The sequence below is a fragment of the Protopterus annectens genome, chromosome 1.part0 (genome assembly GCF_019279795.1).
Source record: "Protopterus annectens isolate FY-2018-M chromosome 1.part0, PAN1.0, whole genome shotgun sequence".
NCBI lineage: Eukaryota > Metazoa > Chordata > Ceratodontiformes > Protopteridae > Protopterus > Protopterus annectens.
In genome coordinates this window covers 892,850,057-892,922,145 of record NC_056725.1, presented here as the reverse complement: position 1 = coordinate 892,922,145, position 72,089 = coordinate 892,850,057, and the positions used below count along the sequence as shown (strand labels likewise).

The following is a 72,089-nucleotide window of genomic DNA, read 5'->3' as shown; positions in this document are numbered from 1 at the left end:
GATCATACACATAGAGTCACAGAGACACTCGGAGGCTCTGATCAGAAGTCTACCAGAATGGTGGTGGCCACCACAGCAGACACTCACACAACTGCCTCCACAGGGCACAGCACATGCAACACATTGACCACAGAGTCAGTGTGCCAAACAGTCACAGCCCTTAAGGCCAAACACAATGCCAGACACACTTGTCATAGGTGACTCCATAGTCAGACACACTGATGTCCCACTCACCAGATCAGGTACAGAGGAGGTCACAGTAAGCTGCCTGTCGGGCACTGGAATCCACCACATAATGCAAGCACTCAGGTCACTGAACTGCAAGTACAGGTCTGACCCAGTCATAATCCATGCTGGTGTGAATGACCTGAGATGTACCTCCCTGGACTACATGGAAAGAGACATAGAGGATCCCTCTGATTATGTAGGCCAGGCAGGTATGACCCTGACCTTCAGCAGTATCCTACCTTCACCAAGTATGATGCCACATAAACAGAGACAAGATGATCAGCTGTAGTATTTTGCTTAGACTATGGTGTCATTCTAAGGGGGTCCAATGTCTGTCTGCCTGGGATGACATGCTGGACAGGCCACGGTGATTTGCAAGGGACGGCTTGCACCTGTCACCCCTGGGCTTCCGGATTTCAGATGATGCTCTTGCCACCCCCATTGTGCCTTTTTTATGCAAGATTCAGATTCTACACCTACCACCCTAGAACACAGTAAAGGAAAGACACTAAGGGTAATGCTGCTCAATGCCCAAGGTCTCAACCTCAAGCTGCACACACACTCTATGCCCTTCTCAGTATGTAGCACATTGATGTCTGTGCTGTGCCTGAAACCTGGTTCACAGCTTCTGACAGCACCCGGCACTATCGGGTGTTACCTCATATCATGCATTCCGGCACCAGCATCCCGACAACACCAAGAAGGATGGTGGGTGTCCATATTCATCAAGGACACCCTCACCTCATGGTTGGTGGCAACACACGATGCATCGGAGACCATCCAGGTGCCAGTGACCGTAGGCAAGACTGCTCTGCAGTTTGTAGCATGTTACATGCCACCCGCTCAAACTCAGGTACCTCACACAGCTATCCTGCAAACACTGAAGGGATAAATGTATCTCCAAACACCATCCTACTGGGTGATTCCAACTATCCACATATAGACTGGGATCACTAATCATGCCACAACACTCTAACACAAAGGTTCCAAGAGTTCATACACTGAAATGCCATGGAACAACTGGTCCCAATCCCCTCAAGTGGAGGCAACATACTAGAACACATCATCACGAACATGGGGTCACACTGTTCAACACCAGACATATACCCATCATTGGTGAGATCAGATCATGGACTACTCTCAGTGGGAGTCCACATCCCACCCACAACCCAGATGGAAATGAAGCGGTGAAGACCTTCTCAAATGCCGACTTCACATTTCTGAGGACTGGTGTGGTCTCTTTCAAGGCCCCAGGCCAGCAGACACCATTACCCAAGCCACTGTATCACTTAGAAATGCCTTCTACCAGCACCTCCAGGACTGCATGGTTCAGGCAATCCCAAATAATAATGACTCTTTGTACCACAGGCAAGCATCCAGTCTGGTGGACCCTAGCCATAAACAAGCTGTACAACACAAGGAAGGAGCTACTACAAGATAGAGCGTAATCCATAGGGGAAGACACCCTGCTCATTGTGAGTAAAACACTGGGTTCCCCATACAATCATCCGAGGCATGTTTTGAGAGTAAACCCACTCAGGACTCCAGGGACAATCATGAGGCCTTTTTAACTATGTTTGAAACCTGGGAGGAAACTCCCAGATATGCTCAGACTTAGTTCAGAATAATGTTGATATCACTGCACCTACAGACATTGGCAACATACTGGCTGACAGGTTCAGTGCAGATTTCTCCCCTCTCCCCCCAACTGGGGGGTATGTACACCACAGGATTGTAGCCCCCAAACATCTCCACACTGCTGGGGTGGGAACTGCTCAATCCAAGGCAGAAAACACTTTATCCATGGGACCAGATGGTGTCCCCAGTTGTGTGCTCCATGAACTCAATGAGTAATTACACCCACAGTTAGGGCAGCTGTTTAATCTTAGCCTCACCTCAGGATATGTTCCCAAGGAGTGGCATACAGCAATGGTGGACCCACTTCACAAAGGAGGTGCCTCCACCAACCCCAGAAACTACCATCCCATCAACTTGACAAGCCTGTTCTGCTAAGCTATGGAGAGGATCATAATGGGAATTCTAAATGAAGACATAGGGACTTGCAGACATTGGATCCAATCCAGTTTGGCTTTGTCAAGGGCAGATCATGCCTTTTAAACTTGGTTGACTTTTTCAAAACACTCACCCAGGCCATTGGCGTGGGCAAGGCAGTCCACACAGCCTACCTTGACCTGGCAAGGCTTTCGACACAATACCCCACTCAGGTATCATTGAAAACATCACCAGCTTAATTGTGAACCCATACATCACAGCATGAGTTGCAAACTGGCTAAGTGACGGAACACACAGGGTCAAAGTTGCTGGTGCCAGTTCACACTCCAGAGCTGTCACAAGTGGTGTCCCACAGGGCTCAGTCCTGGGCCCACATTTGTTCAGTATCTACTTTTCAGAAGTACGAGCAAACACAGGAGGATTATGGCTGACAAAGTTTGAAGATGACTGCAAACTGGGAAGCATAGCTGGAAACCCATCTGACACAGACATCCTTCAGAAGGGTCTCATAGACACAGATAACTGGTGCCACTGCCATGGCCTTACATTAAACACTAAACAATGCATAGCCATACCCTTCAGGAAGAACAAGGTTACCACTACTTCCCATCTAGGTGGCAATCCTCTAAGCACAACGTGGGTTATCAGGGACCTGGGCACCCAGGTTGACAGTGACCTTTGCTTGACACTCACATTGCCAGGGTAGTTTGGAAGGCCTTCTACATTGGCCACCTCATCATGCAGTGATTCACATCTAGATCAAGGAGGTCATCGTTCCCTGTACTCATCACACCAATGATTGAATACACTGCCCCATTCAGATTGGATGGGCCCACAAATTCCTCGACAGGAGGTGAAAGGGTCTCAAACATATTTCTTATGCTGCCCGACTGAAGGAATTCCAGCTGTATTCAGTCACTTACTGACTGCTCAGAGGTGACCTGTGCCTGACATACAAGGCTATGCCCAACCCAGAATTTATGAACATGCTTCACCTCAAGACCTCTACATCCATCAGAACTACAAGGGCAGGAGACCTAAACCTCAACACAGATATTAATAGGATGTGCTGGAGGGACAGATTCATCACCCAGAGAGTCCATATGCTGTGGAACAACATCCTGGTACATGTGGGGCTGAGCACCTCACTGGCTTTGTTCAAGTGATATCTTGACCAATGGATGGGAGATTGCAGGTATACCCCAGGGATAACCTCAGTATCACTGCTTGACAGAGGCACAGCAAAATAATGGGCATATTATCCATCAAATTGCAGGGGTGGCAGAAGCCACAAAACTCTGGGCTAGGCTTATTAATGCCCTAGGGCAGATAGCCTAGTATGAACCTATGGACATAGGCCTGGGGCAGTTCCTGCTATTAGGACAGTGGTCTGCAGCAGGCTATATAGTAGTAGTCGGTTTTAGCCATTGGTTTTTGACCATGGCTATTCCATGTTGCTTCTTGTTGTGGTACAAGCATGGGTGTGTGGTTATCCATGCTATTTATTGCTAGACACCATCATTTTGTATCTTGTTCCATGTTTTTGCACATGTACATCACTGTATGACGTTCAGCTGTTTCCGCAGGGTCATATGCGTGGATATGGATGTTAGTTGGGGTCCTCAGGTGTGCATATTGTACATGATATTACATTACTTAACACATGGCATTCATGCCTCAGGTGGTGCTGCAGGGCCACCTCTGTCGGATACATATACTACACTCCCTGTATATTTGGAAGCAGGTTGTGTCATGTTAGGCATCCCTGTTACTGTATGAGTGAGTCAGTGCGGGTATCAGTCCCAGTGTTCCTACTGACCAAGCATATGTGCTATGCGTTGCCTCTTTGCCAAGGCCAGGGCATACTGGGCATGCCTCCTTCTGCCTACTGGGACAAGGTCAGGTTGTTCCTCCTCCGAGTCACCCCCTGCCTGTGGTGGCCTTGGCAATGGTGGGGGGATGTTTGGCCCAGCCCTGTGCTGGTCCTGCTGCAGCTGTTTCCGCAGGATCATATTATGTAGCATAGCACATATCATGATCATTTGGGTACATGAAGTTGGTGTGTACTGCAAAGCTCCACCAGATGTGTCCAGACACCGGAACCGTGACTTGAGCAGCCCAAACACACGCTCTATGATATTACGTGTTTGTGTGTGTGCCTCATTATGGCGTTCCTGTTCAGGTGTGTGTGCATTTCTGATGGGTGTCATCAGCCACGGCTCAAGTGCATAACCTGCATCCCCACTAGGTGTCCGTGGTGGGAAGTCCCCATTGGCAAATGATTGGTACAGCTGCGTCAGATGCCAGATGTGGGAATCGCGGTAGCTCCCAGGGCAGCCAGCACACACATTCATTATTATGCCCTGGGCATCACATGCGACCTGGCAGTTGATGGAGGTATCCCTTGCGGTTAATGTAGACTCTACCCCGTTCACCAGCTGGTGCTTTGATGCGTATGTGCGTGCAGTCTATTGCACCCAGCACCTCAGGGTATCCGCTATTTGCTGGAAGAGGCGCATATTGCTGGCCACAACCTCACGGTCATTAGGGACATATATATGATCACTGACATGTGGTGACATGGCATCCAGGAACTGGTGCAGTACCCTGGAGGCTGATGCCTGTGATATCCCCATCATATCGCCAGTTGGTCTCTGGAAGGTACCTGTTGCTAGTATTCTTAGGCCAACACATACCTTGGTTTCCACTGGGATGGGTTCCCCTCTGTTGGTTCTGTGTGTGAGGTGTGGCCTGCACAGCTCAACAATCTGCTGCAGGAGCTCTCTGTCCACTCTATAGCGCTCTACTATCTCCAGCTCATGTAACCCATGGTAGGTGACCCTGGGCCTGTATACTCTTCTCCTTCTCCTCACTCTGGGTTGTCTGTCAGCGTCTGCATTGTCACCACCCTCAGCAATTAGCCTATGCCTGATTATAATAGCCATGGCAGCCCCTAGCATTTCTGCTCTGAGTTCAGCTTTTTTCAGTTTTCAATTCTGATAGCTTAGTTTCTGGCAGTATCTCTTGTGAGAAACAGCCTTCACTGCTCTTTGTTGTGTTTTAAGTGCTGGGCTGGGCTTCTGGTCTGCCTGTGTAATTGCCTGCTTGTAATTTTTTCCACCAATTAACTCCAGCAGTATTCCCTGGCAGTTTCCTATATTTTGGTTGTTTCCTGTTTCCTCTGTTTCCTGAGGGGAGCAATGTGCACACCAGCTTAAATACACCAGTCACTTAAACGCCAAGCATACATCCCTACACCATGTTACCGCAGCTGCGCACATCCTTACGGTGGTAGCTAGGCTGATTCATGCTAAAACGCTCCACACTGCCTTACACGTCGCCAGCGCAAACCGTTGTAAACAGTTTGTAACAGCTCCCACATGTTGAACCTGCCTTACACGCGCATCGCACACATGCACATATATCAAGAAACTTTGAGTGTAGGGATAGCGATACCCTCAATTTGTTGACTTTGCTAGTGTTCTGTTGGGACACACCTCCCTCCCTGATGTCTGTCTGTCATCTGTTACCTTACATTGCCCTCCAATCTGGTACATTTCTTTCTATCCTTCCCCTCCGTGATGTCACCTACCTCTTACTCTGTTCCTCCCCTTCTCTAACTCTTACACTACTCAGAAAGTGCTCATTACCTATGTGGCAGTGTGATTCAGTATTGTAACCCTCATTTACATAGGATTGCCTAGTAATGCTTAGTTACATATCTTACACGGAGCTTCCCCCCCTTGACAACCACTAAACGGAGGCCATATTGTTTTTAGTCTGCAAGTCCCTCCATTGACATTCCATGTAATACATAAATCCCACAATTGTGGGCTTATAAGCTTCGGTTTTCAGTTTTAGGTAGCGCACCCTCGCTTGGCGGGTGTGGCTGCAGTTAAACACAAAATCCCGTGAAAAAAAAGTTAAATAACTTATTTTTGCAACACTTTTCATGCCAATGGCCACATGTTGGCCATTGGCATGCTTTAATGACACATATGCACCCTTTATTTGGAGCCGACATAGCTCCGTTTTTGATTTTGCAGAAATGTACTCAGTTGTCAGTTGAGTACATTTCTGCAACACACGTCCGTTACACGGACTGGTTTCTGCTTCGTAGATCACTCAAATACCACATTTGCATATCTTGGAGCTGCAAATGAGGTATTGAGCATTTCCACGCCCAGTCCGTGTAAGAGACATGTTAGCTGTCTCTTACACGGAGGTTTGAGCTGTACCTGAATCGGGAGGCTTACACGGAGGCTTACACTACTCTTGAACTCCGTGTAAGCCTTCCTGAATCTGGCCCATTATTTTTTAAAACTATATCCAACAACATGCAGATGTTCTCTGTGTGCCTAACAGTAAAAGTGGAAGAGTGACTTAAAAATTCCCTTATTGAATTGATGCCATATTCATTTGGTATGACAGTAAATAATGAAGTAATATCTAACACAACCATGTATATATTCTGACAATTCATGTTAGATTGCTTAACATTTAAATACCATGTTCTAAGTTTAATAAGAAAATCAGTGCTGTCTTTAAGTACAGTTTCACATTTACCCAAAAGTGGTTGTAACTGCCTCTGTAAGTACAAAGAGATAGGTTCTGTTATCACACCATTTCCTGAGACAATGGGTCTCATAGGGGGATTTTCACATGATTTATGCACTTTCGGAATGCCATATAGTTGGGGAATGATAGGACTAGAAACAGTGAAAAATGAAAAAGATCCAAAGAGATGTCACCTGACAACTGTAAGTCATATATACACATGTTAACATAACAAATACACTTTTTTACATCAGCATATTGTATCAGTTTGTATGCAGTAGCATCCCCAATCAAAGATAATACTGAACTTATATACTTGTTCCTATCCATTAGAACTATGGAGCCCCCTTTATCAGCCTGCTTTATTATCACATTAGGTTCACTTTTTAATTCAGACAATGCTTTGTATTCACCGTAAGAGAGATTGTAATGCCCATTAGCTTTTCGATTACTATATACATGTCTTATTTCTGTTTCACATAAGTCATTAAATGCCAGTAAAACTGGAGCATATACTGGTACAAACGTACTACGTCTTTTACAAGCAGTGGAGTCATAAGTATCACTTTTAAACATCACTTTTAGTGCTACAGATCTGATAAACAATTTTAAATCAGTTATAACTTTTACCATGTCTTCCACACTTGTAGGTATAAAATTCATACCTTTGTTCAAAAGAGAATAATGATGGTCATTCACAACAAAGGAAGATAGATTTACTATGCCTGCTACTGCCTTCTGGCTAATTTCAGTTGCTTTGGGGGGCTCTCATTCTTCCGTTTATTGTCCTGCACTACCATATTGTTTCTATGTTTACTTCTTCCCCTCGACGTTGACCTCGAGCTGATTGAGCGTTCTTTGATACGTTCTGCTTGCTGCAGTTGAAAAGGTTTAAAGAAATTATTTAAAGTTTGTTGTGAAGATCGTAAAGACAACCCAGGCCCACCTTCATTAGTAGCTGTTGAAGCAGTGGGTGTAGAAGCACATTCAGTTACTGCACAAGCCACAGTGCTACTTAGAGCTGGCGCACCCACAGTGATCTCATCGCTATGTGAAGTGGATAGCAGTTCTGGCTCCAAGTTCAAAGCATTAGTTGTTAACAGGGGAAACTCATCTAGGGAATTTAAAGGTGTAGTATAAGCTTTCTGCTTCATTGTCGAGATACACATTCACTATTAAAGTTGTTAGGTTTATTCACTTGTGGAACAATTCTTTTCAGAATGTGGTAGTAGTTTTGTTCATCCTGTCACTAAGAAGATATTTACTTTTCGGTGTCATGCAACTTGTATGACAAGTAACATTGTCTATTTGGCAAATGTGAGGTATGCGCTTGTTTCTATGTCGGCAAGACGACTAGAAAACTTAAGGAACGCATCATAGAGCATAAATCAAGTATAAGGAGGGTGGAGACTAATGCTCTATCTAAGCATATTTTAAATTGTGGCTCTACACACAGTTTCAAGTTTAGAGTAATAGAATGTGTTGTTAGCTCTATCAGGGAGGGACTTATGTAATCATTTAGATAATAAAGAATACGAGTGGATAGTAAGGCTAGCAGCTAATATATCCCTGGATTAAATTTTGATGTTTGCTTAAAACCTGTTCTAATAAAAATACACTGGCTATTCCATGTTGCTTCTTGTTGTGGTACAAGCATGGGTGTGTGGTTATCCATGCTATTTATTGCTAGACACCATCATTTTGTATCTTGTTCCATGTTTTTGCACATGTACATCACTGTATGACGTTCAGCTGTTTCCGCAGGGTCATATGCGTGGATATGGATGTTAGTTGGGGTCCTCAGGTGTGCATATTGTACATGATATTACATTACTTAACACATGGCATTCATGCCTCAGGTGGTGCTGCAGGGCCACCTCTGTCGGATACATATACTACACTCCCTGTATATTTGGAAGCAGGTTGTGTCATGTTAGGCATCCCTGTTACTGTATGAGTGAGTCAGAGCGGGTATCAGTCCCAGTGTTCCTACTGACCAAGCATATGTGCTATCGTTGCCTCTTTGCCAAGGCCAGGGCATACTGGGCATGCCTCCTTCTGCCTACTGGGACAAGGTCAGGTTGTTCCTCCTCCGAGTCACCCCCTGCCTGTGGTGGCCTTGGCAATGGTGGGGGGATGTTTGGCCCAGCCCTGTGCTTTTCCTTCTTCACCTGTTTCCGAGGATCATATTATGTAGCATAGCACATATCATGATCATTTGGGTACATGTAGTTGGTGTGTACTGCAAAGCTCCACCAGATGTGTCCAGACACCGGAACCGTGATTTGAGCAGCCCAAACACACGCTCTATGATATTACGTGTTTGTGTGTGTGCCTCATTATGGCGTTCCTGTTCAGGTGTGTGTGCATTTCTGATGGGTGTCATCAGCCACGGCTCAAGTGCATAACCTGCATCCCCCACTAGGTGTCCGTGTGGGAAGTCCCCATTGGCAAATGATTGGTACAGCTGCGTCAGATGCCAGATGTGGGAATCGCGGTAGCTCCCAGGGCAGCCAGCACACACATTCATTATTATGCCCTGGGCATCACACACGACCTGGCAGTTGATGGAGGGGTATCCCTTGCGGTTAATGTAGACTCTACCCCGTTCACCAGCTGGTGCTTTGATGCGTACGTGCGTGCAGTCTATTGCACCCAGCACCTCAGGGTATCCCGCTATTTGCTGGAAGAGACGATATTGCTGGCCACAACCTCACGGTCATTAGGGACATATATATGATCACTGACATGTGGTGACATGGCATCCAGGAACTGGTGCAGTACCCTGGAGGCTGATGCCTGTGATATCCCCATCATATCGCCAGTTGGTCTCTGGAAGGTACCTGTTGCTAGTATTCTTAGGCCAACACATACCTTGGTTTCCACTGGGATGGGTTCCTCTGTTGGTTCTGTGTGTGAGGTGTGGCCTGCACAGCTCAACAATCTGCTGCAGGAGCTCTCTGTCCACTCTATAGCGCCTACTATCTCCAGCTCATGTAACCCATGGTAGGTGACCCTGGGCCTGTATACTCTTCTCCTTCTCCTCACTCTGGGTTGTCTGTCAGCGTCTGCATTGTCACCACCCTCAGCAATTCGCCTATGCCTGATTATAATAGCCATGGCAGCCCCTAGCATTTCTGCTCTGAGTTCAGCTTTTTCAGTTTTCAATTCTGATAGCTTAGTTTCTGGCAGTATCTCTTGTGAGAAACAGCCTTCACTGCTCTTTGTTGTGTTTTAAGTGCTGGGCTGGGCTTCTAGTCTGCCTGTGTAATTGCCTGCTTGTAATTTTTTCCACCAATTAACTCCAGCAGTATTCCTGGCAGTTTCCTATATTTTGTTGTTTCCTGTTTCCTCTCTGTTTCCTGAGGGGAGCAATGTGCACACCAGCTTAAATACGCTCACAGTCACTTAAACGCACACATCCCTACACCATGTTACACGCCACACAGCCTTACCCGGTGTTAGCTAGGCTGATTCCCGCTAAAACGCCACACTGCCTTACACACGCACGCCCGCGCAAACCGTTGTAAACAGTTTGTAACACGCTCCCACATGTTGAACCTGCCTTACACGCGTTATTACGCCACAAGATGCACGTATATCAAGAAACTTTGAGTGTAGGGATAGCGATACCCTCAATTTCTTGACTTTGCTAGTGTTCTGTTGGGACACACCTCCCTCCCTGATGTCTGTCTGTCATCTGTTACCTTACATTGCCTCCAATCTGGTACATTTCTTTCTATCCTTCCTCCGTGATGTCACCTACCTCTTACTCTGTTCCTCCCCTTCTCTAACTCTTACACTACTCAGAAAGTGCTCATTACCTATGTGGCAGTGTGATTCAGTATTGTAACCCTCATTTACATAGGATTGCCTAGTAATGCTTAGTTACATATCTTACACCGACGTTGCCAGTGCTTGACAACTACTAATCGGAGGCCATATTGTTTGTAGTCTGCAAGTCCCTCCATTGTCATTCCATGTAATACATAAATCCCACAATTGTGGGCTTATAAGCTCGGTTTTCGTTTTAGGTAGCGCACCCGTTTGCTGGTGTGCGCTGCAGTTAAACACAAAAATCCCGTGAAAAAAAAAAAAAGTTAAATAACTTATTTTTGCAACACTTTTTCATGCCAATGGCCACATATTTGGCCATTGGCATGCTTAATGACACATATGCACCCTTTTTTTGGAGCTGACATAGTCTGTTTTGATTTTGCAGAAATGTACTCAGTTGTCAGTTGAGTACATTTCTGCAGCTAACACGTTACACGGACTGGTTTCTGCTTAGATCACTCAAATACCACATTTGCATATCTTGAGCTGCAAATGAGGTATTGAGCATTTCCACCAGTCCGTGTAAGAGACATGTTAGCTGTCTCACACGGAGGTTTGAGCTGTACCTGAATCGGGAGGCTTACACGGAGGCTTACACTACTCTTGAACTCCGTGTAAGCCTTCCTGAATCTGGCCCATTATTTTTCAAAACTATGTCCATAAGACAACATGCAGATGTTCTCTGTGCCTAACAGTAAAAGTGGAAGAGTGACTTAAAAATTCCCTTATTGAATTGATGCCATATTCATTTGGTATGACAGTAAATAATGAAGTAATATCTAACACAACCATGTATATATTCTGACAATCCATGTTAGATTGCTTAACATTTAAATACCATGTTCTAAGTTTAATAAGAAAATCAGTGCTGTCTTTAAGTACAGTTTCACATTTACCCAAAAGTGGTTGTAACTGCCTCTGTAAGTACAAAGAGATAGGTTCTGTTATCCAACCATTTCCTGAGACAATGGGTCTCATAGGGGGGTTTCACACGATTTATGCACTTTCGGAATGCCATATAGTTGGGGAATGATAGGACTAGAAACAGTGAAAAAATGAAAAAGATCCAAAGAGATGTCACCTGACAACTGTAAGTCATATATACACATGTTAACATAACAAATACACTTTTTTACATCAGCATATTGTATCAGTTTGTATGCAGTAGCATCCCCAATCAAAGATAATACTGAACTTATATACTTGTTCCTATCCATTAGAACTATGGAGCCCCCTTTATCAGCCTGCTTTATTACCACATTAGGTTCACTTTTTAATTCAGACAATGCTTTGTATTCATCATAAGAGATTGTAACGCCTATTAGCTTTTCTATTACTATATACATGTCTTATTTCAGTTTCACATAAGTCATTAAATGCCAGTAAACTGGAGCATATACTGGTACAAACGTACACGCCTTTACAAGCAGTGGAGTCATAAGTATCACTTTTAAACATCACTTTAGTGCTACAGATCTGATAAACAATTTTAAATCAGTTATAACTTTTACCATGTCTTCCACACTTGTAGGTATAAAATTCATACCTTTGTTCAAAAGAGAATAATGATGGTCATTCACAACAAAGGAAGATAGATTTACTATGCCTGCTACTGCCTTCTGGCTAATTTCAGTTGCTTTGGGGGGCTCTCATTCTTCCGTTTATTGTCCTGCACTACCATATTGTTTCTATGTTTACTTCTTCCCCGACGTTGACCTCGAGCTGATTGAGCGTTCTTTGATACGTTCTGCTTGCTGCAGTTGAAAAGGTTTAAAGAAATTATTTAAAGTTTGTTGTGAAGATCGTAAAGACAACCCAGTCCCACCTTCATTAGTAGCTGTTGAAGCAGTGGGTGTAGAAGCACATTCAGTTACTGCACAAGCCACAGTGCTACTTAGAGCTGCCGCGCCCTCAGTGATGTCATCGCTATGTGAAGTGGATAGCAGTTCTGGCTCCAAGTTCAAAGCATTAGTTGTTAACAGGGGAAACTCATCTAGGGAATTTAAAGGTGTAGTATAAGCTTTCTGCTTCATTGTCGTAGATACACATTCACTATTAAAGTTGTTAGGTTTATTCACTTGTGGAACAATTCTTTCAGAATGTGGTAGTAGTTTTGTTCATCCTGTCACTAAGAAGATATTTACTTTTCGGTGTCATGCAACTTGTATGACAAGTAACATTGTCTATTTGGCAACGTGTGAGGCATGCGCTTGTTTCTATGTCGGCAAGACGACTAGAAAACTTAAGGAACGCATCATAGAGCATAAATCAAGTATAAGGAGGGGAGTGGAGACTAATGCTCTATCTAAGCATATTTTAAATTGTGGCTCTACACACAGTTTCAAGTTTAGAGTAATAGAATGTGTTGTTAGCTCTATCAGGGGAGGGGACTTATGTAATCATTTAGATAATAAAGAATACGAGTGGATAGTAAGGCTAGCAGCTAATAGATGCCCTGGATTAAATTTTGATGTGTGCTTAAAACCTGTTCTAATAAAAATACAACACACTAAGTTAAAATAACATAGGTAATGCATTTGCGTATATATGTGTGCATGTAAATATAAGTACACAAAAGTAAGCAAATATATGTATGTATGAATTTTATCTAATTTTACTTGTTTATGTTTTAAAATTATAAGTAATGTAATTATTTTAATGCATTAGTCACATGACCATAGCTGCGGTCACGTGATGCATTGGGCGTGTATTTAATGTCTGATTTTAATGTACGTGTGTCTATCATTGAGAAAGGGTCTTGTACCTGAAAGCTTTGTGTTTGATAAAGGTGTGTGTTTTTACCTCAACTTTTTCGTTGTGCTTTGTACCTTTGACTTTGCAGCAGTATATCCTTGGTGTTCCTTTGGTGCCTTATACTGCAAGTTGGGTTTTTCAGCCTGTAGCAGCCAAAGATGGAGTCTAGAAATCGTTTAAAGCATCTCTTTGAAAAAGAGATTAATCCTTTGTTGCTTGTTACAACAGAGATTCCTGTACTTCAACATAAAACTACCACTATTTCATCTACTAATGCGTTGGACTTTGAACATAAAATACAAATATTGGCAAGGAAGGCTGGTACTTATAAGCGTTTGCAATGGCAACGTTTTAGCTTTGATGCTTATCTGGAAAAAGGTATTGCACCACGTGGTTTGAGGGTATTAAAAATGCCTCATATGGAAATACATATCCTGAGCTGTTAAAGCAGTGGCAGTGCTTAAATTTGAAGTTAAGCCATGACTACATGGTACTTATGAATAAGTTCTTTAGTGACATTGAGAATGAAATGAAAAAAGAAATTCTCACACTGGAAGATGAACTTTTATCTTTGTCATGTTTTTCATCCATGCAAACTGTTTATCAGTCCATGTTGGATAGGCTAGCCACCATGGATGATCGACTAGAAACTGTGAAAAAAAGAAAACTTGTACGTGACATGGGAGATTACCAAACAGGTAATATTTTCTCATGGCCTAAAGCTGAAAGAATTGTTCCACAAGTGAATAAACCTAACAACTTTAATAGTGAATGTGTATCTACAACAATGAAGCAGAAAGCTTATACTACACCTTTAAATTCCCTAGATGAGTTTCCTGTTAACAACTAATGCTTTGAACTTGGAGCCAGAACTGCTATCCACTTCACATAGCGATGACATCACTGAGGGCGCGGCAGCTCTAAGTAGCACTGTGGCTTGTGCAGTAACTGAATGTGCTTCTACACTCACTGCTTCAACAGCTACTAATGAAGGTGGGCCTGGGTTGTCTTTACGATCTTCACAACAAACTTTAAATAATTTCTTTAAACCTTTTGAACTGCAGCAAGCGGAACGTATCAAAGAACGCTCAATCAGCACGAGGTCAACGTCGAGGGGAAGAAGTAAACATAGAAACAATATGGTAGTGCAGGACAATAAACGGAAGAATGAGAGCCCCCCAAAGCAACTGAAATTAGCCAGAAGGCAGTAGCAGGCATAGTAAACCTATTTTCCTTTGTTGTGAATGACCATCATTATTCTCTTTTGAACAAAGGTATGAATTTTATACCTACAAGTGTGGAAGACATGGTAAAAGTTATAACTGATTTAAAATTGTTTACCAGATCTGTAGCACTAAAAGTGATGTTTAAAAGTGATACTTATGACTCCACTGCTTGTAAAAGACGTCGTTTGTACCAGTATATGCTCCAGTTTTACTGGCATTTAATGACTTATGTGAAACTGAAATAAGACATGTATATAGTAATAGAAAAGCTAATAGGCATTACAATCTCTTATGATGAATACAAAGCATTGTCTGAATTAAAAAGTGAACCTAATGTGGTAATAAAGCAGGCTGATAAAGGGGGCTCCATAGTTCTAATGGATAGGAACAAGTATATAAGTTCAGTATTATCTTTGATTGGGGATGCTACTGCATACAAACTGATACAATATGCTGATGTAAAAAAGTGTATTTGTTATGTTAACATGTGTATATATGACTTACAGTTGTCAGGTGACATCTCTTTGGATCTTTTTCATTTTTTCACTGTTTCTAGTCCTATCATTCCCCAACTATATGGCATTCCGAAAGTGCATAAATCATGTGAAAATCCCCCTATGAGACCCATTGTCTCAGGAAATGGTTGGATAACAGAACCTATCTCTTTGTACTTACAGAGGCAGTTACAACCACTTTTGGGTAAATGTGAAACTGTACTTAAAGACAGCACTGATTTTCTTATTAAACTTAGAACATGGTATTTAAATGTTAAGCAATCTAACATGAATTGTCAGAATATATACATGGTTGTGTTAGATATTACTTCATTATTTACTGTCATACCAAATGAATATGGCATCAATTCAATAAGGGAATTTTAAGACACTCTTCCACTTTTACTGTTAGGCACACAGAGAACATCTGCATGTTGTTGGATATAGTTTTAAAAAATAATATCTTTATATTCAATAAGGAATATTATTTGCAGCAAACGGGGTGGCTATGGGAACCCGTAGCAAATACATATGCAAATATTGTTCTCTATGAATGGGAGAAGTCTTATGTTGGTAATGGAACTACCTTTTGAATGAAAATATAGTTTTATATCAGAGATTCGTAGATGATTGCTTTCTTTTATGGAAAGGAACATCCAGTGAGTTACAAGACTATATTATATATTTGAATAATACTACTTCCTTTTTACACTTTAAGGCTGATTATTCTAAGACATTTGTCAATTTTCTGGATATTTCTTTAACTAAGGAGAACAATGTTATTAACACTTCTGTTTTAAGAAGGAAGTTTCATCAGGAAGATATTTGCATGCGTCTAGTATGCATGCACCCCATATTTTTAGGGGTACAGTAAGGGGGCAACTGGCAAGAGTTAGTAGGTTAAACACTGATAACGTTAAGTGTTTACAACAAATTGATGAGGCATGTGGAGACTTTAGAAGAAGTGGCTATCCAGAAGGTATGCTGGTAGAAGCTAGAGAACATGTAGTATCTAATAGGTATTCCATGTATTCATCTGTATTTTTGAATACAAGTACAGATGTTGTTGCCCCAATGGACAAATTAAATAAAAAGGTTAATGGAAGATTTATTATGTCTTACAATTCTCTTTCATATGCAGTCAGAACTATAATAAGGAAATATTGGAAGGTGCTATTAGCTCAGGAAGATATTAGATTAGTTGTAGGTGAAATTCCTTTGTTCACATACAGAAATATGAGGACTATTAAGAATGTTCTAGCTTACAAAGATTTTGAATATGTGAATGCTACTTCCTTAATGGACTAGGTAATGGCACCTTTAGTTGTTATAATTGTAGTTGCTGTAGTGATATATACAAACAGAAAGCTGATTCTTCAGAATGTGGTAGTAGTTTTGTTCATCCTGTCACTAAGAAGATATTTACTTTTCGGTGTCATGCAACTTGTATGACAAGTAACATTGTCTATTTGGCAACATGTGAGGCATGCGCTTGTTTCTATGTCGGCAAGACGACTAGAAAACTTAAGGAACGCATCATAGAGCATAAATCAAGTATAAGGAGGGAGTGGAGACTAATGCTCTATCTAAGCATATTTTAAATTGTGGCTCTACACACAGTTTCAAGTTTAGAGTAATAGAATGTGTTGTTAGCTCTATCAGGGGAGGGGACTTATGTAATCATTTAGATAATAAAGAATACGAGTGGATAGTAAGGCTAGCAGCTAATATATCCCCTGGATTAAATTTTGATGTTTCCTTAAAACCTGTTCTAATAAAAATACAACACACTAAGTTAAAATAACATAGGTAATGCATTTGATATATGTGTGCATGTAAATATAAGTACACAAAAGTAAGCAAATATATGTATGTATGAATTTTATCTAATTTTACTTGTTTATGTTTTAAAATTATAAGTAATGTAATTATTTTAATGCATTAGTCACATGACCATGGCTGCGGGTCACGTGATGTATTGGGCGTGTATTTAATGTCTGATTTTAATGCACCTGTGTCTATCATTGAGAAAGGGTCTTGTACCTGAAAGCTTTGTGTTTGATAAAGGTGTGTGTTTTTTACCTCAACTTTTTCGTTGTGCTAAATATCTGGACATAACATCACACTAGGTAAATATACTGAACTTCTAGGCATGTCACAAAGTACTGTGCAAACTACATGCAGACTGTCACAACACTGAGCCAAGTTTCCTATGGAGGAATACACATGTACTTGGAAATGTAACAGACACTACAGGCATGTAGCAGCATGGAGTAACAGACACTATGTGAAAGTGCATACCCACAACCAATCTGAACACAGTCACAGTCACATTATGGTAAGCCTAATTACTATTACAGTATGTGGACTGAGTGAACAAAACCGTCCTCATCTGTGCCACTCACACACTAACCCTATATATATTGGGCCAATCCACAGTGTAGTCTGATGCCTGACTTTGGTATGGGACATGTGTAAGTCTGGCCCTACAAACATGTACGCTGATAGGGTTCCATAAACCAGAGCAGCATGCAACATCAGATGGAACAGGACCAAGAACAATGACATCTACTACAGTCCACAGGCCAAGTAACATATTCACAATGTACACTCTGTCAACAATCACCATAAGTACACAGACCTCACTACTGTACACACTACAACAGAATGTACAGGTTTTATCCTCAAATGTAAGGCCTACTATACATAACATGTCTAGCAATCTGATCTCTCACTGGCTTATCAGGTATGATGTCAGTAAATAATGATGTACTGTACATATGCACCTATTACTGCATGACATATGGACAAAGGGTGACAGACTTGGGGGATGGAGACACAAACACAAATATATTGCTGTGATAAACTGAGAAGTTTCCTGGTATAAGAGGGTTTGTTGTGACATATCTCTTCTGAGGGTTATGAAGTCAGTAACTTACATGGATGTCACCATGTACTGACTGCAATCATCAGAGTATGCTACTGCATTTCTAAAGATAGGAAATGCGTGAGTAGCACTACACATGTAAGACTCCAAACTCTAGCCAGTCTGCAGACAGCCTTCAGGTGAGAGTTTCCTCAACCACATAACACTGTCATGCCAGACTTTAAATCATGTAGAACAGCCATATCCTCACAAACCCTGTTAAACCAACATTACTTTAAATGTAGAACAACAATAATTAAATTCTGTCCCAATGTCTGGAACATCCCCTCCTATTTGTTGGCCTGTCTCCACAGTGTATGTTGTAAGAGGTATTTCCAACTACTGTCTGTGATGCTGTTTGTCAAACACCCACATGAATTCCTGCTCACAGTGAAGGAAAAGGGCCAACATCCACATGAAGTGCTTAGTTATAGGAGTGCGTTTCCATGCAATTGGCTATAAGAATGATACCACAGCTGTTCCACATGCAACTAGCAAGTGGGGGACTGCAATTTGTGCACAGGTCATCATCTGATCATAAACATTACTTACAAAACTCAAGCTGCTGCTTATGCAAAACAAATGTACTTTTCCACATCCACCAGAGAGGGAGAGAGAGAGAGAGAGAGAGACAGAGACAAATTAAGAAAGGAAGGGAGTAAGAGAGTAAGAGCCAATCATGTTTGTGTATGATCCGTGGGTGGAGAGTGGTTTCTAAGTATTATAAGTTTCCTATATTGTTTACTGATCCATATTGTCACATAGTAATTGCACATGACTGTACACATTTATGGCTGAGGATTGTCTACAACAACCTCTACAGTGTTTGAAAACTGTTGGCCTTGTAATGCAGACAATTGGACATACAGGTCCTCAGTATAAAGTTGTAGCAAAGCCACACTGCAGTGGATCCTGTCATTACACAACCACCCCAACATGATACTGATGACACACACACACACTTACCAGCACTGAGTTTCAAACCACTACCTCCCTATGTATTGCTGTTCCAGTGTTACACAGTTATTGCACACACCACAGAGCTGACCTGTTCTAGAGCTTTCCAAAGGTATCTTTGAAGGTGAGTGACATCAGCAACAGTGCTAAAGGCAGGATAAGAGAAGTGTAGTAAGTCTAAATGTCTACAAAAGCAGGTGTCAGCAAAGACAGACACTGTCTCAGGGAAACACACACATTTACACAGTTGGCAGGATCAGGATTAGAACTCCTACCTAACTAGTTTGTTACACTACAGTATTATGCAGTTATCACAATCACCACAAAGCTTATATTGCTGATATATAGCTAAAAGGTTATTTCAGGGTGAATGACAGCAGGCGTGCTAAAGTAGGGCAATGGGAGGTGTAGTGATTGTGAATGGCTTCAAAATCATTAATCTCCACACACACACACACACACACACACACACACACACACACACACACACACACACACACACACACACACACACACACACACACACACATACACACACACACACATTTGCCAGTACTGAGATGCATAGATTCATTGCTTCACAGGTGTGTAATAGGTGAATGGGCCTGAAGGCTGTATAGGGCTAGCCAAAGGGAATACCTGGACATCAGGCCACATGACAATGGTCTCCAATGTGGATCAGGGGTGTAGTCCCTGGAGTGGTCTCCACAGGTGGGTATTGTATTCACCATCCACTCATCCAGGTTACTATTGTGGGTGGTCAGTGATGTGAGCTGCTTCCCATATATGTGATCTACATTCCATAACATGGACAGTGTCTGGGTTGTGCACATGCCCCATACACATGTTCTTTGACATGTGGAAGTTTTCTTGAGGTCTCTGGGCCATGTTGTGCATACAGATTGTTATCTTCTGATGTAGCATTCCTGACTCCATTTGGGGAGTCCTGGCTTGTAAATGAGGTTGTGCTTGTACCTACATTGACAGCATGATACAGGTATTCAGTGGAGTTAGTGGCATCTGTCCATACAGGGCATGTGTATAAGGCATGGCATTCCCTTTGTGGATTACATTTGCAGACTCTACAATTGTTGCAGGTGTCCAGTGGGGAACATAGCAAAAGAACCGCTGTAAGCATTTATTTTCCAACTGTAGGGATGGAAGAGGGTGTCATGTCCTTTTACTTGCTGGATAACACACAATCAGGAGATGTAACACATCACAGTACTTTCTGATGTCAGTGACACTGTTGTGGTCAACAGGCATGAAGTCCACTGCAATCACATTGTGGTTACTATCTGTGAGGCAATATGCAGGGAACTACCAATATAGTGGCTGTTGCCTAGCCAAGTGTGTTTGTGTGTGAGACATGGGTGGAGAGTGTTCTGTGAGTAATACAAGGGTTGCCTATATTGTTCAACAATCCATAATGTCATATGTAGGGCTATGGATTGTCTACACCAGCCTCTCTGGCGTTTGGCATCTGTTTTCCTTGTAAGGTGGACATTGTGACATATACTAGGTCCTCAACATATTAATTTACCAAAACCCACCCCGCAATGCATCATGTTATTACACACTCACAGTAACCTCCACACCGGATACTGGTGACAAACACACACTTGCCAGTACTGAGATTCAAACTTCTATTTAGCTACATATTGTTACTACAGTGTACCTCATTTATCACTCGTGCCATGGAACTTATATGATGGATGTTATCCCAAGGTACTTCTAAGATGAGGAACATTACCAGCCCTTGTAAATGCTGGCACTGGGTAATGTTATGGGTGAGAGATCCCAAAAATAATTTTACCTTAAACACACATTTACATTTGCCAGGAGTGAGGTTCAAACTTCTATCTAACAATCCTTATGGACCATTCCGTTACACATTTACCACTTGCACCACTGACCTGGCATGGTTTTAGGGTTGGCCACAGGTACTTCTAAGGTGGCTGATATCTGCAGGACTGCTAAAGTCAGGCTCTGAGATGTCTACTGGGTGTAAATGGGTCCAAATCTTTGTCATACACACACAAACACTTACCACATATGAGATTCAAACCCATACCTGTGTAGTGACTGCTACTACAGTGCTGCATATTTATGGCATGTATCACAGAGCTTATAGGGATATACCTTGTCCACAGGGGTATTTCAAGGTGACTGACATCAGCAGGCTTGCTGAAGTAGGGCGATGGAAGGTGTAGTGACTGTGAATGGCCTCAAAATCATTAATCTCTACACACACACAAAGTTTCATAATTGCCATGTCTGGGATTAGAACTCCTACCTATCTAGTATGTTATACAATAGCATTACGCAATTATTGCACACGCCACAGAGCTTATAGAGTTGGCCCTTCTCCAAAGGGGTATTTCAAGGTGACTGACATCAGCAGGCTTGCTAAAGTAGGGCAATGGGAGGTGTAGTAACTGTAAATGGCCTTAAAATCATCAGTTTTTACACACACAAAGGGTCACAGTTGCTATGTCTGGGATTAAAACTCCTGTCTAACTAGTATGTTACATTATAGCATTACACAGTTATCGTATGTGCCACAGGGCTTACAGAGCTGGCCCTTTTTCAAAGGGGTCTTTCAAGGTGACTGACATCAACAGGCTTGCAAAATTACGGCAATGGAAGGTGTAGTGACTGAATGGCCTCAAAATCATTAATCTCCACACACACACACACACACACACACACACACACACACACACACACACACACACACACACACACACATTCACACTTGCCATGTTTAAGATTAAAACTACTACCTAACTAGTATGTTACACTATAGCATTACTTATCACAAGCGCCACAGAGATTATGGGGCTCAGAATTGGCCAGAGGGTTATTTCAAGGTGACTGACATCAGCATGAGTGCTAACATGGGCAATGAGACGTGCAGTGTGTGTGAATGCATCAAAAACCATTCCTCTGGAAACACACAAACAACACTCAGTCACACACAACTTTACATTTGACAGAACTGGGTATACAAATACTAGATGAATACTGCTGACTTGTACTATCATGTTACACAGTTATCACAAGCACCACAGACAATATAGGGCTGAGGGCCACCAAAAGCAAATATCTGCAGTGATTGACATCGGCACATAATGTGATATTGGCCAATTGGATGTGTGGTGGGTGGGACAGGCCTCATGATGGCAATCTCTTTGTCAATATCTGCCTCTCTCTTCCCTACATCTGTGTGTGTGTATATTTGACCTGTTATAGTGTGTTGGCCTTGGATATGTGTGAGTATTCCTATCCAATGTGTGTGCAAAGCATGAACGATGTGCAATGTGGTGCATGTGCACAGACATCTGCGACTGACAGATATGTGTAGTCCACTGTTGTTGTCAGACATGGGCTTCATTTCTCTAAGTTTTGGAACATGCCCACTATGCCAGTATGGCCTTCTGTATTTTGTTGTCAGACATGGGCTTCATTTATAAGTGTAGGAGCATGCCCAGTATGACCTTCTGTATTGAGTGTGTGAATTCATTCCAGGTAAGTTGTACTCCAGTGCAGGATTTTGTGTTCTACACCTACAACTAGCAACCTGTTTCTACAGGATATCTATAGATAGGTTGACAATATGGAGTCACAATGGGTGAAAGATAGTGGGATACTGTAACTTTTGTGTCACTGCTGCTTGTGTTACATGGTTGGTGTTAGCAGACATATTCAGACATAAGTACTGTTTTACACTGTGATGTATTATGTCATCAACTACTGACAGATAATACTTATTTTCTCACAGTTATTTCCTGGGAAATACAAGATGAATGAAGCTGTGTCCAGTATTGTGGTCTGCAGTCTACATATTCTTGCACAGTCTTGCCATTCTGGAGGGGTAGCTGCAGATACTTGCTGATGGGTCTGTGTAAATCTTCCAGAACCTTGGTACTGTGGTGGATGAGGATCCCCTGCTTGTACATCTATCAACATAATATAATGGCCATACCCTTCTGTGGCCATATCTCTCAGCTGTACAGATTCACCCAGGTAACCCAGAGGCAGGGATCATATATCTGGTCAGTTCCCCTTCATGTTGTGGTTTATGAGTGGGTTTGTAGTCGCCCATTATTGGGTTTGCAGGCAGGGGCAGTATGGGCACACATTCGCACACTCCATGGCATCCATGATTCTGTACCCCCCACTTCGTTATTCTATCCTCTTCCTAACATTATGTGAGCAATATCTGAGAGGTATCCCTATAGTTGTCTCTTCATCCCAGTGGCATTTTTGGGTTGGTCCACAGTTCATGCAGTAGGACATGGTGGGTATGCTACTGGAATTTGTCGACATGGACTTGCATTTGTGTTCTGTGGACTGTGTTATGTTGTTAGATGGGACCCCATCAGATAGCATACATTGGCAGTATGGGGGAGGCACAGGCCTTTGACAGAGGTAATAATTCAGGTCATCTGTAGCATGCCAGTGCACTCTGTCACTCCTACAGTCACAGGCTGTGAGCCACTGGATTCCCCTGGGGTGACAGGTAATTGTGCGAAGTGGTAATGGCAATAGTTCCTGTCCATATTAATCCATTCTTCTGGAGGCTGGCAGGGTGCTGCTTACAGCTGGGGACACATGTGCATGGGACACCTCTTCAGCATGCTGCATTCTGTGGGTATTCCCATACAGACGTGGGGGTACACTGTACTCATTCCCAACAGCAGGGATATGACCTGTGATAAACCTGTGGCTGATGGTGGGGTGAGCTGAGTGCATGTGTGATATGTAAGCTTCTTGTAGCTGACTCACAGATATACCTGGGACATTCCATTTATGCTGCCTTGTGCGAGGACATAAGCAGCCTCTCATTACTTCATAACTGTGCCTTTTGTGGTCTGGCAGTGATTGGCCAGACTACATCAGTCTTCCATACTACACAGATAACTAATGTGCTGCTAACTTGTATGTACAATTCCAAAGGTGTGTGCAGTTGACAGTTACATTTTATGTACTCTGTCTAGGGCACTTCCACCTGTGTACTGTGTGTATGTCTGGGCCCACATTCATGGCATGTCCATCTTTCAGATAGTGACAGATACTGACATCTGAACAATGAATATGAATGACTGCTGAATTGGGTCTTGCTGGGATGCATTGTGGTTGGCATTGCAGTTGTCAGAACATGGCCCTGTCATTGACAGTACTGGCCATAGGCCACCGGGACACAACCCTCCATGCCTACATGCTAACCACTTCTACACAATATACAACACACAACAACCTAACACACACAGCCCTGCATATTGTACACATGCAACAATCAATCCTGTAAATTGGGCCAGCTCAGGTAATCTGTGCTCCATTGTTATTAAACCCACACTTACATGTTACTGCATTTCTACATAGGATTGGGGGGGGGCACACCTGGCAACTGTAAACATTTGCTATGACTATACTGGTATTTTAGGTGCTCTGTTGGCTTCCATTTCATTTTGTATTCTGACCTATCATGCAGACTAGAGGCATATCAGTAGAGTACAGATCTTAGGTTTTCTTGACCTGCATTTAATTTTCAGACTTCTTACCCTTCAGAATTAATATACAACTACCTGACCTGTTGTAGTCTGTTTGTGTAGGTCTGGAGGGTGGCTGTTCTCCATTGCCATTAATTTGAGGCCTTAGCACAGCCTTTCTTTATGGTAATCTACACCTGTCCGGCTGGTTGAAGCTGTTTTTGGGTATGTGAGCCTCATCCTATGGACACACATTTGGGCCACCACATGTACTGCAGTGAGATTTGTCACGTTGTCTAGTACTGCCTACTTTGTTGACACCAATATTTATTATGGAGTTCATGTTGCCCATATAGGTGTCCACTACCTCCTGCCATCCCATTCAGTCACCCGATTCCCTTGCATGCTCACATCCGTATCATAGATACAAGTAGCAGAACATACTACTCAATTCAGGAATTGATAAGAAGAGTGACTTACCTTGTGGCTGTGCCAGTATTGAGGATGGTGCTGGAGGGCTGACTATGTTGGATGCACATAGTACACTCCCTATACATGTTAAAGCACAGGTAGTGTCATGTTTGGCATCCCTTTTGCTATATGTGCGAGTTAGAGAGGGGTGTCATTCCCTGGGTTCCTACCGTGTCAGTGTATGTGCTATGCATTACCTCTTTGCCAAAGTCTGGGCATACTGGACATGCCTCCTTCTGCCTACATGGGCAGGCTCAGGTTGTTCCTCTTCCGAGTCACTCTGTGCCTGTGCTGGCTTGGCAATGGTGAGGGGCTGTGTAGCCCTGCAACGTGCTGTTCCTGCTGCAGCTGTTTCCACAGGATCATATTATGTAGCATGATACATACAATGAAAATGTGTGTACATGTAACTAGAGAGTACTGCAAGGATCCACCAAATATGTTCAGGCACTGGAACCGTGAGTTGAACATCTCAAACACATGTTCTATTATGATTCTGATTTGTGTGTGTGCCTCATTATGGAGTTCTTGTTCGAGTGTGTGTGCATTTTTGATGCATGTTATCAGCCATGGCTACAGTGCATAACCAGCATCCCCCACTAGGTGGCCATATGGGATGTCCTCACTGGCAAATCTCTGGTACAGCTGTGTCATATGACAGATGGGGGAGTCATGATAGCTTCCAGGGTTGCCAGCACACACATTCATTATAATGCCCTGGGCATCACACACAACCTTGCAGTGATGGAGGGGAAGCTCTTGCGGTTTATGTAGACCCTACCCTGCTCACCGGGTAGTGCTTTGATGTGTATGTGCGTGTAGTCTATAGCACCCACTACCTCAGGGTATTCTGCTATTTGGTGGAAGGGATGCATATTGCTGGTCAATGTCTCATGGGTGTTGAGGAAATATATGTGCACACTGGCATGTGCTGACATGGCATCCAGGAACTGGTGGAGTACCCTGGATGCTGATGCCTGTGAGATCCCCATGATATCCCCAGTTGGCCTTTGAAAGGTACCTGTGGCTAGTATTTTTAAGCTTACACATACCTTAGTATCCACTGGGATGGGTTCCCCTTTGTTGGTTCTGTGTGTGAGGTGTGGCCAGCACAGCTTAACAATTTGCTGTAAGATGTCCCTGTCCACCATATAGTGCTCCACTATCTCCAGCTCATGTAGCCCCTGGTAGGTTACCCTGGGTCTGTACACTCTTCTTCTTCTCCTCACTGTGGGTTGGTTGTTAACATTCTTATCTTCACCACCCTAAGCCTCTTCCACATATTGATGTATAAGAGCAACAGCAGCCCCTATCATTTTGTTAGTTTTGTCAGGTAAAATTTCCCTGTCTGTGTACACCGGTGGTGTAGATTTTGTGGGAAAAAACAGAGTGAAAGGTGTTTGCATAGTTTATAGTAGTGTGCTGGTCTGGACTGCTGCCTGTGTAATTGGCTGATTCTGATACGTTTCAACTGCCAGCTATGCTAGTTCACCTTGATTGCCTTCCTACTGCTGTTTTCCCTTCCCATTGCCTTCCCGTTTAAGCCCCGAGGTACGCCGCACATACCCAGTGCTCATATGTGAACAAAGCTGTTATTTCCTGTTTTTTTTTGGTTTGTTTAAAACCTGGTGTGTGGTGCGTACACCCATTTAGGCAATGTAAACACTACTAGGCAGCCTCAGATACACCTACCCCCCTTCCTTAGCTGTGCTTAGCTAAGGGCAAACACAGTCCACAGAGCTCCAATAAGCTTGCAGCATGCATGGCACTCCCCATCTACCTCTTATGCTTATACCATGGTGTTGCTGCACCTACACGGTTGGGTGCAAGCTAACAATGAAGGGAAATCTGTGATTCTGTATCAATCCCCTCATTTGCATAAAACTGACTGCTAAACCCAGAGCTGTAGGACATGCTACACCTAAAGAAATCCCAATCCCTCTGAGCTACATGCTCTAGGAACCTAAACCTTGTCACCACAATAAACAGGACATGCTGGAGGGATAGATGCCTGTCCCAGAGACTTCACATACTCTGGAATAGGCTACCCATCTATGTCAAGCAAAGTTCGTCATTAGCACTCTTCAAGAAGAATCTTGATGAGTGGATGGGAGGTAGGAAATACACCCCGGGGATCATTTCTGTGTCTCTGCTCAACATTGGTACAGGAAAATAACTTTCTTGGGTGGTGTAAGCCAGGGAACCTTATTGGCTAGGCTTACGTAGGCCCTCAAGCTGATAGCCTAGTGCCTACCTATGAACCTATTAATGCATGGTTACAAAACTGACACTCAGCCTTCCCCCTTAGCAACAACTATTCCATGGTATTGCTGTCTTATGCATGTCATTGACTATTATGGCAGAATGCTGATTTTGGTTTAAAAGCTAATTTCCAACTTTTTTTCTTATTTTTGGGCTGATCCCGTTTGCACACCAGTGCCCTACGCTTAAACGTCCGAAATTGGGCAAAAAAAAATAAAAGATATTTTTTATAATTTTACAACTATTTACCATGCTAATGGCCATATATTTGGCCATTAGCATGCCTACTACATTGAATACAGGCTTTCTTTGGAGCTGGCATGCCTCTGTTTTGTAATTTGCAGAAATTATTCAGTTAGTAGCCGAACACATTTCTGCAGGTTACACTATTCCTGCACAGATGCCTGCCTGCTTTCTGGATCGCTAATTCACCTCATTTGCATGGGGTAATTAGCATACAGGAGCTGTGTCCATGCAGGAATAGTGTAGGAGCACTCGTGCACATCCCAGGACCTCATTCTTGGATTGCTTGTCAGCCATATTGCATGCAGCAGCTCTTGCACTATTCCTGCACACTGTGCAGAGCTTGCTGAATCCTGGGGATAATGTTCTCTAAGTTATGACTACACATTTCTACTCTTGTGATCATTTATTTATCTAACATTTAATCAGTAAAAGATAATGGGCAGCTACGTAAAACAGCAGAAAAAAAAAAAAACATAAAAATAAGGTAATGGTGTAATGTAAGATAAGAACTGCCTGATGCATGGACAACAAATAGTTTTGCTAACACAGACAAGAAAAGCAAATTAACTAACTGTAGTACTATTTATGTTGCAATGCACAGATATATCCCATTTGCAGACTATGTGAGAATCCATGAAACAGATGGTGCAGTGGTGCAACAGTAATGTTGTTACCTCCCAGAAAGAAGCTCTATGGTTTGCTTATCACCTGGGATGCCTTCTGTGGGGTATCTGCATGTGTTCCTGTGGGTGATCTGACTTCCTCTCATGTTACAAAGACATGTGCCTGTAGTGTTTCACCCTGGGCCTCTGCTGAAAATTGGCTTTGTTCAAGCTGGACTTTGCTGGTAAATAAATAAATGTAACACTTGGTACTAATAAATGTGGCAAGTGTTTAAACTCAGCAAAATATTTTTGCTAAGAACATGCTAACTTTGACTAAACTCCAATAGTAATATTCTGTACACGACTACACTAGAACAGCTAAAGATCTCTAAGGGAGGCACAAGCAAATATCCTTGAAAATATGCAATATAGCACTGAAGTTGGCATTAGAGTTAAAATGAAAATAATATAATAATATGCAACATAAAATGTGAACTTAGAAATAATGAAGGAGAATCATGTATGGAATGTTTGCTGTCATCCCTTAAAAAGTGTATTTAAGGATGGCTAGTCCTTATTTAGGTGTACAGACATGTTTTTTGTTTTAATATGACAAGTCAGGTTGGTTGAGTTCAAGATGCGTTATTTGTTAATGTTAACATTTGGGAATACACTGTTTAATGGCTGAGTGTAATGTACTTTATGTTGGGACATAACCAGGGATCAGATTGGAAAGGAAAAGGAGGGAAGGCCTCTGTGGTCTTGCTGGGGAAGTAATTGGTCAGCACTGTCTCATACATAGTTGAATTTAGAATAGAAGTTCCAAGTCCCACACATTTGTAGTGACCAGAACAACAAAGGTTATTGAACTTAGACTGTGACAAAAATTGATTGCTTGACCTGCCGAATCTAATCTATTTCCCTATGAATAGGATAAGCTGAAAATCATAGTTGATACACACTACAGTGACTGGTTAGTATTTGTCATGTAAATGTTTGATTATTTCTGACTACTGTTAATGTTTAATTTTATTTGTATCCTTGTAAAGAAACTGTGTCATGGAGTTGTACATTTTTCCATTCACATATCTTAGGCATCTGTCCTTGCATTGAGAATGGGTTGTTTTGTTATCTTGCTTTTTTTAATCAATTGCTTGTTTCTCCTTGCTATTAATGTCTCCATATTTATGTTGCTATTTATTCCTAGCCTGTCATCGTTCCTGGATATAAGCACATATTAGACTGTGAATGCACATTTTTGTTCTGATACAGCCTTTGATGGAAGTAGTTGATCTCTTGGAAAACTGTGCAATGTAACACACACATGCATATGACATAATGGTTAAGGTCCTTGCCATATAGGTGCAGGGTTTGATTCTGACCACTAATGGCTAGAGTTGTAATTGTCAGTAGACTGATAGTCTAATATTTACCCCTTTATCTTACAGACCGAGTGTAATACGTTTTATTTAATTTATGTATTACTTACATGGGGTGATGCCTTTGTAACACTGCATTTGAAATAGTAGAACAAAATAATTATGTATGCTGGATAAACTCACATGACTGAAAGGAAACAAAATGTATTGTTCTTTTTTTTTTTTTTTTTTAAGTTAGAACAATACCCCTCTCAAAAAAGCCAAATAAAAAAGTTTTCAGCAGCTTACTCATTAAAAATGTAGCTATTAACAGTTCCTGTGTGAGTGTTTCTTTTCTCGTGAGTCTAACAATGCTAATCAACACTGCCACATAACTGCCATTCATCTGGAGTTTGGCTTGCATGCTGACTATAATTCACCTTGAGCAGGTCAGTCACATCCAGATCATTAAACAGCACATTTGCTATAGCATATGGGTAAAACCTGCTGTCACTGCCAACATGTATTAGCTCACGTCTTAGTGTTAAACACAACACTATTTGTAGAGCCATACCTCTCAACTGTCGCTAATTTTCAGAAATGTCCCTGGTTTTGATGCAAATCTTAGCTCTGTCCTTCTTAATCCATTTTAAAACTGATAACTTTTGGAGAAAAGAATATGAATTAGCCTTAATAAATAAATGACAATAATTATGGTTATAGACTGCTTTTACTTCAGAAAATGTATAGTAAGTCACATTATCTTATTACATCGATATCTCAAGTTATCAGTACTAATATTTTAAAAGTGTCCTTGATTATGTGGAAATATTGGAATGATGGATAATAGGAACAGTGCTGATAAATATATCCAAACATTCTGCATGTATTCTCTGATTTAGTATTTCTACTGAATAATGTTTGTGTGGTATGAGAGGCTTAGTTAAATTTATTTTATTGCTGATTGCTGACATTGCTCAACCAGATATTTTGGAAAGTATTTCTGTCTTTTTTATTTCTGCGTCTTATTGTAACCAGAGGGATGGTTAGGTGAGATAACATGAATTACATTATATGGCTCAACCAGATATTTTGGAAAGTATTTCTGTCTTTTTTATTTCTGCGTCTTATTGTAACCAGAGGGATGGTTAGGTGAGATAACATGAATTACATTATATGGCTGAACCAGATATTTTGGAAAGTATTTCTGTCTTTTTTATTTCTGCGTCTTATTGTAACCAGAGGGATGGTTAGGTGAGATAACATGAATTACATTATCTGGCTCAACCAGATAAGTCAGAAATTTCTGATTGTAATTCTCTTTCTGATTCTACTCAGTAGTTGCCTGTGTGAGATAAAGGTTACTATTTGCTGTCTACTTCCAGCATGGAGCTACCATATATTTTGGGCAATATTCCTAGCTTTGTCAGTCATGTGTGAAATTTAGGTGGGAGGAAGAGCACAGTAATATATAAGTGTTATACTATTTTTAATGAATTACTCTGGTCTTCTCCTGACAGATGATAATCAGTCTGTGTTACATAACTCTTGCACAAGGTAATATAATGAATGCCTAGTCAACATCTTATGTGCAGCAATTATCACCTGTGTCTGAGCATACATAACTTTTCAGTAACGAAATGTAGGTCATTATGACATTAACAATAAGTGCAGTTACAATATAGGACTGAGTCATTCTCACTTTACAGTTAAAACTCTCAGCAGCTGTCACTGTATTCACATAAGTAGAAGCCATTATGACATTGATGAATGCACAAGCCAGACTTGGGTTTTTGTCTACATGGAGTAATTTCAAGCCCCACCAGTTTCCTTCTATCATTTGTGCAATTTGTTTGATACACAGTAAAATACCCATTGTGATTACATGCTTTATATTTTTGTGAACTACTGCAACTGAGCAGTGTATCATGTAGTAATTTCCTGTATCACACACTCACTATATAGCATTCTGCTGTGTTGCTCTTCAACTGCCTCTGTGCAGGTAAATAACATCAAAATGTTCTATACTGTTGTGTTTTTCAGGTGTAATTTCAATGCAAAAGGAGCACATTCCCCAATGAAGATGCCATCTGTTGAGGATAAATCAAGCAACATTTACTTGTTGGGTGATGAAACAGACTCTGGTAGTAGCAGTGGTTCAGATACGGGCATGGACCTGGAGCCACCACATAATGCTAAACAGATAAAGATGAAGATTATGACACAGACAATAGGATTCCACTCACACGTCTACATCAGAAGGTCATTGCCTGAGATATGGATGATGCCCCTGTGCCAGCCATTTCTGACAGACCACTCCGACTTGCCACAGAAGTTCTGACCACTAATATCGAAAATGACCATGATAGTGAGGATGAGGTACTACTTGCACAGCTATGGAAGGGTGGTTCACACAATGGTCATCCAGTGCATTCTGATTTTGACACAGACAATAAATTGCCTTTATGTGTGTTCAAGAATGCTCATTTTATCACTAACAGAGCTATGAAGTCCTCCACAGTCTAGGACAGTGCAAGTGCTGACAAGGATGTGGATGTGACTTCCACTGCACATGAGGTACAAAGTAGTCCTGAGTATGTGGAATCCACTAAATCTGAGTCAAAGTTGCTCCTTGTCAAGCAAGGATATGACTTTTCTTCAGCAGGCAGTGTCTGTGTACTTCACTAACAAGTTCATGCAATGCAGTTGCTACTGACACTTATGAAAGAGCACCATCACTGAACCACACTGGACTTTCCATTCTCAAGTGTTGCAGGCTACCAGTAAGGTATGCCAAGCATGCCGACTATGTAGGATCATGTGAGAAAAATGACTCACAGCAGTATTCATTGATGACTTTGTGGGTCCAGTAAGCCTGTAAACAACTTGGACTCGGGCAGCACAGAGATGGACTTCATGAATTTGATATTCCCAGAGAAGCTGTACACCCTTATTGCCAATGAAACCAATCGCTATTCTGCACAGAGGCAGGCTACATCAGGCAAGGTTGATAGGCTGTGGAGTCCCATTTGTCCAGGAGACATACGCACATTTCTAGGTGTCAGAATATACATGTCTATTGTATTGTTCCTGAATAAAATCAGTACTGAGAAATATACCATGTATATGGTCACTTCCCAATAGCTGAGTACATGACCCAAGAGAGGTTTGAAAAGCTTCAGCAGTATTTTCACTGCAGTGACAACTACCTGAGCCTACCACAGGGCTCTGTGGGTCATGACAAGCTACATCATGTACAGCCAGTACTGGATGCAGTACTTCATGCATGCAGGAGACAATACAATATGCATCATGAGGTGGCTGTAAATTAAGCCATGGTCATCTTCCATGGACATTTGACATTTAGACAGTTTATGCCTGGTAAGCCAGAGAGGTATGGCATTAAGGTTTGGGTATTGGCAGACTCTACCAATGGATATGTACATGATTTCCAGGTAAACACTGGAAAAGCAGAGCAGAATGCAGAGGTTGTACTGGCACATCAAGTTGTGGTTGACTTATCTAGACGACTGATGGCAAGAAGCATCACATTTACTTTGATAGCTTCTTTACCTCTGTTCCACTAGCACAGCAATTGCTGAAAGATGGTCTATACTGTTGTGGAACCATGCGCACCAACTGGTCAGGATGGCCTCTAACATTCAACAGATAGGCCATTGGTAAAGCACCTTGAGGGTACTACAAACAGTTGCAAAGTGGACTACTCCTGGCTACTGAATGGAAGGATAGCAACCCAGTAGTCATAGGTTCATAGATGTGTACCAGGCTAATGGCCCTGGAGCCTTTACAAGCCTAGCCAATAGGAGTACCCTGGCATCGTGCCACCCGACCTTAGTTCCCGGTGCCTCTGTCAAGCAGAGCCACTGGAGTGATCACTGGGGTGAATTTTCTATTTCCCATCCACTCATCAAGATTTCTCTTAAAGAGAGCCAGTGAGATGTTCTACTTGACATGTATGGGAAGTCTATTTCATAGTATGAGCAGTCTCTGGGTTATGAACCTGTCATGAGGCAGTCCAGTGGGAGAGGCATATGCTAATTAGCTATGTGCTCTGTCTCTCTTCTCTAAATTTTCTCCCAGAAGACATGTACACACTATGCAATTCAGGAAGTAACTCAGATGTGTAGATCAGCATGGCTGGCCCTATTGTGCTGCTGTTGTAAACATAGCCAAAACTCTGTGTTCATCTACTGGGAATGTGGGGGTGGACCACAAGAATAATGCAATTGTGCCATAATAGTATCAACAGCAGTACAGGGATTGGGGATGGGAGGAATTCTAGCCATCAAGGAAAATATATTGGGATTTGGGGGTGGGTAAAATCACTAACTGTGAGGGAGTACTGTAAACTATTGTGCTTTAACAGAACTTACATTAGCATGGGGATCAGTGAGGACTTCTCAAGGACAGGTATGGGGACAGGTATGTGGACTTTGGTGTGTGTGTATGTACTTGAATGTGTACTGTGTGTGTGTGTGTGTGTGTGTGTGTGTGTGTGTGTGTGTGTGTGTGTGTGTGTGCGTGTGTGTGCGTGTGTGTGTGTGTGTGTGTGTGTGTGTGTGTGTGTGTGTGTGTGTGTGTGTGTGTGTGTGTGTGTGTGAAAATGACTGAGAGGATAACAATGCCTATATGATGCAGCCTCAACAGATACTGCAACATGCAGATTAGCTGATCATTGTGGTAGATAACTGCTTTTCAGAGACATGCAAATTAGCCAAAAATGAGTATTTCGTCATTGCAGCTAACATGTCTCTGAATCATGAAAAATCATGTCATGGGAGCAAGGCCTTTCTATTACTGCAAGCCATACCTGCACTAGGTCCTCAAATGTATCCCTGGGATTAACTTCCTGTATGAAAATTATTGTAAGCCAATAAAACTGATTTTCTGTAGAAAGTTTTTTATTTTAAGTTATTTTCTGTATACTGATCAGATATTAATGCCTTCAGTGGCCTGAACTATGGCAAATCCAACCCAGATTTGATAAGTGGCCTGATTGCCAGAGGAGCAGGATGGTATGGAGGAGAAAGGAAGATTAATTTCCTGTTCACTTCTTCTTGAATAAGAGAGGTTGAAGAACAGATCTCAAAGGCACTTTTCCTTCAAATACATATCCTCCCAGGACTTGGGCAATACATGATCTATGGAAGCAAGTGATATCTGTTAGCTGCACCCATTTCATTTCCAATACTAGAACACTTAGCATGCGGAAAAGTTAGGGCATGGTCAGAAATCATTTGATAATAGCCATTGTGATGGCTACATTCTGATTACCTCTTGCACTGATGAGATACAATGGTTAGGGTTGCTATGATTGTCAGATGGCAGGTAGGCTGAAGAGTTCAAAATACTTTAATGTAATTATCAATTTCATTAAACAATGCTCAGTTCAGAAGAGCCTGCATGAAATATTTTGCCAGACAGCAGAATGACAAGAGATTTTCTAAACCATAAGTAGTAGAAGCCATAAATGACGGGATCAAGAGTAGAATTCATGTACGCTATCCATACCAAGACATCATAAACATATGCAGGTGTAGTATAATTAAGGAAAGGATCAATGAGGGCAGTGCAATAAAAAGGAGACCAACAGAGCACGAAGGTCATCATAACTATACTAAGTGTCTTCGCTGCTTTTCTTTCCTTGACGCTAGAGATTTTATGTCCCATTTGAAAAGAAGTACTTTTGTCTGTCATGTTATTAATAATTTGAGCATGGTGCTTTGCTACAACAAAAATATTGGCATACATAGCCATCATAACAGTACAAGGAATTAAATATCCTACAGCAAAGTTTGTAACCCCCCAACCTTTATTAAACATGACACTACAAAATCCTTCACAATAAATTGAAGCAACATACTCCTCAATTCCAATTAAATTTGTTTCTGACAAAATAATGTAGAACATGTAACAAATTGGTATAGTCCAGCTTAGGCCAATAAACATCATTGTAACTGAAAATGTTATTTTGGTGGTGTAATGCAGAGGGTGGCATATAGCATAGTAGCGATCAATGGAAATAAAAAAGACATGAAAGGCAGACACGATAGACAGAGAGCCATCAAGACCCGAGTGCATTTTGCAAAGCAGACTCCCAAAATACCAACAATTTGTAACAGACCTTATTGTGCTGTAAGGCATGACAAGAAAGCCTAAAAGAAAGTCTGTAAAAGCAAGTGAGCAAACTAGAAAATTTGTTGGTGACTTGAGGCACTTAAAATGCAGAATTGAAATAATAACTATTAAGTTCCCACTTAGTGTAATCAATGTGGAGCTGATCATGAAGACATGCATCACTGCAACAACTGTTCCTTCATAACTATTCTTAGGACAAGATGTGTTTACCAGGGGGAAACAATATTCAATACTCTCCAGACTCCAGTTTTCAGGTAAATTCATTGTCATTTGATTAATTTTGATACTATTCAATGAACAAAAAACAGTTTCACATTACTGTTTATATAACTGGTATAGTTTCATTCCAAATAGTGTTGAAGAGTTCATTTTCTGTAGTAAGATATCATAATATGAATTTCATCTTTCTTTCTTTCGAATATCACTGTAGTTCATGTCTTTCATCTTTTATGTGCATTTACGTCATTGGTGATTTATTGATGTTGCTATTTTCCAGCATTCATCTTCACTCCAATATTAACTTAAAAGACACTCCTGAAAACAAAACAGACATCTCTTAGTTAGTCTGTTATTAGGATACAGAAATATTATGCAATATTTTAAATCAGAGTTGTGCTGTCAAGATACATTTGCAATTAAGATTATTTTCAAAATTTCTGCATAAGTCAAACTATTCATAACATTGCCATTAAGGGAAAGTTGTAATACACATGTTGTATGCATATACATTTCTGTCTTGATTGTGCTATAATATTACATAAAAATAGACATTGGGCAATTGGCTTTGTGTATACTATTTAGCTGCCCCTGATTTTGCAAAATGTTTCCAATTTTACTTCATATTTTTGCCTTGTCCCTCATAACATTATTGATTTTCTGGTAAGTGACTGATGATTATCAATAATGAAAGTCATTAGAATTTAATACTTTTCGTTCATTGGTCAAAAATGCATATTGATATAAAAAATTGTTGTTCTATTAACTTCTAAGTGAATAAGAATAATATTCAAAAATATCCCTGATTTTAGTCCTTTGCGTAGCATTATTTTTAGCATTGTGCAGAATTCTTCAGCAAAAGAGTTGACAGGAATGGTTCTGTGATATTTGTTTGTTTATTTATTTATGTATTTATTGGTGGTGCAGAGGTTTGCATTGTCACCTCACAGCAAGAGGTTTTCCAGTTCGATTATTGGTAGGGATGCCTTCTGTGCGGAGTCTGTATGTCCTCCCTGCATTTGTATCAGTTTTCTCTGGGTTTTCCAGTTTACTCACACATTATAAAGACATGCATCTTGAGTGTTTCTCCCCAGGCATCCTCTGAAAATTGTCTTATTCCACGTTAGACATTCCCAGTAAACAATTGTTAAATAAATAAATAAATGTATATTTTTTTGCATTAACTTGCATTGCCTGAAAGATATGAAGTCTGAAATCAAATGCCTCTCTTTAATTAGTGACTGCTCTCATCACTGATTTTGCTAGAAAGCCACAAATGTTAAGAAAAGAAAACCAAAAATATGAGGTAAAAATCTGGTCATTCTGCAAAATTCTGTACAGTAATGAGGTATGTTCCTACTTATTACTCAGTGGATACAGAAGAAAAAAGTGACTGAAAGTAGATGGCAGAAGGATTAAAGAAATGTCGCCCTAGTACCCTCTATCAGTTATAGATCCTCATTGGAGAATGGAAACCAATGGAGGCATGTGTCACAATGTGGCAAGACACATACAAGCTTACATCACTCACTCCCATGACTGAGGTTCACTCTTACTGCATGACAAAGTTCAGTAGCTTCACAAAGCATTTGTAGAGAAATGTTAGGGCAAAATATAAAAATGCCAGTCACTCACATGGATGACTGCAATAGCCTTGTTGTGTTCATACTTTTAGTCATTCATCGTTATGAAAAATAGTAGTTGGTAATACTGAGGTGGCTGGTGAGGTGATTTAATTTCCTCTGATATGGTGAGACATTTACATAGTTAAGGATAGGTGTGTGTGAGCTTGTGTAGACATATATAGATAAGTATGTTTGCCTGTATAACATATTTATCTATATGTATATATGCCACTACATACACACACACACACACACACACACACACACACACACACACACACACACACACACACACACACACACACATGCACAATCTCAGGCATGCACAACTGCCAAATCAAAACTAACCTGGTATCTGGAAATGTTTTGAGCCAGGAAGAAATGTATGCTTAGTCTGGCTTCTTTCTCCCGAATGAGTGAGTGAATTTACTGAAAAATGCATTGCTTGCTTAATTTAAGGAAGTAAATTGTGAAGACAAGCTAATCCTGCTATTTGAGTTTCTTTCTGTCATTGTGCATGACATGAAGGCCTGCCATTCTACAGTGCTGTATACTCAGGAGGCATGTAGCAGCATGCAAGGGTAGATTGCCACTACTTTGGAAGAGGACAAACACATGAGAATGGTGATAACTAAAGGTTAAGTAATCATGCAAAGGCAAACAAAATGCTTGGCTGCCATACCTCCCAAACTTTTAGCACAAGAAATCTGGGTAAAACTAAAAATTATGGGAGGACAAATGCCCAGTGTCACGAAAGAAGATACTGCAAGCACAGCTAGCTGGAGTTTTGTAAATAATTATATGTCATTTGTGAATATTGAAATGATTTATATAAGATGCTTGTGTTACAACTGTATTATGACTGTATGTCATGTGTATATCAAACTGGTTTGTACAGACATGTGTGCTGAAGGGATATTTTGTAAAGTATTTGTGTTTAAGATGCATCCACAGTGTGCCCTGCTTGAGGAAATCAGAAATGTAGATGCACTATTGTAACTATCTAAATGCATGTATTTTAACAGTGGAAGCTGGAATACAGTAGGTTAACTTCAGTCCAGCAAATTTTAGGAAAATAGCTGAAATTAAATTACTTTATAGGCTACAAAATAAAAGATGGTATTTTTCAGTTTTCAATGCAGCTAGAGACAGAGAGTCTGTGCTGAGAAGCTTTCTGTATTGTCTTTAGGGTGAACTAATTACCAGTTTTGAAATGTGAAGGAATGCAATTGTTTTATGACTTCCATCATCTGCCCAAGATCTTAAGTCTATGCATTTTTACAGGTAGATGCTAAATGCTACCAGCTGCCAGCAATGGTTGTTTTGTGTCTGGGAATTAGAAGTGAGATGACAAGAAATGATGCCTTTCTGCAAGCTAGCCCAGCAATAATATTTGAGATATTAATTTGAGAAGTCCCTTAGTGAGACAGAGCATTCTGTATTCTGTCTTGGACTTGACAACAATGAGAAGATCCATTCACCAAATCTGCCTTGCACTGATAGTAAATTACTAGGAATAGTAATTATCTTAGATACAGTCAGCAATATAGTAAAGCTTAGTTTAGATGTTTTTCTTTATTTATTTGAGACCGTCCTGCAATGTCACTGAACCCACAGACATTGCCAACATACTGGCGGACAGGTTCAGTGCAAACTTCACCCCCCTCTCCCCCCCCAAAAGAGAGATAACTATCCCAGCGGAGTGTAGCCTCCCAGACATCTCAAATGCGCAGGTAAAAGCTGCTCTCTCTAAAGCTAAAAACACAGCATCAATGGGACCGGATGGTGTCCCCGGCTGTGTGCTACACGAACTCAATGAGGAACTAAACCCGCACATAAGGCAGCTGTTTAATCTTAGCCTTACCACAGGATACGTGCCCAAGGAGTGGCGTACGGCAACTGTGGTCCCACTCCACAAAGGTGGTGCCTCTACGGACCCTGGTAATTACCGCCCCATAAGCTTAACAAGCCTGGTCTGCAAAGCTATGGAGAGGATCATAATGGAACTCATAAACAAAGACATAGGGGACTTGCAGACATTGGACCTGACCCAGTTTGGCTTTGTCAAGGGCAGATCATGCCTTTTGAACTTGGTCGACTTCTTCGAAACAGTCACCAAGGCCATTGATGAGGGAAAGGCAGTCCATACAGCCTACCTTGACCTTGCACAAGCTTTCGACACAATACCCCACTCAGGTATTATAGAGAAACTTACCAGCTTAAATGTAAACCCATATGTCACAAGATGGGTTGCAAACTGGCTAAAGGACAGAACCCACAGGGTCAGAGTTGCTGGCACCATGTCAGACTCCAAGCCGGTCACAAGTGGTGTCCCACAGGGCTCAGTCCTTGGCCCCCTGTTGTTCGGCATCTACTTCTCAGAAGTACAGGCAAACATAGGAGGACTATGGCTGACAAAGTATGCAGATGACTGCAAACTGGGTACCATAGTGGAAAGTACATCGGACACAGATATCCTTCAGAGGGTCTCACGGAAACTGATAGCTGGTGCCAGAGCCATGGCCTGAAGTTAAATGCCAAAAAATGTATAGTCATACCCTTCGGGAAAAACAAGGTAACCCCAAGCTACCATATAGGTGGCAATCCACTAAGCACAGAAGAGGTTATCAGGGACCTGGGGACCCAGATTGACAGTGGCCTTTCTTTTGACACTCACATTGCTAAAGTGGTTAGAAAGACCTTCTACATTGCCCACCTGATCATGAAGGATTCACATCCAGATCAAGTGAGGTCATTGTTCCCTGTACTCTTCACTTATCAGACCAATGATCGAGTACAATGCCCCATTCGGGATGTATCTCACCCGACACCTGCAGCAATTGGAGAGACCCCAAAAGTTCCTCACCAAAAGGATAAAGGGATTCCAAAATCTGTCATATGCTGCCAGACTGAAGAAACTCCAGCTCTATTCAGTCGCATACCGCCTGCTCCCAGAGGTGACCTGTGCCTGACATACAAGGCCATGTCCAACCCGGAATTAATGGACATGCTCCACCTCAAAAAATCCAAATCTACCAGATCCACTAGAGCAAGCGACTTAAACCTTAGCATGGATATAAATAAGACATGCTGGAGGGATAGATTTGTCACTCAGAGACTCCCTATGCTGTGGAATAAAATCCCGGTCCATGTGAGGCAGAGCACCTCGCTGGCTCTGTTCAAGTGAAATCTTGACCGGTGGATGGGAGATCGTAGGTTTACCCCGGGAATCATCTCGGTGTCACTGCTGGACAGAGGCAAAACAAACTAATGGGCACAATATTTTTTAACATAAGGGGTGGCGTAAGCCACAAAACTTTGGGCTAGGCTTATAAATGCCTTAGGGTAGATAGCCTAGTATAAACCTATGAACCTATGAACCTATGTTGTTTTAAATATTTCCTGTGGTTTTGAACTCTTTTATCACTGTGAATATATATTTAGTATTGTCTTGTTCTTTTATTATTCATTATTAAATACATTTAAACCTTTCATTGTAGCTGATCTGTGTAGAGATATTTAAGTTTTGAGAGTACTTGCATGTTTATTTGGTGACACCATGTGGGCCACTCCTAATAGCCTTGCTTTTGGTCAAACTACCATTTGTGTTAATAGTAATATCACACAGTAAGATTGGACACCCTTTGTAAAGGTCCTTGAGGTAGCTGGCAGGAGTGACTGGTGGCAGTAATATCTACTTTATAGTCTGGGCAGAAGGGGGAATAGCTAGTAAACCTGTGCCAGTGTGTGTGTGTGTGTGTGTGTGTGTGTGTGTGTGTGTGTGTGTGTGTGTGTGTGTGTGTGTGTGTGTGTGTGTGTGTAAATCAAATGTCAAAGATTGTGTGTGTGCCAGCTACTTGGACAGGGACATGAAGTACTGGTTGGACAGAGACAGTACTGGAGGTCTTGGCTTGGTCACTCAGCTGAGATCTCAACTCTATATCTGTGCCAGTGGTGCAGTCTTATTGGAGATCTGGAGAAAGTGTGATAAACCAGCTATGGACTGACTGTGGTCTCTGTGTGCACTTAACATAAATTGCACTTGATGCAGAGAGCTGCATCTGTTAATACTCCCAGTGTACATCCCCCACTGATGCCAGTGGTGAGGCTTGAGGCTTCTTGATTGCTGGATCAGTTGTGGGACATCACACCCCAATTTGGGGACAATTTTTAAATATTGCTCTTATAAACAGAAAGTCGATAGAATAAAAGGTTTTGTAATAGCATACATTTTCCAGAGGGTATGAGTTCTGAAAGTCATATGCCTGCCATTATTTAGTGACAGCAATCCTCAATGATTTACCTGAAGACCACAAATTTTATTAGGAAAAGACCAAAAATATGAGACAAAAATCTTGACATTGTGTGAAAATCTGGACAGTTGAGAGGTATGCTAGATGCACAAATATTGTATTCAAAACTTATGAAGGGGATTAGGAAAATTACAAAATGATTCCATAGAACTTTAGAAATCATATAATGTTATACCTTAAAAACATCATAGTACATATGATGCATTCATGGCACAATATCGTTTAACATATCAAATTTCTATAAGTATTTTCAGCTCATACTTTGCATATAAAATATACCTGAAACTGAGTGAATTATTTGCAACTTCTAAAGTTAGTTCTTTGTGATCACATTTTGATTCTGAATGTTCATTGTCCATCTGTCCTTGGTGAGCTGTTGCATCTCATGAAAAAAAAAGATCTTTGGATAAGTTAGCCTGCTGGTCACTTTAACACCCTCTGTTCTGTCACTTGCTAGAACTGGCTAATTATCATCTAACCTAACAGTCTTCACTCCCATGCACAGCCTGATACACAGCTACATAAATGATTGAAAACAGGTAAGTCTGGTATTCAGGGTTTCTTTGCAGAAAAAAATAAATGCATCATTCAATTTTATATGAAAATACAAGCATGAAGCACTTCATTTATTACATGAGAACAAAAGAGTTTTACATTTTGCATTCAGTAAAGTTTTCCTCACTACAGTTGAAAGTATTAGCAGGAGAAATCAACATGGAATAATCCTACGTGTGTTTATGGCCTTCAACTCCTTCTCCACAAGGGACTAGATTTTCCAATACAGCAGGAAACACAACAGGCTTCTTATGGCAGCAAAGCCACATTAAATTCATAAAGGACTTTTCTTCAGACATGTATCAACCTCACAAGAAACAGACCTTCTGAAGAGGAAACTAGCTGAATATGATTTCCCCCACCCTGGTCATTTACCCATCTATGTTAATGGTAAAAACAGGAAACAAAGTGAGGAAATTCACAGATATTACAGATGCATGACAGTTTTGCAAAGAACAGAAGAAAAAAGTGAGAAGCACTTTTTGAAGGGTTTGAAACATATTACTATATGCAATGAAATGGAATGGGAAGCAAATAAGTCCAGGAGAATGGACGATGCAAGCTGGGCCTAGTCTATGAGAAAAAGGTTATAACGATGGAAGTACCATAGATAAAATGATAAGAAACCATCAGGAAAAAAAAAACAGAATATACTGATCTTGACAGATAATAGAGACACAACATATAAAAATATTACAGGCAATATCAATGCTAAGAGGATTATAATAATAGACACTGGCAACGATATGACATATCTGAAAACTCAGTCAAGTTTGACAGAAGATGACACACCTCCTAGTAAAAGAAACGACAGTAAACAGCATTGGTACAGAAGAGGTGGAGAGATGACAGAGTACTATGCATGATAAACAACAGTGGAGGGAAGAAAGGGGATCTGACTCTCATACAACAGATGAGTACTGCTGGCACACATGGGGCAAATGTCAGATCCTCAATCCTGGGACTGCATTATCAATTACCAACTGGGATAAAACTCACCAGAAGTGGAAAGAAAGGAAGGAATACTTGAAAGTAAGTGTCAGACAGAGACTGGTTTATCAGCTGTGGATGAATTTATATTTAAATTGCAGCTGGGTTTGTGGGCTATGTACAGCCACTAGTGCATTTTGGAAGGAGAGGTACTGGACTATGTATAAAACAGGTCCTTGTCAGTTCAGCAAAAAATCAGTTTACTGAAAGGCATTTTTGGGCAGCTACATTGAACATGCCATTCACTTGAACTGCTCATACTGAGACCATGGTACAGTGAGGATTGAGAAGTTTGCCGTTTCCCCACTGTAGTGCGATCTCGCAGTTGGTATATATAATTAGTGGTTGGTGTGGGGGGCACAGAGAAATTTGATGAATGGCATTTCTAATGAAATGCCGTTCATTGAGGTGATTATTCACTGAATTGATACAGGCCCTTATTTATTTATTTATTTTATTTTATTTTTATTTTATATTTGTTGACCGGGAAATTCCGACTGGATACATGTCCATTTTCAGTGGCGACCTGGGGAGAAAAGCTCCATCTCACATATGAATAACATTGTGCAGTATATCTTGGTATAGAATGCTAACTAGATAACATACAAAATATTGTAATAAAAGCTCCAGTCATACAGATAATAAACAGGGTAGTCATAAGTTCATATATAATACATAGGTAACAGATAATAATTCTAATAGGCATTAAAAGACTGACAAGGTTATAGGGCATTAGGAAAAGTCATAGTTAGTTCAGTAAAAGGGAAAGGTATGCAAGAGTGAGAATTAGTGTAGGATTTCCCCTGATTAACTTTGACCTAGTAACAGATGTATGGTAGTGTATAAGTAGGGTAAAAAAAGATAAGAAATATATGAGCAAGGAGGATGGGTGGGGAGGGTAGAAATAGAAAGCATGTTAAGGTAAAAGTGATGTGTTACATATATTTCTCTTAGATAGAGGAGAGATAAGTTCTTGACTGAGTAGTTAAGAGAGATAGTCAGGGTTGTTACATGGACATAGCCAGTGTGCCATGAGATGCTGTTTGAGGCTTTTTTTGAATAGAGAGTGCAAGGTTATTTGTGTGAAGTCAGTTGGAAGTGAGTTCCAGACTTTGCCCACAAAGTTAGAAAATAAAGAGTCACTGGCTGAGTTATTAGGTTTGTGTTTGAAAAAGCAGTTTGTTTGAAGAGTGAAGTGGCCTGGGGTTACAATAGGTGTTGATGAGATCTTTTAGAACAGTGGTGTTTTCAGGGTGGTTGAGGACATTATGCTTTACTATAAGTTGATTATAACAAAGTAAACTGGGAAGTTCTAGCCACCCTAGAAGTTTGAGGTTTTGGCAATGATGTGTCCGATGTTTAGATCCTCTGGCAAATCTGGCGATATGGTTATAACAGTTTGAGAGTTTACCAAGTACTGATTTATTCATTTTAATTAGCATAGGTGAGGCATACAGGAGGGTAGATAGTAGGCATGTGTGGGCAATTTCAGACCTAGCTAATGGGGTAAGGAAAGGTTTATTTCTATATAAGAGAATCAATTTTTTGTTAATTGTTTTGATAGTTTGATTGGCATGCATATCAAAGTTGAGGTTATTATTAACTGTTACCCCTAAGAGTTTGGGAGGGTGGCCTAATGGTTAAGGTGTTTGTCTTACAAACACAAGGTGCAGGGTTTGAGTCTCACAACGGATAATTGGCTAGGCTCGCAAGGCCAGTTAGCCTAATACTAACCTATGAACCTAAGTGTTTTATATGGGTATCTGGTGAAATAATGGTACCACTGTTGGAAGTTATTGTAAAGGTGAAAGAAGTGGACATATGGGTAGGGGCGAAGAGCAGTAGCTTGGTTTTATTAGTGTTCAAAATCAGACAGTTATTATAGAGCCAGTTTTCTACTATGTTGAATGTTTATTGGGTTAAGAACAGAAGATCTGCTGGTGAGGAGGCAGAGCAGATCAGAGCAGAATCATCATCGTATTGAGTACAAGTTGCATCTGGGATGGCAGAATGAAGGTTATTGATAAAGATAGAGAATAAGAGTGGTCCAAAAATAGAGCCTTGTGGGACTCCAAGAGAGAGAGGTAGTAGAGTGGATAGTTTGTCCTGCCATAGGACTGCTTGTTGTCTACCACTCAGGTAGGACTAGAACCATTGAATAGCATTGCTATCCAGGGATAAAGTGGACAGAGTTTGGAGAAGTAGCTGGTGGTCAGCCATATCAAAGGCTTTGAAGAGGTCAAGAAAAAGGGCCGAGGATAATGTGTTGTTATTTCTGTTAAGGTTGATGGTATTGGTAAAGGAAAGGAGAGCAGAGGTGGTGCGGTGATGTGGTCTAAAGCCATGTTGTGTATCAGCCAAGAGATTGTGCTGAATGAGGAAGTGCAGAAGTTGTTTATGAATGCACTTTTATATAATTTTAGCCAGGGGAGATAGGATGGCTATAGGTCTATAATTTGACATTTCTGTGGAACTACCATCTTTGTGAAGTGGAATAACATGGGATGTTTTCCAGATGGCAGGAAAAGTTTTTTCAGTAATGGTTCTGTTAATTAAGATGGAGTTGAGCTATGTTATAACATCTGCAGCTTTTTGTAGGTATTCTGTGGGGAGGTGGTCTGCAGATAGAGTGGTTGGCTTTAGCTTGTTAAGGAACCTAATGAGTGATGTTGGAACTGGTTGGAATCTAAAGGGGAGCTGAGTAGTAGATGTATTAATGAGGCTGTTAGAGCCATGGGTGATAGTTGACTAGCAAGGGAATGGATAGTTTCAGTGAAAACATATACATATAAAACATATAAGCTTCTACTCCATGTAAACCTAAAGATGATTATCCTGAAGAATGCGTAGAATTATTATTTTTAATACTGCCATTCTTTTCTGATTATGGCCTCTTATTCACTGCATTGAATCTTGATATCAGTGGGAATTTTGTATAATAAGGTATAGATTTTGTAAGAATGTTAGAAAAATAATGGTCAGATGTGGAGCATAATGGGGAGTAACCTTTCCCAGGAGAGAAATGAAAGGGTTTCTGCCTTTTTACACTTTGTGTGAGACATCATAGGGTAAGGAAACATTTCATGGACTACAGAAAAAGAAGAGAAGAACAACATAAGCTTTATATTTTCCACTTGATTTAAGGTATGGTTTCCTTTTTGTCGATTTTCCTTAAATTCTTTTAAAACAGCAAGTATACAGTCAGACTCACTAAAGCCTATATGGTCCATTTCCACCATGTACAAGTAGCAGTAGTGAACTGTTTTGGATTCAGTAAGCAGCTGCACACAGTAAATACAGTGGCATGCTAATTATAGCATAAGCAGCTGAACTGAATGCTAATCAACCAATCCAACATAGTAGAGATATTCAACAATCTATAAAGCAATCATCTAGACTGTAGTGCTGATTTTTGATGCAAATTCCAAAACCTGTTGGAATACAGCCACAGAAAGAATGTTAATGATTGGTGCCTTAATTAATTTGTATGTACAATAGCTGAAGCCTATGCTGCTGCTGCTGCTGTTAATAGATCTAGGCCAAGAAGGAAAAGATTTTTCAGGCCCCTTTTAACTTTTTACAACCTACATGATGTGGAAATTGTAAAATGCTACAGGGTGGCTAGGGACACACTAGAGGAACACTGCCACCTCTGTTGTCTTCAATTCAGAGCCAGGGTGAACTGAGGAGAACCATCAGTGGAGACAAAGGTATGTGTGTCACTTAGAATCTTAGCTACAGATACCTTTCAGAGACCAACAGGGGACATGCTGGGGGTGTCACAGGCATCAGCATCCAGGATCCTCCATCAATTCCTGAATGCTATGCTCCAACATGCCGGTGACCACATGTATTTTTCCTGTACTCCTGAGTAGAGGGCCAGAAATATGCAGGAGTTCTACCATGTAGCACACTACCCTGAAGTACAGGGTGCCATAGATTGCACACATATAGAACTTAAGGCACCACCCAGGGAACAGGGTAGGCTCTACATAAACAGAAATGGCTACCACTCTGTTAACTGTCAAGTTGTGTGTAATGCCAAGGAAATCATCTTAAATGTGTATACTTGCAACCCTGGCAGTTACCATAACTCACATATCTGGCATACCTCCCACTGTTCCTGATGTTCATTAGGGGGGATATCACACAGGGCCATTTACAAGGGGATACAGGTATGCACTTGAAATGTCATTGGTGACACCCATGAGAAATGCACACATACCTACTGAAGAACACTATAATGAGGTGTGATACTGCCAGCCCAGCTATCTGGAATTTTATAAATAATTCTGTGTCATTTGTGAATATTGATATGATTTATGCAGAACTGTATGTTATGTAGTGAGCTTCAAGAATGTAACCACAGCATTCCCTGCTGGAACATAGAAGATTGCCTTACAAAACTTCAAGAAAATAAGATGAAATTAAGTGCTTTATGATGTGCTATAAAAGTTAGTTTTAATGCACCAAGGAGACAGGATGTCTAGAGTTAGAAGTTTCTTCTATCGTCTTGGAGAGTAGTAATTACTAGGTTCAAAATGTAAAGTGTTTTATTGCTTTATGAATTCCACAATATGGCAAACATCTGAGTGATATGTATTTTTAACACAGAGATGTTAAAATTCTGTTAAGTTTCTGTTTAGCCTGGGAACTGAAGTCAGGTGACAAAGAGTGATGTCACTCAAGCTAACCCAGCAGTAAAATGTGATATTAATTTAAGAACTCTCTCATAGAGAGACTGTGCATTTTGTCTTTTGTCTTGGACCTAGCAAGAACATACACTCATCATCATCATCATCTGCTCTTGATCTGTAAGTAAGATTCAGGGTATAGTATTTCTCTTAGAAACAGATAGGAATATAGTAAAGATTAGTTTAGATATTTTTCTGTATTTATTTGAGACTGTCCTGCAATGTTGTTTTAAAATATTCCCTGTGATTTTGAACTCCGAAGTAAATGTGTTCATTTTATTGAGTATTGTCTTGTTCTTTTATTACTTATTATTAAATATATTTAAACCTGTCTTTTTGGTTGACATTTGTGAGGCATATTTAAGCTCTTGCATATGTATTTGGTGACACTGTACAGGCCACTCCTAAATAGCCTTGTGAGTCTTGGTCAGACTACCATTTGTACTCATAATAACATTACGCAGTAGGATTGGGCACCCTTGTTAAGGGCCTTAAGCAGCTGATAAATAGTGGTTGGTGGCAGTGATAACTACCTTATAGTATGGGCAGAAGGGGGCAAAGCTACTAAACCTGTGCCAGGCTTTCCCAGGTATGTGTGTGTGTGTTTGCATATAAATCAAATCTCAAAGTGTGTGTGTATGTGTCAGCTACTTGGGCAGGGACACAAAGCACTGGTTTGACAGAGAGGGTGCTGGAGGTTTTGGGTTTACCACTCAGCTGAGATCTCAACCCTATAGCTGTGCCAGTGGGGAGTCTTATTGGGGATCTGGAAAAAGAGGGAGAAACCAGCCCCAGACTGACTGTGATCAATGTGTGCTCTTAAGGGAAATTGCAGTTTACTGTGTGTGTACTTGCCATCCTTCCATTATGTACATCACTCATTGTTGCCAGTGGTGAGGATTGAGGCTCCTTGATTACTGGGCCAGTGCAGGGGTGTCACATGAAGCAAATGCTCAAACCAGAAATATCATAGAGTGTGTGCTTGGGCTGCTGATGTCATGGTTCCAATGCTTAGATATAACTGGGGGAGCCCTGCAGTACAGTCCATGGACATGTACTGAAATATTTACAGTATGTACCATGCAACATAACATCATTCTGACAAAGCAGCTTCAGCAGGATCAGCAAGGGGAAGGGTCATACATCCCACCACCAATGCCAAGGTCGCCACAGCTACAGGCAGATGAGGAGTCAGAGGGTGAACCACCAGCTGCTGTAGGTGTAGGCAGACATTGACATGCCTAATATGCCCATGCATTGGCTAAAAGGCAATGCATAGCACACTCACTCACCATCTGGTAGCCAAAAACCTTCCTCCTACACACATACATATGGTATCATTGATGCTAGGCAATTCTCACAACCTTTATCTCCCCATGTATTGGCTGTGTACTGCTTGCATCAGTCAGAATCAGCCCTGAACTAAAACTGTGGCAACTGTTTCATTTACAAAGTAAGTCTTGAACCTGGAGTGTATTGTATAATAATATGAATGACTGGCATATCCTTGTATTTCATTACTTGGTACTGTAAGCAAGTAAAAGATTGGAGATTTGTACAGAAATTGCCTTAACTTATGACAGCAGAGGCTTATTTTACTTATATGTCTCCATTTTTAAGTAGTAGGCCTCAGGCTTCAAGGATTGACTTTATCACACCTCCCAAAAGTACTGATGATCACTGCATGCCCTCGTTTAGTACCATACGTTTACACTGGAAAATCATTAAAGAAAGAATTTAAAAAGTAATGATACACATTGCAGTTTCTGACTTCATAACCCTCAAAAGATCATTCACAATAAAGATGTGAAATGCTGATGCTATCAGCTGTCAGACTTTCCAAGGCCAATATAAATCAAAGGTATAATTGCAGTTCAACAACACAAATGCTGATATACTAAGTACTAAGTCAGCTATGCACCCTGAGCATCAGACACAAAGCTTATGTATCCCCGAATCCAAATGATAGAAATCAGGGATATGGCACAGTTATCATCACTTGCACAGGGTGTTGTGTGAAGAGCAGGATGCCTAGGCTGAAACAAAAGGTCAGTGAGTGTGTGTGAGTAAGAAAGAGAAGCAGGCAGACATTTGGATAAACCAACAAATCACTATTGAGACAGCATGAGTTTTAAGATGCACTGCTGAACCATGTAACCATTGTGTGTGTTTCTAGGGGTCCCACAGATGAAATTGGTGTGTGAGTGTCTGCATGAACACAGCCAAGCTCTGTGCTAGCTCTACATCATGGTATGTTAGACAGGTATGAGCTTTGCATAGTAGAGTTGGCAGTTCATTGTTGTCTTCCCTGTCCATGAAAACTGACTCTGCCAGGAGTTGCATTGGCATGAGCACACCCACAGTCAGATGCACTGCTGCTACCTGAACTTGACTGATGCTGGCTGAATGAGCTCCCTTCACAGGGATGCCCAGGACCATGACCCATGGCCTGCCACTTCTGGGTGTGGACAGCTCACTCACTAATGAAGCAGTGGAAGTACTGCCATTATGGGAGAGTGATCGGGCACAGCCACATTGGCTAACATCACATGGTATGACAGACTTATCCTCAAGAGGATGCCATTCCTCTCCCAGCAGATGTTCCATCACAGACAATACAAATTCCTTGACAGATACCCCTTGTTCCATCACACCCTTTTCCCCTCACAGACATCCTACTTTCCAACATCAGTCATCCAGTCCATTGAATCAGTAATGTGGTGAAGGCAGCCACTCATGTCAGGCTTTTCAACATCTACAACCCTGAGCATTTGTCTGGAGCACCCATGGAATGTGCCTATGCCTCCATGATGGCCCTAAACATATGTTGAGTGGCACAGGAACAGATGCCTTTATCAGGTGGAGGAGGGACAACAGGCCTCCTATGAGCACCCCTAACAACCCTCCTTCATGGCACCTTGCCCACACTTTGGCTATGGCCAGAGTCAACAGGCACTGAAGCCGCAGTAACCACACTTTTCGGATCAATTGTCTCACCTTCCTCCTGTACAATATCTGTTGGCCCTCTTGAATGGGTAGGTGTAGCCCTCCTGCTTGTGTTCGATGGAATTACAGGGGATGGCTGTATGTTAATCTCAGTGTCAGATTCAACCTCTGCACTCACTAACTGAACTGTGCCTCTGTTTGGCCACCATCATCATCAGAGTCTGTTGATACACTAACATCAGGTGGCAGAGGTCCCACACTTCCACTGTCACGATCACCTGTTGAAAAGCAACAAACACAGAAAAAAAGCAATACCTACACTACTATAGTCCAATATATGTTAACAGTGGTGCAACTATTACAGGCATTACAGCAATACACACAACAGGCCTGACATAAACATCACACATTAAAATATTTCTTTAAATTGCTCAGCAGTACTGACATCAAAATGTTTGGCTTACCATCTGCAGATGAGATTCTCCTCTGCAAGTCATATGGTCCTGGAAGAAGTTAAGAAAAAGGTAAGGGGAACATCATCACAATTAACAGTAACACAGGGGGGTAATACATTTATCCCTTTAAATGTCCACTAACTTTTCTTTCAGCAAGAACTTGGCTGATAACATCAACCTAAGCTAATCAATCAGAATGGTTTGTTAACTGTAGCAATGTGCAATCCCCCTCTCCCAAAATAATTCTTGTGACACAGAAGTAATGTATTGATTTCAATTGTTTTACCATGCAACAAAATTCAAATGTTGAGATAACAAATCCTACCTGGAAGCTCCTCCTGGGACATGCTGGCAGTCCCTGACACTGTTGTACAGTCATCCAGTACATGCTGTTTTGCATTCTCCTGGGAACTGTCTGGATCAGTGGCCACAAACTCTTCATTCAGTGTTAGTGGAGGCTCCATAACTGGCCCTCCCCAGTACACCATCTGGCCATGGACCACTTCAGCTGCTCTCCTCCATGCAGATGTGATCTTGGCAGTGCCCCTGTTGTGCACCTGCTCATATGTCCTGCCATGACCATCCACAGCATTGACATCATCCACAATCAGGTGCCAAATTTGAATTCTGCATGTCATATCTCCCTGTCCAATTTCAAGCAGAAATGCATCATGTTGCCTAAAGGTATCAACTCTCACCAAAGAGTGGTCTCTGAGGATTGACATGCCTTTGTGGCATACTCCTAGGTGCCCTAAAAGACAACAGAAGGGTAATACACATAAGTGTCACATAACTGCAAAATAACTGTTCCCATATAAAATAGAAAAAGTTGCCTCTCAGTATTACCCAATAGAGAAACATAAAAAAGTCTAGATATATAAAATATGAACAACAGGCTGGATGCATAAAAAAAGAGAGTAACAACAGCAGCATATCCTTGTTTGTGCCATGACCCCTTCCCCCCAACAGAAATAAGCAGGCAAATGACACATTTTGCTAACAAACAATCTTTGAAATGTTAAAATGTGCTAGCAAAGGAACTATTACTGAAACATGTGCTCATATTTATTGCAGAGCATTCCATTTTCATGTATTGGCAATCATGTATACCATTGAAATGCCTTGGCAAAAATAGACATGGCATCAGTACACATCTAACTAATGGATACAAATAAAATGTAAAAGCTTTTGCTTCAGATTTTTCCTAATTACATTCCAGCATATGCAGCTGAAAAAAATGCAGGCATGCCTTCTGAAGTTCAATAATCGTTCATGCAGATAGACCCAAAGAAATATCATATGTTCAGTCTTCTACACATAAACAAGTCTCCTCATCATCACTTTGCCTAGCTACATGGTTTCATTTTTATATGGTGTAGTTTCAGGGCTGTTAGCACAGAGAAGATGCAAATGAGGTGTGAACTGATTAGAATTGCTGAATCCCAAATACCTGGATCCATGTAGGAGATGTAAACATAGTGCAGGCACTCCCTCAGTGTTTGTTTTTAATGGTTTGCAACAGTGAATGATAACTGGTTGGGAGAAGGAAAACATAACAGCACTGCAGGCTGCCTTACATCCAGTGGGTATGTCAGGTTAGATCTACAAAGTGTTAGGTGTAAGGTTGGAAATATAAGTAAACAGCACACGATTCACAGGATGTGTTCAGTAACATCCAACCTTCCCTTCATTATTTGACGACTGCATATGATATTATTTCCAGTTAATATCTTCACACATTTTAAAGCCAATGATATAGAATGACTTACATACTGCATGTCTCAGATTACTGGTCAGATAACTGAAGAATGACCAACAAACGAGAGGTAAAACAGAGCTGTATATTTGCAAGCAATACTCATAACAGGTTGTGTGACCACTAAGTGCACTATATCCAAATATAATAAATGTGCAAATAACAGTTTTATGCTTTCATATTACTGTAGATGATATTGCAGTTGGTTGCTTGCAGAATGATTCCCGTTCCTTGCTGTAAAGCTGTGTGTGTTCAGAGAGGGATAAAGCACTCTTTCTGTGTTCTAATGGTTCATTGGAGTGACAGTTCAAATCCATAACGCTGTAGATATATCTCATGTGAACCATCATTTTCTAGTGTGTATGTCATAGATTGATTTTCAGAAAACAAGTTGAGCCAGCAAACTGTGACCTGAAAATAACATTTATTAATTATTTAGCATGAAACAAGTAACCAGATTGGTTTCGGCTGGTGAAAAACACAACCTTCATCAGTGTAAACCAGAAGAATGAAATGCTACTGTTTAAATACATACAAGTGCAACTCCACTGGCTCATTTTCAAAATTGCTCATTAAGGCCAGGTGGGAACAATTCACCTAGTTTTACAATCCATTTGTTTTCTTTAGAATCTAAAATAGAATGCCATCCGGTTTTGTTGGATTTATTGCCCTTAACCATATCATAATCATGAAAGTGAATTTTGCAGTTTTGTGTGCCAGACAGTGTTTATACAAAGCATTATTAGCTTTTTTATTTTTAATGTTACTTACATGTTCAGAAATTCTAAGCCTGAGAGGACGAGATGTTTGTCCAATGTAAAAGGACTCGCAGGTGCATGTTGCCAAATAGACTAACCAGTCGCTGCTGCAATTAGCAAAAAATTGGATATTATAGACCATGGCACAATTTCTACTCGTAAATTGTTTAGACTTGGTGACTTTATCACAATTGGTACAGTGGCCACATGGGAAGCAGCCAACCAAAGGTTCACCAGTCAATGTGGTTTGTTGCAAGCGAGTATGACCAGTGTCATGTGTATGTTTGTAATGATTGAAGCAAGATGCCAAGTTCTTACCTTTGCAAAATGAAAAAAGGCATCTGTCTGGTATTATGTTGGCTAATTCTTGATCACATTGTAATATGTTCCAGTTTTTATCTATGCTGTTGATTAATAAATCAGAGTTTCTGGCATAAGTGGTTACAAACCTGATAGGTTGTGGTTCATCCCTGATCCATGGTTTGTAGGTTAACAAGTCCTCCCTGTCTAGTGTATTGGCCCAGTTGCTGGCTTGCAGAACATGTCCCATCTGGTATACCCTCGATCTGAATCTGTTGGTCAGGTCCCGTCTGTGTTCTTGAAAAGAGGCTTCATGGGAACAAATCTGTCTCATACGTATAAATTGAGATTTTCCTCATTTCAACTACTTGTCCCTTTTTCTCTTTTTTCCCTTTTCTGTCTTGTTTTTTATTTATTTATTTATTTGTTTGTTTATTTATTTATTTATTTTTGTGGCCAGTGTTTGCGAGGTTCAGTGATAAGCCCAAACACAGGAAACAGATGAGTTGAATAGCAGATTTGGCTGTGCATATCTCATTTGCACAAAGTGCATCAGTGTGCAAACTGGTCAACATGACCACCCAGGAAGCAGACAGGACCCAGACAGCCAAATAGAAAACAAATACATTTTATTAATTTTACTGGGCATTGTGCAAACCCAGTAAGCAATGTTGCATGGTGGTTAACAGAGAGAACTTAACAATGATTAGATTTCATACTCATTTGCCTATCACTGTCTCCTATAGTTCTCCATCACTAGTAAAGTATATGACCAACAACTAAATGTACCTGATGTAATTTCAAAAAAAAAAAAAAAAAACTTTTCATTTTCTTTCTCTACTTAATCTGATGCAATTTTTGTAATTCAAAATGTCTTTGATTTGTTCTTACTAACACTCTAATGTTTATGAAAGAACTAACAGTGTAATGTTTAACAGAAATGTATACCACAGATTTGTATTTTCTGTATTATGTATTTGTATTTTTCTGGAGCTTTTCTCCCCAGGACTCCATTGAAAATGGACTCCTTGTGGCCCAATGGACTACCCTGGAAAACAAATGTCAAATCAATCAATCAATAAATAAATAAATAAATAAAATTAGTAAATTAGGGAAAGTCAGGCAACTAGTCATGTGACAGCAGGTGTAAGTGTAGGGTGGGAGTACAGATGGTCCTAGGTTCTAGTACAGTTTACAGCAATGAGCTGAACTATAGATAACTGTTATTTCAATTTTCTTGTGGCAGCAGGTGTAAGCGTATGACTTCCATACACATGGTCCTAGGTTCTAATACAGGGTATTCCATACACTTTTACTGTCGTTCCACTTCCCATTTTATTCACTCTCACTTATAACACTTTTGCTAGTGGAGCTAATATTAATTATATATATGAGGGATGAGACACTATTATGGTGTCAGATTAATTTTCCAATTGCAATTATTGCATATTCACTGTTTGGCACTGCTGCTCACCACTTACCATCACACAAATGCTTGGGTGTGCTCAGTCCAGTAAATGTGACAAGTGGAATTGGCAGGAAAGCATCAGACTCCATTGCTCTAGCTCTGCTGGTAGACATGGCTGACATTAATAGGGAAGAAACCTGGTTTGGGGCACAGAAGTTGGGTGTCCAGGAATCCAGAATATTTATTGAACTGCTAGTAAACACAGCAGCCGAAGGCTTCTGCAGGGGGACTGTTTTTGTTCCCAGTACATGACTGAGGCTTGAAATAGTTTAGCCCAGGATATTTCCAGTGCCACTGGTATCCTTCACACTGGAGAGCAATGTAGGCATAATTTTAAAGGCTGACAGAGGAGGAAGAGGGTTACATTTGACCATTGGTTGGAGAAGTTTGGGACTGCAGATATCCCACAGCTGTGTAAGTATCTACTAACGAGAGTATTTGTAAGACTTAGAAAGCTGAATATAGACAGGACTGGTATATATAATGGTCTTTTGTGCTGTTTTGATTTTTCTCTAGCTGACAGAGATAAGGAGTTCAATGACAGACCCACAGGGAGAGATTGGAAAGACTGAGATAAGTAAGTGGTAGGTAAACAGCAGAAGAGAAGTGTTAATATAGCATTAAAAGTTAAAGATAGCATTTTTGGAACTTTATAGATTTGTATCAAGCTAAGCATACATATCACAACTGTAAAAGCAAGCATGCATGCGTTAGTCTGTAGCACAAACCAATTGTAAGTGTCCAATATAAGGATGTAGTCAGATGTTGTGGGTTCAACTACCACAGTTCACAACTATACCATGCTGTTATTTCTTCAATACTATTTACATTAAATTAAAACCTCTATACCAATGGCACAAATGCTCTAATGTAAACTGTAATCTACATAATTGGAACATGCATTAGTGCAATATATGCACATTTCAAGGAGTATTTGCAGCAATCTGTAGTATAGTGTGTATTTGTTAGGAGGTATAGTGAAATTTAAAACTTAAGATTATAAAGTTGTATAATTGTATTATTGCATTGTATGTCAAATATGATGGCACTAATCTCTTTTTTCTCTCACCCCAACCCTTCTCTCCCTTTCAATGTCTTTATTTTTATTTTATTTTATTTTTAAAAATATTTATTTTATTTGATTTGATTTGATTTGATTTTTATAAATAATTAATTTTATTTTTTATTTGATTTGATTTTTATTTTTATTTTCATTTTTTATTTTATTTTTATTTCATTTTATTTTATAAATAAATGTGTATATCTTTTTTATTTATTTTTTATTTTTATCATGTGTCATTCATCAAAATGTGTCCACGTCATCGATGGGTACCACATCACTAAATGCTCCATAGCATAGTGGGGTAGGCCAGCCCAAGTGGATCAGCCTGCCCCCACTCTACCAGCTTCAGAACTGATGCCCAGCACATCTGGGAGCCAACCTGGCAGCACTGCCTCTTCTGCCCTTGCACACCTACATCCTCAGGTAGTCCTGCCCCGAGGCTAGTCCAGTGGTACCCTCTAGGAGAAGTGGTGGAGGTGGTGATTTCAATACCTGTAGCGAGTTGCCAGGGATGGTGTGTAGGGTGGTGGACCACACCATTCATGCACACCTACACCAGATGGAGAGGCTGCCCTCCCTCATGTTCTGAAGGAGGAAAATGAGACATCAAGCACTCCAGCCACCTGTGGAGTAAGGTGACAGTGATGACAGTCCAGTTGGTGAATACTCAATTCTCACTATCTCCAAGCTTGATGTTCATGGACCTGGGTTGTCCCCACCCTCACCCCCCAGTCATGGTGTCCCCCAACCTTTTGTTTCCATCACTGTACCTGACCCTAGTCTTGGTTGTCTTGTCTGTATGCAATAGCTTCCTCACCTACCCAACTTACCTGACTCAGACATACCTATGCCCCTTCTCCAACAGTCCTCTCTCTCTTTCAAATAAAAAAATAAATTGGCACATGCTCCACAAAAAACATCATCCCATACATAGCTCTTCATTTTGCACATGCACCTTCTTGACATGCTTGATTCAGTTCAGTTGGCTATACAACATGACTGCGTTGTGGTCACCCCTCTCTCTCTCTCTCTCTCTGGAGATGACGATCCAAATTCAATTAATATTCTGCACATATTTTCACTTTACACTGTTAAAGAAATAGATAGCTATGATTCTTTTCCACCTCCCTCCTATACATACCTGTCCTGCTTTCTTTTTGTTTTTCCTCCCACTTGCTCTCCATTTCACCAAATTCCTATCTACTTCATTTCCACCACTTTAATCTGTTCAAAGAATAGAATTACACACAACACAAATAAGTTGCTGAAAAAGCAGTAGATGCCTTCACTTTTTGCAGCTATAACAGCAATGCCAAGTGGTGGTCAGTGGTGGTACAATGCTGTGGTTTCTCTACTTAAACCACCAACAAACAGCAACACATGTGCTGTAAAGAATTAATGTCATTGTACTATACTATTTGTTTATTAAAAAGTATTATCTGCAAGTGGATTTGAATCCAGTATCATCTTCTGGGGGTCACAAAGAAATGTGTCAGTGCATTTATACCCGCTGCCACAGAGTCAGTTAAGCAGCAGGTATGTTTCATAGACTTAATTGTAACTCTCAGTGTTTAGCAATGTGGCTCATGTTTGCACACTGCTTAACTACATGCAAACAGAGAAAATGAATGGAAATGTGTATCTCGCATGCTCAAACACTGTGAACCACCAAGCAAACTTGCTGCTCTCTGAGATATGGAAAATGAAATATTAATATGTATTACTGCTGTTTTACAGTCCATTTCCTGTTAAAGACATGAAATTACATGTGGAAGCATAACAAGCTGAAGACTCTATCTAACAATATGTCACATATTTAAAATTCAGCATGTGTTGCCTCCCTCCAAGCATTGCAACCATAGTGTTTCATTACTTTTTTCACACCTATAGCAACTACACTAAATAAATTGTGCTGTGTGATATGGAATGCACATCAATCTAGTAACATTCAGAACTAGAACTATTGACCCATAAGCATAAACAGGCTTATCTGCAGGGCTATGGAAGGAATCATCATGGAACTTATCCAGAAGAACATAGGTGACCTTCCACACACTTGACCCAACCCATTTTGGTTCTGTCAGAGTTAGATCTTGCTTATTAAACCTAGTGGCCCTCTTTAATTGTTTGTTTGTCTTTTTGGCTTTTCCTGGTTAGGGGTCACCACAGCGGAACTCTAGGTCCACTAATGATTTGCAGTAGATTTTTATGGTGCTGAGTTGCCAGCCCGATGCCCAATCTTCAGCGAAGGCACGCCCATTCACACATGTCTTTCAGAGGCCATTCAACTGTGGGGAGGGCATGCAAACTCCACACAGAAGGCACTACAGTCAAGAATCGAACAGGAGAACCTCTTGCTGTGAGGCAACAATGCTACCGCTTTACCACAGTGGCTATAATGACCCCAAACACCAGGATAAAGGATAACAGGACATGCTGTCTATTTTGTTTTATCCAAGCCCTTTGACACTATCCTTCATTCAGTTAGCATTGAGAAACTCTCCAATCTGGGGATTAAACCATACATTACTAGATGGATAGCCAACTGGCTCAACTTCAGAACACACACTGTCAAAGGTGGGCAGTGCACCTCCACCACTAGACCACTTACCAGTGGAATACCACAAAGAACTGTGCTGGGACCTCAACTGTTTGGAACAAATTCTCTGAAGTCCAGGCAAAGATAGATGGCCTGTGGCTTACCAAGTTTGCAGATGACTCTCAACTGGGTGCACTCATAATGAGTTACCCAAATATGTTAATATATTACAGAAGGGGCTGACACAAACAAATGAGTGATTCCAAACTCATGGACTGCATCTTAAAGCAAACAATGACTCAGTGTTCCCTTTGGCAATGAAGTACCTGTGATAATTTTGATATACACCCCTGTAAAGTCAAACAGAGTGTTGTGAGACTTGGGAACACATGTTGATAGCAATCTACACTTTAATCACTATTTGCCTATAGTTGTGAGACAAATATTCTTCATTGCTTAGCTCATAACTAAGGGCATCACATCCAAGACCAGGGAGGTCATTGCTCTGCTATACGCTACCCTTATCAGACCACTAATTGAATATAAAGCTCTCTTCTGTCTACACCTCACCAGACACCTGCAGCAACTGGAAAAAACACAAAGGTTTGTGACTAGGAGAATCCAGGACCTCCAAAACATGACATATATGGAGAGACTGAAAGACCTGTCACCGTACTCAGTATAATGCAGGCAACTGAGAGATGACCTATGCCTGGCCTACAGATCCATCTCAGACCCTGCACAGCAAGAAATACTGGACATCTGCAAATCAAATGGGACAAGAATAACTTGCTCCAGGGATTTCAACCTTGCCTGTGATATAAACAGAACATGCTGGTGAGCAGATATATCTCCCAGTGATTGCCACTCCTCTGTAATGTGCTCCCACTGCATGTAAAACAGTGCTCCTCAATGACTCTATTCAAACACAACTTTTACAAATGTATCAGTGATTGTAAATTCATCCCTGAGGTGGCACCTATGTCCCTCATGGACAAGGGCAGTCAGTGCTTATCACAAAATTGGTCTGCTAACAACAACCATCTAAATCTGCTCAATTTGGCTACTTATGTTTTACATGGCTAGGCTTGTAAATGCCCTAAGGCCATTAGCCTAGTAACCTCATATGAACCTATGAAGCTATGAATCTATGCAGGCCTCACAACTTCTTTTCTCCAACATGCTATGCTAATGTCATCGATTACAAGTTGTCCTGCAGCCTTATAAATGTTAGACTTGTGTCGTGGCATCTGCGTAAACTACTGAGTTCTGTAGTCTGTGTACTTAGGGGTTCTGTTCTCACTGCAGTTAACTGTGAATGTGTGTGTGTGTGTGTGTGTGTGTGTGTGTGTGTGTGTGTGTGTGTGTGTGTGTGTGTGTATCCTACAGTTTCCACTCCAAACCCACAAATTGACAGTATTTTGATACTTGCACATGCATTCACATCCATAGCATACAGCCTTCCCAACATCTTCTCCTTAACAATCCCTGCTGATGTCATCCACCATAAGTTGTCCTGCAGCCTTATAAATGTCAGACTTGTGCTGTGGCACTTGCATAAAGTACTGAGTTCTGCAGTCTGTGTACTTAAATAGGTAGGGGTCCTGTTCTCATTGTGGTCAACTGTGTGTGTGTGTGTGTGTGTGTGTGTGTGTGTGTGTGTGTGTGTGTGTGTGTGTGTGTGTGTGTGTGTGTGTGTGTGTGTGTGTCTGTGTGCATGGATTGACAGTATATTGATACATGCACATGCCTACACATCCATTTCATGAAGCCCATTCAACATTTCTCTAATATGTCCCGCTGATGTCATCCAGTATAAGTTGACTTGCAGCCTTGTAGGAGTCAGATTTCCGCTGTGGTGCTTGCGTAAAGTACTAAGTTCTGTAGTCTGTGTACTTACGTAGGGGCTCTTTTCATACTGCATCAAATGTGTGTGTGTGTGGGGGGGTGTGATGGTGTAGGTGTGTGTGTGTGCACTTGCTTGACATTACAGAGAACCTTTTACATCAATATGCGGGGCACAGCTATTGCCATATTCTCCTCACCAGATACTGCTGATGTCATCACCTAGAAAGTGTTGTTTGAGAGTATCCAAGTCAGACTTCAGCTGTGGCTCTTGCCTTAAATATAAAGTTCTGTAGTCAGTGTACTTAGAAACGTAGGGGTTCTGTTCTCACTGCAGTTAACTGTGTGTGTGTGTGTGTGTGTGTGTGTGTGTGTGTGTGTATGTGTGTGTGTGTGTGTGTGTGTGTGTGTGTGTGTGTGTGTGTGTGTGTGTGTGTGTGCGCGTGTGTGTGTATGTGTGCGTGAGTATGTGTGTGTTTGCGCACTTGCTTGACATTAGAGAGAGTATTTTACAACAGCATGTGGGACTGTAGTCTTACTATATTTTCCTCCCCAAACACTGCTGATGTCATCAGCTATAAAGTATTGTCTAAAACCTGCCAAGTCAGACTTGTGCTATTGATCTTGCAATAAATGTAGACATCTCTAGACTGCGTACTTAGGTTGGGGTTCTATTCTCATTACAGGCAACTGGCATGTGTGTGTGTGTGTGTGTGTGTGTGTGTGTGTGTGTGTGTGTGTGTGTGTGTGTGTGTGTGTGTGCACTTGCTTGACATTGCAGAGAGTGTTTACACCAGCATGTGGGATACTGTTATTGCCATATTCCCCTCACCATACACTGCTGATATCATCACCTATATGTGATTTGTGGATGTACACTATTCTCACAAGGGCAGGGTCAAAAACTGGGCTGGAGGCCAGGCAGAGGTCAACTCATCCTATACAAAACAGATTACAGTGACATGGATTTCAGTCAATCCACATACATCATGGTATGATTTGTAGGCACTGTGTTTTCTTGGTGAGTAACCCCTGTGATCTCTCCAGCTGCTGCATGTGTCTGCTGAGGTACATCCTCAAAATAGGGCATTATACTCTATTAGTGTTCTGATGAAGTCAAGTACAGTGCTGTAATATAATCCTGAGCTTGGAATAGGATGGCGTGACTTATGATGTGCACAGCATAGGCTTTCAATACCAGTGTGAACACTCAGTGGTCGAATTCAGCTTGCTATGTAAGTCTGTTCCCAGTGCTTGCATTACTGGGTTTCAGTATAGCAGGACTGGTGTCAATGTTGTTGTTAGCAGAGAATTCCATTTTGCAGAAGGTCAAAGTAAAGACACATTTTTGCATTTATTTGTACACCCTGTTGTTTTATCAGCAATCATTTGTCTGTGTTATCCCCTCCTGTAGTATATCATTATAGGTAGCCTCAATGACTGTACCCAGTATGCAAATATCAGCAAACATAGTAAGGCAAATACTGTATACAGTAGCCTGAACTATCAAGACATAGATTCTAAACAGTAAAGGGCCATTGTTGACAGCTCTACTGGTACAGGTTAATTCACCAACTATAATGACATAAGGTTTACTCCCAAGCTGGGAGACTTGTTCAATGATACCTGCATGGGGTTGTGTACAGACCCTAGACCAGTTGAGGCTAGACAATATGCATTGCCTTACCTTCATCCTGGCCCATTACACAGAATAAATGGGCTGTGACAACATCACAGATCATCTATCACCCACAGGTCTCAACCTCTTAAGAGGCTAATGTGGAACACAGACCATAGCAATTTGTGACAAATGGTCAAAATGTGGAACACCCTATTTTCACACTGCACAAAAATGCACAACTTCCAAGGGGCCTGGATGAAGTGGGATTTCTGCCAGAAGTATTAAGTTAGGGAATACTATACATTTGAGACAAAAGTGTAATTCATTTGAAACGTTACAAGCACAGGTTTGCTTTAATCTAAATTTTCTTCACAAAAGTATATATCTCTTCATGCAGTCTGTGTCCTGTACCTCTTATCCACAATAAGTGTGAACCTTCAAGCAAATCTAAGATACCACACAGATGAAAACATCATTGACCATAACTGAGTTACCTTAGGCATAAAATAAGGACTAATCCTAAAGGAAACCCGACCCTTTCAGTAGAAGTCAAAGCCTCTAACAATATTGTCTTCCATGTACAGAATGTTAAGGATGTAGAAGAGGCAGCTTCCAAGGGGGAGAGACAGGGTTAACTTTTCCACTACATAATTCAGGTTCCATGAAGAAGGAATACGTTTTCTTGGTGTAATTATTTTTATGCAACTATTTAGGAGATAATTTTTTGTCCTAAAAATTTAGTACAGTTGCCATTTTACATGTGTCTTCTCACTGCCCAAAGAGGGACTGCCCTGCATAAAGAGGGACAGGTGATAAAACTAAGTACTCCTGTATATTTTACTGAACAAAAAAATAACATTTGATTAGAGTCCCTTCGTCACTACTTTTACAGAAACTCAGGCCAGTAAAGTTAATTCGGACTGTCTAAAATAACTATGCTACCACAAAAAAAAAAAAAAAAAAAAAAAAAAAAAAATATATATATATATATATATATATATACACAGTGGATATAAAAATTGTACACACCCCTGTTAAAAATGCCAGGATTTTGTGATATAAAAAATGAGACCACAATAAATCATTTCCAAACTTTCCCTACCTTTAATGTGACGTATAGCCTGTACAGTTCAATTGAAAAACAAACAAATTTGTTAGGGGAAAAATATAAAAAATAAAAAACATATAATAAGCTGGTTGCATAAGTGTGCACACCCTTAAACTAATACTTTGATGAAGGATCTTTTGATTTAATTATAGCATTCAGTCTTCTTGGGTAGGAGTCTATCAGCATGGCACATCTTGACTTGGCAATATTTGCCCACTCTTCCTTGCAAAAGCACTCCAAATCTGTCAGATTGCGAGAACATATCTTGTGCACAGCCCTTTTCAGGTCACCCCACAGATTTTCTATTAGATTTAGGCCGGGGCTCTGGCTGGGCCATTCCAAAACTTTAATTTTCTTCTGGCGAAGCAATTGTTTTGTTGATTTGGTTGTATGCTTGGGGTCATTGTCATGTTGAAAGGTGAAATTCCTCTTCATCTTCAGCTTTCTAGCAGATGCCTAAAGATTTTGGGCCAAAAGTGACTGGTATTTGGAGCTGTTAATAATTCTCTTCAACTTGACTAAAGCCCCAGTTTTAGCTGAAGATAGCAACCCCAAAGCATGATACTTCCACCACCATGCTTCACCCTGGGGATGGTGTTCTTTTGGTGATGCAAAGTATTATTTTTGCACCAAATGTACGTTTTGGAATTGTGGCCAAAAAGTTCATCCTTGGTTTCATCAGACCATAACAGATTTTCACACATGCTTTTGGGACACGTCATGTATTGTTTTGCACATTTTAGCTGGGCCTGGATGTTTTTTTGTGTAAGAAAAGGCTTCTGTCTTGCAACTCTACCCCATAGCCCAGACATATGGAGAATATGGGAGATTGTTGTCATATGAAATACACAACCAGTACTTGCCAGAAATCATGCAACTCCTTCAGTGTTGCTGTAGGTCTCTTGGCAACCTCCCTGACCAGGTTTTATCTTGTCTTTTCATCAATTTTGGAGGGATGTCAAGTTCTTTGCAACATCACTGGTGTCCCATATCTTCTACACTTTTTGATGACTGTCTTCACTGTGTTCCACGGTATATCCAATGGTGTGGAAAATTTTTTGTACTCCTTCTGACTGATACTTTTTAACAATTAGATCCCTCTGATGCTTTGGAAGCTTTCTGTGATCAATGGCTTTTGCTGTAGCAGGGAACTGAGTAAATGTCAGGAAAATCCTACAAGGATAGCTGAACTTTATTTGGGGTTAATCAGAGTCTCTTTAATTGATGGCAGGTGTGTACCCAAGAAGACTAAATGCTGTAATTAAATCAAAAGATGCTCCAACAAAGTATTAGTTTAAGGGTGTGTGCACTTATGCAACCAGCTTATTGTACAGTTTTTATTTTTTATATTTTTCCCCTAACATATTTGTTTGTTTTTCAATTGAATTGTACAGGTTATAGGTCACATTAAAGATGGGAATAGTTTTGAAATGATTTATTGTGGTCTCATTTTTTATATCACAAAAACCTGGCATTTTAACAGGGGTGTGTATACTTTTTATATCCACTATATATATATATATATATATATATATATATATATATATATATATATATATATATATATATAAATATATATATACATACATATCCACCCTTACTCAACCCAAGGAAAACAAAATTCATCAATTACTTGTTAATAAAAGGGAACACAAGTATGCCAACTTAAGGATGGGCAATTAGCTAATTAGCCACTCATCACAGCAGGAGACTAGTTTTGTTAAAAACTTTTATTTTCCAATTACTAAATGAGAGTTACTGCTCACCTCTAAAAAGCACACTGTCAGACTACAGTACTAACCATTCAGAAACCAAGTTAAGATGCAACTAGTAGGCTCTGTTTCATATTATTAACTAGTGAAAAATCCTTCATAAAAGTTACCCGAGCTCTGATTGTAATAATATTGTTGTATTGCAGTGGCACAAAAAACACTAGCAGCATGTGATTGGTTGCATTCTGTGCCTCCTCGCTGGCTCTCTTTGAATCAGGTGCAGTTATTGATTGGTTCATATACTGCAATGTCAATTGTCTTAATTGCAGTATATGAGCCAATCAAAAAGGGCAAAGTGGAGCCACTTTTATTGACTGCGGAACAGCAGAACAGTGGGTTAATTCCACCTGAAATGCAGTACATTCTGCACAATCCAGATCATTTGGCTGCTCATCCTATCACATTACTCATCACATGCACCTTCCTGATACAGTTGCATACCCACTTTTATGCATCCTCCCCACAGACTATGTTCCCATAGAAGGGTGTGCATTACGATGCATCAGTCTGAGTAAGGGGAACAGCACCCCACACCCGATGCATGCATGTATAGACACATCCTGAATCTCCTCATCTCTAAGGTAGACCAACATGTCATCATGGATCTTTTCTAACTGGACACTGTTGATATCCCATTTGTGTGCAACAGACCTGTGTGAGTTGTTAATGATACTTCATGTCTGTTATGTCTATTAGATGTCCTCAAAGAGGGCATCCAGGGCATGCATGATGACAACACTATCATCCTTTTGAACTTGACAAGCCCAAGGCATTTGACACAAATCCACACTGAAATATTTACTCAGCACTGTCAGATATGGCCATATACACCTATATCACCCAGTGTGTAGACCACTGTATCACATACGTGACATCTACATATGTTGATATGTGTGAAGTGACCTATATCTCAGGAACACTGATCAGGTCCATACATCAGTGCTGACTGCTAGGCCCTTTCCTTTCCATTATTAAAGTGTCGGATATCACAGATAACATAAACATTCTGTGTCCTAACAGCTGTCTGAAGGAATACAGATTGTTGCTAGTCATTGACTCCGACTGTGATATTACTATAATACAGATGGTATTAACACACACCACAGATTGCTGCCACAGCCATGACAACACTTGCAATGACATGAAAACATGGGCGAGTTGTTACGTCAGAAAAACAAAAACACAACCCAAATATAATGTAGACATCATGCCCTATAATCAGAAATATGTGACCTGTGTCCTGAGGTTGATGGTAAGTGGAATGTCAGCTAGCAAGTGGTCACAGTGCTGACTACTCCCTTGTATGTCACATAACTACTGATTATGCGAAGGACATCCACATCAGAGCCATAATACCTCCATACTTCACAGCCTTCATCACACCAATAACTGAAAACAATGCACCCTTCTACATGTCCCTCCTTACACATTTTCATGTGAATTGTAACTTAAGTGTGCCACTTTTGTCACACTAAGCTCTTACGCATCTTATTGGCTATACCTAGGCATTCTTTTTGTGGCATAAACATTATTGTCTGATGGTGTAAAACCCCTGTCAAGTTGTTACACCAGATGCATGTGTGCTACCTGTTCTGGTGATCCACACAGTACATACATAGCTGTTTGACAGCATTAATTACATGGGTAACATTGGTGACAGTGTGGATTGTGCTCTCTCTCTCTCTCTCTCTCTCTATATATATATATATATATATATATATATATATATATATATATATATGCCATGCACACCAGTCAGCTAGCTTGTGTTGATCATAATGTCACATACGGGTATAGTAGTGTCCCTCTTAACACCTCCAGCAGATGTTACAGTGCCACAATAGTGTGTGTGTGAGATTACCATAACAAAGTGTGGACATGTCAGAATAGTTGTACACGTGTTTCTTCAGAATCATATCTGATCACTGTAACTCACTCACATATGTTACAGTATGTCAGAGAGAATGGAATTACAGGTGGTATAATTCTGATATTGTCCATGATTGTGCCTGTGTCCCACTTGCCGGAGACCTCTTCTGAAATACCATTTATATTCAGTGGCATCATTTTGCACAGCTTCGCAATATGCACCCTCTCCCAGTTGTATGTTACATCCTTGATGGATGTCCTCTGCGTTGTTCATGTAAGGATGCTAATCTCACACAAACATCTTCCCCATTGGTTATGTAACCTTGTGTGACAGTCACATTTTACACATTTTCCCTATGCAGTCCCTACTGTACCATATTGATATGTGATTGGTATTGCTGCTACAATTGTCTTCCAATTGACATGCCCTCATCTGCTGTAGATTAGGTTGTTTCACCTGTCCTCTTTCCCTGTGTTCATTTTTATAATTTATGTGACTTAATAGTTGCATACACTTAAGTTTCAAACTTCAAATCCTTCAGGATTTGTATCTTCACACAAACCCTTGCTATTCTTGCACATTTTTTTAAACACAAATATGTAAACTCTGCCCCTAGTTCTAAGTCATTGTCCCCCCATTATTTTGGCCTTTGTCCACATATTTTACACTAAGAGATTGAGAGCTATGGCAGCTATAATCTGGTAAGCCCTAGTGATCATTGTGACATTCCATGCAAACATGAGGGGCTTCAGTTCTCCGAATTATACAGGGCTGCTATTCATGTTGACTTACATGGTTTCCTGACCAGAAAAACTGTTGCCAGCCATGAAACCTCACTTGTTTATGTTTGAATGCATTGCGAGGTATGAATATGCATTAAGCACTGCTGTTCACCGCTCAAACACATAAACTCCATGTAGGCTTCGAGCAAAGTCTACACAGATATTGTTGAATCCCAGAAATAATCTTTTTTGATGCATGGAAGTTAAATGTATGAGACATCGAGGTTTTTTTAGTAACAAAACAGCTTGGTACTTTTTATGTAACAAAAATTATGAGGATCTATAAAAATGGAAGTTTAGCAAATTAATATATGTATATTTATATTGTGCATAATCATGATGAACCAATATTTTCTGATGATTTTATTTTTCAATGTAAAGAGTTAATAGAAAAATGGCATATGCAGGTTGTCGTAGAATATTTCAATATTAGACAGAATTAAGCATTGGACAGGTTGTATGGGAAAAAAAAGGAATATGTTAGAGACCGGAACTGGAACAGCTGAAGGGAAAAATGAAAGAAAAAAGATTTAATAGCATTATATAGACAGGCACAAGGTACAAAGATAGTATCCACCTTTTCTAGAGAGGAAAGACCTCAGGGAAGTAGGGTAGATTATTTTCTCATAGGCCATGACAATCAGGTAAAAGTGAGACAGAATGCAATGTTAGACTGATATATTGCAAGCCATGCTCCTCTAATTTTGTTAATAGTTGTGGAGCAAAGGCAAGAAAAAAATGTGCATATAGAGATGGGCTTGATATTCACTGAGGACCAAAGGACAGCACGAGGTGCTTAGAAATGAAATACAAATGCAGCAACTGGATAACCCCCTGAGATAAATGGTATGCATATTTTTGGTGACAGAGGTTAAAAGCTGCTGTGAGGGCTTGTGTAATGGCTATAGAAGGTAAGAACAGGTGGGCATAGGCTGCTATAGTGTTGGAGAAGGAAAACAGGTTAAAAGAGTTACAGGACCTAATACTGGAAGAGACCAGTAATATAGCCTTCTTTGACGAAGGAATTATATAACTTAGGGATATAGTTGGAGCAGTTAATATCACAGACAGAAGCAGAATGTATGAGAAGAAATTTGGTGGCTGCAGGAGGTGAGAAGGGTGAAGCACATACTATGGGAATATAGAGAGATGTACAGAGTAGTTAGTAAACAGCATAAAATAAAATGATGGACAGGTGTTACAGTCACCAAATCAAATTGTGGAGGCCATTAAGACTGTCACTGGGATTCATTAACAATTGTGCTGGCTTCACGTGAAGCCTACATGATTTAGCATGTCAGTGCGATGAGCAGCAGCACTCATTGAATATGCATGCTGCTCATTGAACTGACACATTTACAAGTACCCTTTTGTGGCCTTATGGCACAAAGACTTTGATTCTTTGATTAACTGAACATTACTATTTGCTCTGGTTGTCACATGGTTGATTAATTTATTGTATTTAAGTTTTTGATCAAAAGTCCAACTTATAGTCTGATGAAGTTCTGTTTTTAATTAAAGAATTAAAGTGCTTACTATTATATTATCCTGTGTGTCTTGGCTATGGTTTGTTGTTTCAGACCATATGATTGTGTTACAATTTGTATGAGATAAAAGGGATGGGGAGGTTTCTCCCATGTACTTGTACAAATTATTACAGTTGTGGATGTCATTTATGTATTACAGCATAAGGACACATAATGCTTACAGTCACTGAGTGTAGATTTTGAACACCTGACTATATAATGACAGAAGCTACATGATACTGTGAAGAATGAATGTGCCACAGTGCGAGTGTTGTTAAACTTGTGAGATATTTGGGAATTTGAACCTGTGACATCATGATATTGCTGTAAGAGATATGTGTGCCTGCAGTTTCTTTAAAAGATATTGCCTTCTGCTATGTATACCTAAGCACAGATGATGTGTAAAGCAGTTGTCACTGTGATGGAAGAATAGTAATTATATACAATGTGTGGACAATCACAGATTCAATCACAGATTCGAACACATGCCTTAATAAAGCAACAGCATACAGAATACTCCCTACAATTCATTAACAATCATGTAGGCTTCCAATTATGCCTACATGATTTAAGTGTGTTAGAGCGATGAGCGGTAATGCTAATCAAATATGCATGCTTCTCATCTTGTCTACATGTTTGCAAGCACCTTTTTGTGGCTAGCAATAGTGTTCATGGCCATGGAAAGGTGCTTGCAAGCATGAGCACATAATGTAAACCAAATGTCCATCCTATAGTCAAACCTGAGCTAAAAGCATGCTTTGTAGCCCTGAAATATTAAAAGAAAGTACAGTTTAAGAATTTTGAAGGAGGGGAAGTGAAATGGGGGGAATTGTACACAAATAATAATGGTTGGACTGCATAACAATTAATAGGTAAGAGGAAATGGGTAAAGTGCAGTCATATACTGCAGGCAAATGTGCTGAAGTGTCAAGAAAACATCCCCAACATAAATCCTATCGTACTGATGCACAAAAATGCCAATGTCAATACTGGGGTTATGCACACAAATAAAAATAGACATGCTGACAAAGGATGCAATAGGGATTTAAAGCTGCAGTGTAACAAAGGGTAGTTAAAATGCGATATACATGTTAATAAAATGCTGAGTTGAGATAGTTAACAAATACAAAAGATATATTATGAGATGAATGCACAGACAGCAGTTATTGCATATGAGATGCAGATGGAGAGAATTTATTTATGCAAGCTGTTGTATTTTTCACCTCAGCATGTATACTCAACAACAAATGGGACCCTACAGTTGTAATGTCATGCACATCAGAAATGGACATGTCTTTGCAAATAGATGTCAATGGCACCAATAGGAAGGTGTCTATCACCTATATACATGCAATAGACAAGCAAGAGTTTTATAGTCATGTAAATACTAAATGCTAATATAATAATACTTAATGGTGATAAGTGACATATGACAACACAGACCAGGTGACATTTCATGATTTCAAGTTTTCCATTAGTAATTTGCAAATATCTCAGACATCATCAACAGGGGATGCACACATGGAGTTACATGGAACAGTAACATAACAGCAATTCAACAGCACCAACACACAAGAAAGTGTCATAACAGAGGACCAATCACAGTTTCTGATGGTCTGGCAGCTTGCCATAGAGTAAGACATGATTATGGAAGTCCTCATCTTCTATTAAGCTGTATAGTGTGATGAAAACAATTGCAGTAATAAAGAAATGTCCAGATGAAAACATACACTACAGAGTAAAATTATTTAGGAAATAAGTAATGCCTTTGAGCAACGAAGATATAGTAAACATTCACATCATGTTATTTTTGAATTCATGCCAGGACAGATATCAGAGAGAAGCATACCAGTTATGGATGCCACAGACATTTGCATGTCGGTTATGTCATGAAGGATATCCTTGAAAAGCTTACAATATTTTCCTATCATAAGGGATGTGAATGCCCTACATTATAGGACAGTAACCTAAAAGAGGCGGCACTCTGACTGTGCCATAACTATTGTCTGTGTGTAAGCTACTGCTGTCTGACAGACAAATGTTACCAGATTCACACCCCTGCCTATGATACTAGGCTGTCTATAGACTTCTGTCTTAACTGCATGTGTCACAGCAAATAGCGATGGAGGGTGGCACAAATAACTGAAATCAATGTGTGCAGTAAGAAAAGACTTATGATTATAATTTGAACAATCTGATTCAGTCAGAATGATGAAAATGCATTACACATTACTGTCCACACAACAGTGAACAGTAAAATATCAATATCTTTGACAAGAAAGTTGTTTACATTGTGTAG

The 72,089-nt window shown here is 40.5% G+C and overlaps 1 protein-coding gene across 1 annotated transcript; it reads right to left on the bottom strand.

Annotated features, from left to right (window-relative positions):
- Window positions 1-34,823: 34,823 nt before the first annotated feature.
- On the bottom strand, window positions 34,824-35,852 carry LOC122798314 (trace amine-associated receptor 4-like). Its single transcript, XM_044067183.1, has one exon. It carries the CDS (start codon window positions 35,850-35,852, stop codon window positions 34,824-34,826), a length of 1,029 nt encoding a protein of 342 aa, XP_043923118.1.
- Window positions 35,853-72,089: the final 36,237 nt, after the last annotated feature.

What these genes read in the sequence shown, in the direction of transcription:
- LOC122798314 (XM_044067183.1), bottom strand. Translation starts at nt 35,852, where the DNA reads ATGAATTTACCTGAAAACTGGAGTCTGGAGAGTATTGAATATTGTTTC.